The sequence below is a fragment of the Varroa destructor genome, unplaced genomic scaffold, assembly GCF_002443255.2.
Source record: "Varroa destructor unplaced genomic scaffold, Vdes_3.0 BEIS01000001.1, whole genome shotgun sequence".
Lineage (NCBI taxonomy): Eukaryota > Metazoa > Arthropoda > Arachnida > Mesostigmata > Varroidae > Varroa > Varroa destructor.
The window spans coordinates 28294084-28366172 of NW_019211454.1; the positions used below are offsets into that span (position 1 = coordinate 28294084).

Consider the following 72089-nt stretch of genomic DNA (forward strand, 5'->3'; position numbering starts at 1 on the left):
GAACTGAAGGCATGAAGAACGACGCTTAGAGCACAACAGACTGTCACTGTAGATGAATAAAGAAGCAGCATCAATGTTTAGATACAGGAAAGGCGCCAAAGGATTTTGCAACTCCATAGAGAACTAAACCAAAACACTATAAGAAAATGGGGAAGGGTTGTGACGGCCATTGTAAAGTCCATGTAAAATCGTATGCTGCACTCGGCTGTGTTCCTTAAGCGACGCGCTCAAAGCCGACATATTCAAAGATTGCTACCTATGCGACGAGACCAAATCAGGCCCACCTTTCTTTCGAGTAAAGTGACTCGGCTGCCTGTAAATCAAGATTCACTCGCTATGCTCATCAAATATGGCGGCTATGAATACATATGACAGATGCACCTCCAAAACTGCTGGTGCAAAATCATAGTAATCTAGTAGTTGATATGGTTAGGTATATCTTAGGGCTTTGATGATGCTCTTACTAAAAGGGGAAGATATATTTTTAATTAGGCATCAAAAAAGATAGTAAATTATTGTATATGATGAAAAATTAGGTAGATACGTTGGAAATAACTTACCGCCCAATATATAGCTTTGTTAAGGGCAATATGATGATTAAGCAGCGGAAATCGAGATCAATACTTTAATTGTCGGACGAGAAATAACGCCACCGCAAGTTTGACATGTGCTGAGAATGCGATAACTTCAAATTGCGTAAGAACAATGAAGTGTACGCCGTCCTTCCCTTGAACGAGGTCCAGATACTGCTGCGCATCAACTCATTAAGCAAATTATAACATTGAAGATACTAGGAAACGGGGATATGATATGGGCGTTTCACTTAATTCTTACTATACCCAAAGGACACGTTTTGGATGATCACCAATCTAGCAACTGTATATAGCAGCCAAACCCGATGATGGACATCAGCATATAATATGGTTTGAATTATTACTATAGGGACCCGCTTTCCAGCCTAAACACGCATAGAAAAAATGCTGTAGCAGGCTTGTACATTCAACCTGAGAGCAATGCAGTAAAAGCTACTTGGCGAAATCCACGGGGACCACTACACACGAGAAATCGAACTCCTTAATGATTCGACTATGAGGCATGAGGCGCGTTTTGATGAACCCGTAATACTAAAATCTTTACTCTCCTGATTAAATCGATATTAGACGGAACGCTTTGGAGAGGTCACGGTTATTGTATGTCATTTCGAAACACAGACTGGCCTGTGCCAAAAACGTAAAGGTTACTTTCAGAGGCGAAGGTGGCTAAGCCGATAAGTTCGATTTCTAGAATAGTAACGTAGAAAATTTCTATAATAATAGTAATACTACTAAGATCTATGGGGACAGGTGGATGTCCACGTATACATGATACAATTTTGAAAGTATGATCTTTGCGCGAGCACTTATCGCTAAGTGATAATTCTGAACGGCTCCGTGATCCCATCTAAACTGAAGCACTCAGTAAAAGATAAAAGACCTCGTAGTTAGATGAGTTACGATTGGTACAACGAATTGAGTCCAAAAACACTTAACATAAATAAATGGAAAGGTAAATCTGACTCCGTAATATAATTATAAAAGGCAACCTTACCAGTCGACAACCAAAACCTCTATTATTAGCGCTACTATAATAGTAGATTAGATCCAAGCTCCGATGGATTCTCACATAACGATTCCGAAGGACGCGTTATTCCACATCAGCAACATGTGCTACAACTGCGGCCTGTCAAAGAAAATCGATTATTCGGATATAAAATACCTTTATAAATATATTTTTAATAACCATGATTGTTCTAAGTTGGTTCGTAGTTGAAGAGACTTATGTAGGCCAATTGGCATACAACAAAAGGCCTATATCGAGGAAAGGGTCGTTACGCCATCACAAATGTGCAGAGAAGGTTCCAGCAATGAGATCGATGAAGACATTCAAGCTTGTCATCCGGCGGTAAGATCTCTCCAGCTGATGATTCCTAACACCTACCCAAATTTGCTCTGAAACTGAACAATTTTTTTTTTCTGAAACAAAGGACAATGAAGAACTCGAATTCCTCTGAGGCAACAATTTCATCGATAAACTTGCCAGCATTTGTCTTAGCAGTGGACTTGTAACGTAACATAATAACGGCTCATTTCCGCATCCTTAAATAAGGCTGCCACCAGTATAGGTTTAAAACTGTAAATAAATTACCGCAATAAAACAGAGATTTTTTGCATAAAATTTGCAGACTTTCAACGATCAACCAGAAGATAGGTTGCCAAACGACCGGAAATCTTAAACTCTGTTTATATTGCCAGCCTTCTTTTGCATTAATTAAAATGGTTATAGGAATTTAGCGGAAATTAGTGATACCGAGTATTACCGAAACTCTCTGCAACGGCGCAGGTTTTTGTAGTTGAGGAGTAACCTGGCCCATAAGTCTACGCTTAGCGAAAAAAATTGTAGATCCAGACAAAAGCTTCGCTGGGATGCAGTATGCAGCACTATTTGTTCTCCTTGCGCCCACCATCTGCAATGATTATTTACAAAGTAAAGGGGCAAACGTTCATTTCGTTGGCTCTCATCTCCGAGTATCAGATTATCTTTTCCTATGTAAAATGTTATATTTCGAAGTTCTGTTCCCGTTGGCGAGTTCGCGTTAGATGCGTGATCTGGTTCAGCAACAAGAAAATAGTACGTTTGGCTAACTGTCATAAAACATTTGTATCAGTAAAAACGCTCATTATAGGCATTGCAGTAAACTTAATATGCTTTAATGGCAGCTAACTTATGGGCAACGATATCTATAGATGTTACAACGATAAAATAACACATTGGCTTTTCTTTTGTTGGGTACATTTGGTAAGCTATCGGTTAGCCAAATTCCATTACCAGAATCTTCATTTTTATGTATGCTATTTAGTTTTTCTTCGAATATTTGAGTGAAGCATAATTTCGAAAAAGCTCCTACCGCTGCTTATGTCGCTGCGCTAGTTATTTCTGGTCGATGTAATGAATGGTGAGTCTAAATGCAGAACGACTGCCATGTTCGTAATGTAATCTAGCCTATTTGATGTGTTAGCAAATGCTCGCATTCTTCGCCTGAAGCACTTTCGTTCTTCATGTCTATCCCAAATATTTGCGCGAGACATCTTCATTAGTGTCGGTAGATGCATGGAAAAAGTGCAAACTGACAAACTCAGCGGTACATCAACAAAATGTAATGAGTTGCTAGCTTGTGTATGGTTTTATATTAGGCGACAGATTACAACGTTAGACCGGGTTGTCATTTATCGTGTCTCATTCGCAAGCATGTGTACTTTATGATGAAACATCTAGCTAAGTGAGCAAGATAGCCAGACGGATACTTGCGGCCTTCTTAATGGACATATTTCACCTTGCATCCTTCTAATATAGTACATCAAAACATAAAGTTATGGACCCTCTAGGATAACAGAGGCTAATAAAAGTTGAAAATCATAGTAAAAAGGCATTTCATGAGCTTTCGCCTGTTATAGCTTCCATCCACTAGAACATAGCGCCCCCGGACAGCACAGCACAGCACAGCACGCTATAATCTAGAGCTTTTTAAAAAAAGGACCATTTGAGACGATTTTTTTTTTTGCCGTGGACAACAATATTAGAAGCTAGGTGGACGCGCCTGCTAAGCATCGCCAATAAGTATCATTATAAACTGTGACGAACTATTATAAAACATGCAAAAACAACAAACGTAATGGCCATTAACTATATTCTTCAAACGGGTCTACCGCATACATCTATTGCACTAAAACAAATGAAAAAAAAACATTCACATGATGAAAAGGACTCGTAACAGCTGTGTAAACTGTCAACACAATGTTCTTTGCAGTATATAAAACGACACATATATCACCACTTCAGTGGAAGTTTCAATTTGACCCCGGGTCGTTTAAGGCTTATTCGCAACGTGTTTCGGAAGCGCAACTTGTTTCCAGCTTTGCCCAATACACAAACGCCATATTATAATTTTATCTCTTTTCAAAAGAGTATTAGCTGGTATAAGCATGAATCTCTATAGCTATATACGGTTCGGAGCAGGACTAAAACGTAACATTGCTTGTTCTACTAGAGGAATGAAAAACTGAGTTTCTTTTTTTTTTAATCATCTTCTACCAAACTCCTGGCCCTAATAATAAAGCCTGAATTTGAACTGGTCCGTTTTCAGGAATATTGTCACTCACGACTGTCCTTAGTTTCTATTTTGACGCATAACAACTTGCCATATCTGTTCAATATATAGCTGATGCACCGGCGTAGCATATCTCATGCAACCTATTGCACGAGTGAAAGGAAAGCAAGTCTCAGACCCGCTGGATATATGAAGCAGGATATTATTCATTTTATTACCGTGTTTTCTTCATCAAAGTGCCTTCGACAACCGAGTCTTTCTCAGCGAAGTTGGAAGCCACTAACTGCAGTCTCATAATACGGTGTACACTTTTTGTAAACTAGGAAACATTGACTATGATAGTAGCTGATGGATATGATAATAGGATGCTTCTACTATTTCAATTGCTATAAGCCACAACAACGTTACCTATGGGAGCTAGTTACGTATGAAGCAGGTGCATATATAAAAATCACGTACGTCAATGCGTTGGCCTAGATTTCATGAATATCGCTTGAAAAAGGTTACAAATTGAAGGGACCCTTACACACGTACTATTAGCCTTCAAGAAAACCTATTCAAGATTAATCTTTCAGGCCGAGAATGAAAGTTTCGATAACACGCAACCCTAATGGAGCTTTATGGTTGTCTGGAACGCACGAAAACCATGCTACTTGTCTTAGCCATATAATATAATATTAGAGCATCATACTCCTCGCGAGTTTGTGTTACGTTAATAATTTTTTTCTGAAGTTTTATATAATAGAAACTAATTAAACATCAATAAAAAGATTGTCAAAAAAACTATGCACTATTGAGAACAGAGTCCTTAATGTATAACCAATCCAGAGACACAAGCTAACTAGAAAATGTATTAATGGGAGAAAACCGCCTTCGATCGATCCTGTTCTCCACGGCTGACTAACTTCCATTGTGCTTGTTCGCAAGGCTTACTTTCTTCTTGGCCAAGGCTTCTGTACAGCTGCTCATATTGTTCAAGATATTTTCCTTAGATTAGGAAACCTGAGTTTTGTCAAGGATTCGAAAAAAAAATAGCCCAGTTGCAGTGTTTGTTTTTTTTTATTACGACATTATTCAATTACGAGAATTTGAAGAATGAGAAATCTTTGTGTATGTATGTATGTATGTATGTATGTATGTATGTAGGTATTATATATTTTGTTATCGTTACATTTTTTCGTTTTACATTTGGCTGAATGAGAACACAGTGTTAAGAAGCACTATATCAGTCGTAATGCACTGAGTAGGTAGCCATCTGAGGAATAATTTTAGGTATAATAACTGCACGATTCGCCGTATGTTACAGTCTAAATTTTAATTAAAGTGTTTTTTTAAATCAGCTCATAGCTTCTTCGGTTGACACAGGAAGCGTGGAGCATCAGTCTACGCTTTTACTTAAAGTACGCTATCGTTGCATGGCAAAAACCACATAGAAGTCGCCCTTCTAAGTCTCTAGTGCACCCTGGAAGGACTTCCGACTCCTGCAAACAAGAGCTCACTCCACAGCCGTTCCTCTGTGTAGAGCAGTCACAAGTTTTATTTTTTAGAGATATATTTTATTGAAGAGAAAATATATGGCGTTTCTACGGAGCCACCACATTCGCTTTACTTGACAGTACTTCTTAACGCATTAAGGCTTTAGCCTGTAGACTAGGTTTTCTTCGTACAGCCAAGAAACTATTGGAAGTTTGCTGACCTTCTTGCTCTAGATATATATGCGAGTAAACTGTGAAGAACAATATTATTTGCTGCGCTATATTAAAAAGACAACACATTTCCAAATTTTATTTTTCATCCATAAATAATACAGGCCACCTTGTTGCATGTAACATTTTCCAATGCAGATTTGTAACATATTAAGTAGAGTTGGTCACTTTTTGCTGTGATAACTAATGCAAATCATACGTTGCAAGGCAAACAAATGCTGTAATACTCTCGTAAAGCCGCTTATTTTTATAGATTTTTATCTAATAAAGATTGCTCTTATTGTAGATCCTACGCGATTTTTTGCTAATGGCCAATAGCGCATATACGTTATATTGGCTAAACTTCTATGATACCCATTCTAAGGAAAAACACTTCAATGGTCCAAAACGAAGATTCCACCAATAAAGAATAATGAACTCTCTTAGTTTTCACTGTATTTACTTCAACTAAAGCATTGTAGGTATTTTCATTTGGTGAGGTACTACTTTTCATTCGCAGGTTGTCGGCAATAGTTCAACCTGTGAGGTATTTAATTTTTTCTACCTTCGCTTAACTGTTTTCTTTTCTTTGTAAAGGCGTACGCAAGTTGCGACCTATGATTTAGAGCGCATCGTAAAATATGCTTCTCGAGGTAATCATGAGGATTGGCAAGAGTAAGTAGGAAGAAGATGGTCGCAGCAGAGCTGGAAGAAGTGGCACGGCAGGTGTTACGGACGCAGCCACTGTCAACTTATAAAAAACATGAAGAAACAATTTCACTATACGTTTTTAGTACGATCCTGGACAATAGCAAGGCATGCCAAGGAAGAAAGTGATGCCACATGGGAGCAGGTGTACAGCGACAGCACAATTCATGTCATAGGGAAAAAATCATTGGCGGCCAAGCTAATCCAATAATTATGGCTCTTCGGTCGTAGCTCATTCACAGTGTCTCTGCGAGCATTTTGCTTGCCACACAAAAACCAAATCTCCGTATAGGAGTATGATGATTCGGCCTCAAAATGCTTAGAGAGCCAACGGTTCAACGTTGAGAGGAAGTATTTCCTAGTCTTATATTCTTCATATTTGTAAGTTTTCTCTAGTAAAATTATGCACTGGTTCCTATCTTACTTCGAACACAATTAGCGTTAGATCGATGCAGCATACAGCATGTCGTATCAGTCTTTAAGACGTGATAGGTTTGTTTGACGTGCTCGAACTTTACAACGTCCCCCTGTGAACTTTTAGAAACTTATTTCTAAATAAATATTTGTTGTCTATTCTACCTTTTACTGGAATAAAAACAACGTGAGCCGTAAGTTTCTCTAAACACTGCTGTACATCATGGATTTCCCCTAAAGCTCCCTAGTTGTAACGTTACTCCCGCGCTAGATCTTTATAACGTCCTAGCGAAGCGATCACTCCACTGTTCGTGCGACTCGCAATTTCCATTTTGTTTAGCTTTCCGCCACCCGTCATTTCCAAGCTCCTTCGTGGCTAACTCTTCCCGGCTACATTCCAAGCTTAGTATTCTCATCTTGCCCCCATCACTCTGCGTCTTCCTCGCCCTCCCACTTGCCCTCTCTGTCTATCGTTGTTCTCTCACGACCAGCAGCGTCTGATGGTCGCTGTTACCATTTGGGTGGCCAAGCGAGGAACCGTTGGTTGGATTCTTCGTCGAGACTCAATAACACCAGCCGCAGTCAATGAGCCATGACTCGACAAATCATTTGAAAGCTTAGCATCGACTAGAGATCAAAAGTATGCCGTCAGCCTGGTAAGAAAGTGAGGTACTTTCCACTCTAACGTCCCCCTAAATAAATCGAGGGGAGTACGCTACACGCTCGGGCGTTCTTCGGTCGCCTTTTACGAAGTTGCAAGATAGGCAAGCTGGTCGAGAAATGAAGGCAACAATCCTTCCACAGTATAGACACAAGACAGTCTTTCTTCAACAAGGGAATTCAATCATCTTGTTTGCTATTCTCTTTTTGAAGCCGCCACATAATCGTTACGTTCAGTAGGGATGACATTTTCGATTATAAAATATAGCATGAACATACATTTGCATACGCAGTCTATGATAGACAGTGATGGCTAGTCTCGACGATATACGGCATTTGATCATAACTGTATCAAGCAAAAGTTTGCTTGATGCGCGTTGCATGCTGAAAATCTAAAAAAGCATATATAAAAAACCTGTAAGTAAACAAAGATTCGCAGAAAGTCGCCTAATTCTAAACCGTGTATGTATGCAAAGAGAGAGGAGGGTAGCAGAAATAATAAAGGTACCACTAATAAGGAAAACTGTTTTGTACTCTTTGCTTACCCCCTATATCTCTTTCCTTAGCGTTTCCCTGTTTAGTCTATATCGGCGAGCCACTTACGGATGAAACGGAGATTAAGTTCACTTGATCTATGTCCGAGTAAGACGGCTGTAGCTGTTGAATCCAGTGCGCGAGAAAGTGATTTTGACAGCTGGTCGAATGGAGAGTGGTCGAGAAGGCCAACAAAGCGCTAAATCGAGCCGACATAGATTACGATGGCAGACCAACGACTGAAAAATTGAGGTGTGTCTTGGTTTCTGTCTAACGTGTTCCATAATAGCTGATGGATAATGGATTACTTGGAATAGGTATATAAAACGTTTGCTCGCCTCTGTTTAGGTGATTGTTATCTATACGTAAATGTAATTCGGATTGAATTGTCGAATGCTCAGCAGGCACTCAACGTCCTCCAACCAAGTACTTTTTAGCAATTTTCAAAGCTGTTATTTTACTGATGACCATTATTTTATACTAGTTAGGTATTTCTAAAAGAACAAACATGATACGGAGCTTTGCGCGGTACTCAACTACTTCTAGAAGAGTCGCTTGAACGTAAATAAGAAGCAAGGGCCCCTTGCCTAGTTTAGCGTCCCAGAAATCTGGCCTCGCTCAAAATCCTTATTAAATTAATTTTTTTCTCTGCTAATTATACGTTTTAATCAATTTCAAGTTTTTGATGATATTTCTATAATAGGTTATATTTATTTACTGATTAAGAATTGATCAACATTTTTGTGTATTCCTTCTTAACCTCCTTCTATCTTACGACAGAAAATCCGCCACTTATCATAACAGTATTTATATCTGTAATAATAAATAAAGCTCTACTGTTTAGTGTACATTTTCAGAAAGCTATTCGTGTTAGGAGGTTACCGACCATCCTTTTCTACATTTAAGTCACGCAGTCTAATACGTAGACTTTGAGAAGTGCTAAAATTAATTTATTCATTCCATACGCGAAGTCTGGAAGAGTACGGTTTGCACGATTACGTATGCGATCCCCTAACTATAGCAGTTTATACTTATTCCCATGGATCCAGTAGATTTAATCAGCCTTACGAATTTTACTACAACAGTATTAGTGCATCGTGCTTTTCTTCGAGAGACTCAATATTTTTAGTGTCTCTTAATGCCTTTTCAACAGCAGAGTAAGAGCTAGAACGTTTACCATATATCTAGGCTATGGAAAGAGCTACTTACCCCATTCGGCAAAACTACATTAACAGCGACCCACAACACAAGATCCTGGGCAAATTTCTGATTCAGTTTCCACTTCCAGAACACTCCAAGTTATGAAAGGGCTATAGAATTAACTATCGTTTAATAACTAGTTTATTCAGTTGCGTGCGTAGATGAGACAATTATCTTTTAGCAATGTTTTTTTGGCATATACATTAATGTGTCACGAGTTCAATTGCAAACAAATATATTTGAAACAAGAAGAAACTCCTTTTTTTTAAATGCACTTCGCTATAGAAAACCTAACCATTGATATCCCTTGAAGGAACCTGCTAAACCTACTTTCTGTGAGCGGACTGCACGCAGCGCATAGTTTTACCGGAAGCCGAAGCCAATCTCCTTTATTCTGAGCGCCAAATCTGCTTTTGACGCAAACTACCGGCATCACAGATGGGCTTCTTCTCGTAGAGTGTTAGCTTTTAAGACGTCCGAATATGAAATAAAACATTTTCTCTTACCCGAAATCAAATCACAACATTACTTTCTCATCATTTGCTTAGCATTGAGCAATGGCCTGTGTATAAGTGACACCAATGGTTACAATTAAACCGCGGCTGCAGAAAATAACAAACCCGTTCATTTCCTTCCGTGACTATCGTGTAAATCGTACCTACGGACACCCGAGCCTTATCCCGAGTTATTTAACACGGGCTTGCTAGCGTGTTTAAACGACAGGCCCTATTAAATTCCCGTGACTTTATATCGATACATACTTTAATACTATCTCAATAGTAAAGTGTACGAATAATACTCTACAACTCTGTGATTCTTATTCAACCACAGCTACCTGTCAACTTGGCTTTAGGTACAGTAACAACATCTCTGAATCATGATCGATGGCGCAGTGATTTTTTTTTGTTTCTACTATGAATATTGCCCCGGTTAGACCTATGCACAATCTATACTATGTATACTTGGTCGTTTATCGATTCTTTTGCCTACGCAATAGGCTAGCCAATATGGCCGGAACTATATTTCGGTCACACGTAATTCGTTGATAGAGATCAGTATGGCATAGTTGTAAAGGAGCCAATTTGCATTAGGTTATCGACACACGACTTCGAGAACATGGGACGTGGGAAGGGCGCCCAACACCATGAAATTTGTTGTAGTCGCTCAACCAAGTAACAATACAACCGTATTTCCATTTTCAACACGGGACATAGTTTGCGTTACAAGGAAGGGCCTAAAGACGGTCGCCCCTGGTCCTACACTTGTCTGTTTAAATACTAAGCAGATTACGACTGAGCTTTTGAACGTTTCGCAGAAATGTATCTACTCAAAGCAAGACAGACAACTCTCGTCCAACTGTAAACAAACTGTCTTAGCTATAATTTTGTATCGAGCAATACATATTTGCAACTTTAGTATTTCTGCTTTACAATCAAGGGTACTTAGATCCAGCAACGTTAGCGCGAAAAACGTTTTTATGGTAGAAAAAGAAACATAATTTTATATCTCCTAGCCACCCTGTAATCACATCCGTTTCGATAGTATAGTCCATGAGCGACCGAAGTAACCGACCGAGACGTAAAGGAAGATGATATCTGTTCTCTTATGGTAGGGACTAACAACTAGGAAACTTGTCATTTAAGTAAAAGTGAATTATGTACTATGCATTTATACAGCGTCAAGACCTCCCGGGCAGCTTCGGCGGAGTGAACAGTGGTACGGAAGTAATTAATTCTGTGCCTAGCGACAACAAGTACTAGGTCGACCGAAAAAATCTCAGATTTTTTTTGCGATTTGAAAACAGATGAGTGTTCGTCGTACTAGGAAACGGAACGAGCTTTCGCGTGGGACCCAGCTACCGAACTCAGCACCTATTACATGAGTCTCTGACCGAATTTAAAAATGCCACTTTGTTTCTGTTTGATTTCCTATAAATGAACCAGAGAAATTGCTTTATTTTCGTTCTTAGAAATCATTTAGAGTATATGTTATATAAGTTTTAAATCTTAGGTCACAGTAGGACATTTTAACAACATGCTTTTTAACCTGGTGACGCTTGAGTGGGTGTCACTGAATTAAATAATACAATTAACATCGCTATAGATTTACTGTAACGTATAATGACGAAAATAATTTTCGTACTAAATAAAAACAAGTGCATGTGTAGCACGAGAAAAGTATTGCATCTCTCCTTTCTTCTCCTGGCCGTTCCCTCGATCGATTCCTTCGATGAGGCATTCCCGTATGAGGAATTAATTGATACCTGTATCGTAGTGTGAAAGCGCGACCGACGACGAATTCGGGCCTGTTGTTTGAATTGAAAATCGCTTACCACAGCGGTACAGCCATTACATGTTTTGCAATCGCCAATCCACGAGCAAACAGCATCCTACTGTGCTATTTACGAAACGGTAAGACTTTTTGGCAAATTCTTACCTGTAGCACAATGAAAATTTTGCTTTACCAGCTCATCCGAGATCAGTACCTGCGGAAGAACCTTTCTCGCTAACATCAGCACGTTTTGCGTGCCGTGCTCACCTTTTATCAGCTGCACGAAGTCGACGTCGTGGCCATTTCAAAGTCAGGGTGCCTTTTTATTGTTCAACTTAGCGTTAAGCGTCACATTTATTTGTATATGTTTTATATATTTTCAGTAATATCAGATTATCGAAATAGCAGTCTATCAAGTACGCTTTTGGTGATTAGTTTGTTGTACCGAAGCTGTGTCCCCGTACTGGTTTGACGTTAACGCACTTGTCTATTGAACTCACAGATATGTGGGACGGTGCAAGTGCGACACTGAACGTGGGGGGGGCAATCCCCCGAAGCAATGACTAACGGCAATATTATACTCGAAATATTTTATCTAATACTGATGCGATAACGTGTTTACGCTTGCGTGGCAATACAGACAGTACGTAATAACCATTAGCTGAGTCCAATTAGCATTTAATGGTCGCTATCACTATACAAAATAGCATTCTGTTCTAAACAACGTTATTGGGTGCGCATACTTCTCTATCATAAGTATTTAGGGAAAAGTTATTGAGACCTATTTTTGCAGCGGACCCAAGTGCTGCTAAACTTCAATGTACTCTCAGAAAGTTCAACAATTTTTATTCTTACTAGCACTCCTAGTAGGACATATGCTTTTGATCGACAGTGCGTATATGGTCGAACGGAACCCTGAAAGCTTCCTTGAAGATAAGCATATATGGGAAAAATAATTTGTCGATCGCACGCTAAGTACATAGGAGATTTTAGCTTCAATGATGAATAAGAAGAATAATTAAGAACGATCCATTGTTGGATTTTATTAGAATTATTATGCGGACATTTGAATTTCGGCGGTGAACGTCTTCTATTAAGTAGCTAAGTGAGATATAAGCGGCACTGTATTTACATGCATTGTGTAGTTTTTGTCTCACGAGAGTTACTTCCCACATGTAGATACAATATGAAAAATGATGGGGACCTGTCATATGACGGAAACCAGTTGGCAAGTCATAGACTGTCTAACCTTCAATAGGAACACGACGAAACTCGTAAAAAAAGCAGCGATTCAATACTGAGTTAGTTGACATTAGGTAGCATATAACGCTTTTGATGTATTTTTCCCGTTTTATGCTCCTCTTCTATGTAGACTGGCCCCATCAACAGCGCAGTGCATTACTCTATCTGTACATAAACAATCCTGACATCCAGTCGGTTAGCAGTGAATCACCGCGATCCGTCCTCAGTTCTCTGGGCCAACAAAAATACATAGAGTACCACGGCATAATTTATATTGTGATGCATTCATTGTTAGTCAATAAACTAACTCAGGCTATGTTCGTTTAACGTAAGCAGGGCCTACGTGAATGATCGGGACGCGACTTCAAGCACAATAATATAAAAAGGCCCGGATGAAACAAAGCAGGATATCCGCTTTGAAACGCTCATCGCGTTCGGTTCTAAGGTTGCTTGTTTTCTTTGGACGAATGGATTTTCAAATGAGATGAATGGCCCGAATGATATTCGCTGTCGTTTTTATTTTCTGTTTGAATTGTTTTTCGAGTGGAGTGCCATAGTTGATCCTACTGCCGTTTAACCTATTACGTGCGCCCTAATGGAAGTTTTGAGGAAATTGGATTTTCCTCGTAGGCTAAGGTTGCTAATGACATAAGGTTGACGCGAATATTTTCGGTTGGAAACAGAAGGGGATAGCGCAAACGAAAAAGTTACAAATAATGTATGGCTTTCGAATGGGAAGTTGAAGACCATAGCTCGGCTAGAGACGACAACCTTTAGAGACAACCTCAGAGACAGCCACAAGATGGGAGCAGACATGACGAGGTTACATGACCGAGTGCGGACCAGACCATACGTTCAAATCCGTTTGGTCCTGCTCGTATCCTTTTTACCGGACTCAGACCGAACGACTGAATTAAGTTGCAACTTGCGAAAAAAACTAGCGTATCGAATTATCTAGCTATGCCCTGTGTAATATTCTGTGCGTTGCTGCATTTTGGCGGTGTTCCCTGACTTAAGTATGAGTTTCGACAACAACTAAACAATGTTTAATGAAGCCTCAGTAGCTATGCGACTGCGCCGAGGGGTAAGTTAGGATAGGGCAGAGAAAGCTGTGAAATATTCTGTACCTTTAAGTAAACATCATTCAATAACAACATCAGAGAGTATTCGTCCCCATGTGATATGTTTGCTTCGGGTGAAGTCACCGTTGTGGGCGGTCTAGCTGGGAAGCTATGTATCACTAGTCAGTTCATGTATAAAATAGCATGACTGAAAGCCGTACAAACTATTAGACAGGCTAGTCGTTTGCTCAAAATGTTGTAGGTATAACATATTCCATTACGACGCTTGAATGAATTACTAAATGAGATCAGAGACCGAGACACGGGAATGACAACAGGAACCAATAATATTTTCAATGTATTATAAACACATTTTATATAATAAACGTATCTACTGGATTGCTAATAGGCAATTAGATTTGTCATTATGAAACTCTATTAAGCAGACATATCAAATAGAGCACGTGAAGTAGCAGTGTCCTGTATACGAAGAGCATGAAGCTGATAGCAGCAGCTTCATTTGCTTCTGCAGGTGATGACATGGACATGTGGTCGTAATTACTGTAATCGTCAGCCATGTTCAGTTATTGGATGAGGGGCGTTTCACAAAAGAAAGGAGGTAAGAATGACGCTTTAGATATCGCTGGTACGGAACCTCTGCGCATTTGATATTTCTGATAGTATAGCTGCCGTTATTACAGGTGCTATTAGTGGTGCCGCCGCTGCTACTATGAACCAGCGTAAATAGCGTTAGCACATGCACCCAGTCACATTGGCCTTCGTAAATTACATCTCCCGTCATACAACTCGGAGCTGACTCTCTTTGGGCCGATCCTTCCAGTCGCATCGCTAACGAAATTACCCGTGAAGAATCATGCAGAAGGTATGCCATCTCGCTGTCGGTCCTGCAATGTCTATCGCTTGCATTTTATCCGTTTCTACTTTCATCCCTTTCGTCTTTGTCAGTCCGTCGCAGTAACTGTAGCAAGGCCTCGCATTTTGCTTAGGCGTCAACTTAGCTCCATAAGACAGCGGATATCATTCGCGGGCAGCGGCCGAAGCAGCATCAGCTAAATAGGTTCGTGTTTGGTAGTTTCCGTTTCCGCCTATAGTGATCATTGCATTATGTCGAGGGTCGCTCAGGAGTCGGAATCAAGCGCAGAACATACGGCAAAAAGCAAAGTGTCCTTGCTGACCGAGCTCAATATTAACTACTCAGGATTTGTCGACTTCTCTTCAGGCGATTGGCTCATTTGTCTCTAAGCCTGCGAGGCCCGTCCAGAAGGCACACATGATTGCTAGAACTCGAGATACGACACATTTTAACAAACAAATACATTCCTAGTTCGTCGATACGATAACATGAAAACAATTTAACAACGATTTTCAGCGTAGTAAAATAAAGGTTCTTCTTAAGCGAGGCCACTCCAGTCCCAAACCGCTTCTCTATAATGTGAAATTAACACTAAATGTGGCAGAACGCAAGTTACCCAGCTGGGCTAACCAATAATAACAGCAAATCTGATTACCCGACTACTGAGACATCTTGAAGTAGCCGCTTGATGTTTGCCGATTCGGCACTATTTGTTATTCAATGGATTTTATAATTCTTAATGTAATTATCACTCTGTTGCATCCTGTCTCGTCGTATCCTACGGTTAGCCTAGTTGGCCGTCCTTGCAGCAGTCTGTCATCACAATGCAGGTAAGTAAATGCTCAGTAGATATGCACCGTATGTACTGGTCCCATTAGGCGGCGTAGCCTAAATAGCTACAGAACGTTAGACCTCTCTGAACATATTTACTATATCCCGTTTTAATGGCTCATTACCGGTAAAATTAGTAAAGCCCAGTAGGACAATATAGGCACGTTGTATGCGTAAAGGTTTATGTGTATGGTAGACGGTTGATTGTATGCACAGGAACCAGGGTTAATAGGGGCTCTGCTTTTCATTCTATTTTTCACATACAGACATCCGCGCGGGTCAGCTCTTAGATACTGTGTGACGTTCCAAATATAACGAAGACAAAAATTTATATGTATTAGGAAACACTTACAGTTTATAGTCCAGTGGAGCATCGCATTTTCCGTTTTTCTTTTGCATCTCATGCTAAAAGGTGTACCCGTTCAGTGCTGTGAAACAAACGCATCACCTTGTCAAAAGTGTCGGAAAATCTTGCAGCTAATTGGCTGACATCCTATTCTCATTAGCTTTTTGCGAACAGCTGTGTATAGATCTGAAAATTTTTCGTCTCTGAACGTGTTAATAAGGCCATCAGGCGCGTAAGTAGCTCTTTTAAGCGTGCCATTGGTTGGTAACTAAAATGGCCAGTAATTAGGGTACGCGAGGGAACATTAATTTCTCTACGCACGCTTCTATTCTTCTCCGGCTATTCTTCCTACAGTTCTTTGCAGCAGATAGCGCCAACTAAATTTGTTATTATTTGATTTTCTACTATTTTTGAAGATTGCATCGCTAGTCATACATAGCGTGCCACATGCATTAATTTTATTGGTAGGACTATATTAATTTCCTAATTTTGCAGCTACTTTGGCCTTCTACACGCACACTGAACTCAAGTATGGTCGAAGACTCATATTTCTCTTTAATAGCAATTGTAAGAAGGTCTATTATTTATGAATTTTAGCAAAAAGTAATATTGTCCACACCGTGGATACGCGATGCTATTTTTCGGGTTCATACGACTATTTTTAACCCCACGACTTAAAAATAGTCATATGTACACGACTTCACACCTTAACGTGGGGTGTATGTCACTATATTTACGATAATAGCCAACTAGTATAGTGGTGGCAGAATGTCACATAGACTTAAAACAAATTTCCACAATTTGTAGTTTAACAATGGACCTAATAGCAGGTCTAACAGAGGATTTAAAGAAGTAGTTAAATCTTCGTCACTTCGCTGCTGCATTCGAGGAAAACCACGATCGCGCTTTTAACCGGTCAGCCAATCAATCAATCAACCATGCCACGTGGTGTTTTACATGTGTGTTCGTATTTTCGAATCAAGGCTACGGTCTTGATGGCCAGGCAGAGTCTTGAATGGCTAGCTGAAAATGTTCACAGTGTAGAATTGTTATTGCTAAATAATAAGTAATAGAAATATATACTTTACGAAATACTTAAAAACGGAAGTTGAAGGCGGATCGGGTAACAAAAATAGTAGTAACGTATGGACCATGAGATATAAGAAATTAAAGGATTGAATTTTAAAAATGTAAGTTTAGGCCTTTCAGTAAAATATGCCTTAAAACCTAGTCCTCCTAATATCTAGTCTGTTCTGTTCTATACGGCGAAGCTAAGATGTCAAATTTTAACAATAAACATGGGGAGTAGATCGAGAGCGTGCAATGCATGTACTATTAAACGATCTCAAAGCTATTCAACATACACAATGCTGTAAAACAATTGTTCAGTAAACTATAGGAAAGCAGTAAAACAGATTTACGACGTATAGGCATAAAAAGGTTATGCACTTTTCGGTAAAGCTAATAGATCTTTGTGCCTATGAAATCAGCCTGATCCTTATAAGAATATACAAAGATAGCATAGAAATAAGTACTTAATACTCTTCGTCACAATTTTGCATAGTGTACCTGCATAATATCCGCATAATTATAGTAATTCGGTATCTGTTTGCAAAGGAGGGGGTTAAGATCACGCTTGCTTTATTTCTGGTTCAAGGATTATTTCGATTCCATGTTTTGTATAGCCCTCTGTTTTTTGGAAAGAACTTGTTTATAGAAATTAAATAAACCGATAAGTTGCAGAGCCTAGCGGTAACATTTTTACGCATTAAACATGACATAAGATATTATTACAGCCGCTCACACTATGGTTTAGTGTATGCTGTGAACGATTTTCGGATTTCTGCTGTTTGATGCTGCGACTATTGAGAGACGGGACCGCCTAGACGTTTCGATGACTCAAACCGTATCCGCGAATGCTATGTCAATTAAATTACGATTTAACATCGTTTCAACTGGATCTCTACGCGTAATTACGAAATATTTAAGGAGAATGTGATAAATACGCATGTACTAGGGCTGTATGGCAAAATAAAAAAGCCTGGGATAGGTAAACAGTCATAATCTTTATCTGTACCTCGCTATCTGTCAACCATAGTCCTGATAGGCCGGTACTCAAAATTGTGTTGAAGAAGTTTTAAGTAAACACTTGCTCAAAGTGACGCTTTCACTTTAACTTTAAAATCCGTCCGAGCAAAATATTTTGAAAAGAAGAACACGCGCGTTTGAAGTATTTGTAGTGATCAGGCAAAGCTGAATAGTCCAAATAGAGCAACGATATGTTATAGTGGTGTTGTTCAGTATAAGAAAATTTCCAACAAAAACTAGATCCGGTCGTAATCCTCGCTTTGCTTCATTGCACGTTTAACTTGAATCAGCAGTAATAACAACGGAGATGACCGCATGTTTCAAAAGGATGAGCTGCTCTAGGACATTTTATGGGTCTGTGAAGAGCCTTCCAACACATAATTCAACTGGTAATACGACATCTTTATGTCATGCTTTATGTCATCACGACCTCTCTTACATCTGGATTAGTATTTTTTTTTATACAGCGAAGGTTATGCTGAGTTTGGTTGAATTTTATCCGTAACACTATCGGTCGGAATACAGTGCTTTAATACGATCTATGCAGTATTACGGGCGATAATAAGAGCAGCATAATCAACCCTATACACGCATAGACATGAACTCAGCCAAAACTACCCTAAGCTTTAACAAGCAAAGCTTACAAAAACACAACTAAAGCAAGAATTATAATATTAAGCTACTTATATGTGATCTTTCTATGAACAGATGCATTTTACATAGAGTTTATAGCAAAAACACTGCAATTAATTGCATTCGCTCGTATAGCGAATGCTTAATATAAGCTTTTTTTCTTCGTTTTGAAACGCATGGCATATATAATACGTGGTTGAAGCTGGACGTCCTGAGTAAAACAGCCCCGCATAAGCTACTAGTAAAGAAATTGGCCCATTTATTGAGCGACTCGATGGCAATGAATCATAGGATGTCTTTAATATCTTGTTGCGATTCTACATGTATTTCATGAGGATGTTTATGCAAAAATAGGCTCATGTTGATTTTAAAATCGCCCGATTTCAGTCCTTGGAAGAAAAAAAAGTGGCTGTTCTTGTTCACGCCGTAGATACGTTTGTTGTATGAAAAAACTAGCTTTACATTAAAAGTGCCTGATGTCTTTCTTCCAGAAAAGCACATGGGGTGTATTCTGCGAACCACTTGACGTCCAGTGTTTCATGAACATCTTTCCAGATATACATTGTAGCGCCCACAAGATAGAGAGGTCCGCATATTTGCTACTGTCATTTGGCCCAGCAGATGACTTATGCAGGTCTATTATTAATCGTTCATTTTACTGTTCGAGGCATTTGTCTGTTAAAACTATTACGCCCAACGTGGGGCTCGAACCCACGACCCTGAGATTAAGAGTCTCATGCTCTACCGACTGAGCTAGCCGGGCCACAACTTATTGGCTCTTCTTGATTAACACCTTCCCAAGGTTACATATACTCGGTATAAAATCTCTTGCGCCCACAAAATACGGTGGTAGATATCCATTCGTAGCATTACATTTGTTACTGACATATAGCCCAACAGATGACATGCGGTGGACTCTTAATGCAACAAAAATCGTCGTACATGTTTTAGTCTTCGTGACTCTTGTCGGTTAAAGCTGTCGCACCCAACATCGGGCTCAAACCAATGACGCTGAAATTAACAGACTCATTATGTACCGACTGAGTTAGCCAACCCACAACTGATCGTCCGTTGCTTATTAAATTCTTTCAAATATTACATATACTGTGTGAGATCCATTACGCCCACAAGATACAGTGGCCGGTATCAATTCACAGCATTGCATTGTTACTGTCATTTAGCCCAGCAAACGACGTGTGCAGGCCTCGTAACACAACAAAAAATGTTGTAAATGTTTTTAGTGTTCGATGCTTTTGCCTGTTAAAACTGTTACGCCCAACGTGGGGCTCGAACCCACGACCTTGAGATTAAGGGTCATGCTCTACCGCCTGAGATAGCCGGGCCACAACTAATGGGCTTTTGTTTATTAAGACCTTCCCAGAGTTACATATATACACTGAATAAAATCTCTTGCGCCCAGAGGATATAGTGACCGGTATTAACTCGTAGTATTGTATTGTTACTGTCATTTAGCGCAGCAGACGACATGTGCAGGTCTCTTGACACAACAAAAATCGTTGTACATGTCTTTGGTGTTCTAGGCCTTTGTCTGTTTAAGCTGTTACGTCCACTGTGAGGCTCGAGCCAACGGCCCTGAGATTAAGAGGCTCATGCTCTACCGACTGAGACAGCCGGGCCACAACTTATGGCCTCTTGCTTATTAAGACCTTCCCAGGGTCATATATATGCTCTGAATAAAATCTCTTGTGCCCACAGGATATAGTGGCCGATATTAATCCGTAGTATTATATTGTTAGTGTCATTTAGCCCAGCAGACTACAATGTGCAGGTCTCTTGACACAACAAAAATCGTTGCACATGTCTTTGGTGTTCGAGGCTTTTGTCCTCTAAAAATGTTACGCCCAACGTGGGGCTCGAACCCACGACCCTGAGATTAAGAGTCTCATGCTCTACCGACTGAGCTAGCCGGGCCACAACTAATGCTCCCTTGTTTATTGAGACGTTCCCAGGGTTACATATACTCTTAATAAAACCTCATGCGCCCAGAAGATATAGTGGCCGATATTAATTCATAGTATTGTTACTGTCATTCAGCGTAGCAGACGACATGTGCAGGCGTCTAAGCACAACAAAAATCGTTGTAAATGTCTTTGGTGTTCGAGGCTTTTGTCTGTTAAAACTGTTACGCCCAATGAGGAGCTCGAATCTACAAACCTGAGATTAACAGTCTCATGCTCTACCGACGAGCTAGCCGGGCCACAGCTAATGGCCGCTTGCTTATTAAGACCTTCCCAGAGTTACATATACTCTGAACAAAATCTCTTGCGCCCAGAGGATATACTTTTATTATAATTAACTTATTTTTTTTAATTATTATTACTTAAAATTATAATTATAAAAATTAACGGCCATTAATTTGTAGTATTGTTGCTGTCATTTAGCGCAGCAGACGACATGTGCAGGTCTCTTGACACAACAAAAGTCGCTGTACACGTCTTTCGTGTTCGAGGCTTTTGTCTATTGAAACTGTTACGCCCACCGTGAGGCTCGAGTCCACGACCCTGAGGTTAATAGTGCCATGCTCTACCGACTGAGCTACCCGAGCCGCATGTTTTAAGTACCTTCCCAGGGTTACATATACGCTGTATAAGATCTCTTGCGCCCACATGATATGGTCGGCGATATTAATCCGTAGTATCGTATTGCTGCTGTCATTTAGCTTAGCAGACGACATGTGCAGGTCTCTTGACACAACAAAAATCGTTGTTTTTACTGTTCGAGACTTTTTTCTGTTAGAGCTCTTACGCCCAACGTGGGGTTCGAGCCCACGACCCGGAGATCAGAGGTGTCAGCTCTATCGACTGGGCTTGCCGGGCCATAACAGATCACACGTTGTTAATGAATATCTTTCTAATGTTACGCATACTCTATGTGAAATCTATGGTGTCCACAGGATACAGTGCACGGCATCAATACGTAGTATTGCATTTGTTACTCTAATTTAGCCCAGCAGATGACATGTGCAGGTCCCTTAATACGACAAGACTTGCTGTACATGTTTTAAGTTTTCGAGGCTTTTATCTGCTAGAGCTGTTGCTCTCAATGTGAGACTCGGGCCCACGACCCGGAGATTAATGGTCTCATGCTCTGCTGACTGTGCTGGCCGAGCCACACCTGCTACTCCGTTGTTTATTAAAATCTTTCCAGTATTACATATACTCTGTGTGAAATCTATTGCGCCCACAATATACAGGGGCCAGTATCAGTCCGTGCATTTACAACTGACATTTTAGCCCAACAGGTGACATGTGCAGGTCTCTTAATGCAACAAAAATCGCGTGTGTGTTTCAGGCTTTTGTCTGTTTAAACTGTTACGCCGAAAGTGGGGCTCGACCCCAAGGCCCTGAAATTAAGAGTTTCATGCTGTACCGATTGAGCTATCCGGGCGACATCTAATGGCCTCTTGTTTATTAAGACCTTCTCAGGGTTACATATTTACTCTAAATAAGATCTCTTCCGCCTACAGGATACAGTGGTCGATATTAATCCGCAGTATGTATTGTTACTGTCATTTAGCCCAGCAGACTACATGTGCAAGTCTCTTGACACAACAAAAATCGTTGTACATGTCTTTGATGTTCGAGGATTTTGTCTGTTAAAACTGGTACGCCCAACGTGGGGCTCGAACCCACGACCCTGAGATTAAGAGTCTCATGCTCTACCGACTGAGCTAGCCGGGCCACAACTAATTGGCTCTTCTTGATTAAGACCCTCCGAAGGTTACATATACTCTGTATAAAACCTCTTCCGCCGACAAGATACGGTGGCAGATACCCATCCGGAGCATTACATTTGTTACTGACATATAGCCCAACAGATGACATGCGGTGGACTCTTAATGCAACAAAAATCGCCGTATATGTTTTAGTTTTCGTGGCTCTTGTCGGTTAAAGCTGTCGCGCCCAACGTCGGGCTCAAACTCACGACGCTGAAATTAACAGACTCATTGTGTACCGACTGAGTTAGCTTGTCCATAACTAATCGTCCGTTGCTTATCAAAATCTTTCTACTATTACATATACTGTGTGAAATCCATTAGGTCCACAAGATACAGTGGCCGGTATCAATTCGTAGCATTGCATTGTTACTGTCATTTAGCCCAGCAAACGACGTGTGCAGGCCTCGTAACACAACAAAATTTATTGTAAATGTTTTTCATGTTCGACGCTTTTGTCTGTTAAAACTGTTACGCCCAACGTGGGGCTCGAACCCACGACCCTGAGATTAAGAGTCTCATGCTCTACCGACTGAGCTAGCCGGGCCACATTTTGCAATCTCTTGTACGTTAAAATCTTTCCAATGTTACATATATCCTGAATGAAATCTATTGAGCCCAGAAGATAAAGCGACTGGTATCAGTCCGTAGTATCGCATTTGTTACTGTCATTTCGCCCAGCAGATGGCATGCAGATCTTTTAATGCAGCAAAAATAGAAAATAGTACTCGAGGCTTTTGTTTGTTAAAACTCTTACGCCCAACGTGGGGCTCGAACCCACGACCCTGAGATTAAGAGTCTCATGCCCTACTGACTGAGCTACCCGTGCTACAGCATACGCGGTAAGTTCTCGCAGAGCTTTAGACGGTTTATATATGTTTATATATGTTAGTTTTATGCACAAGAATTTTTGAAAGATCTATCGGTTATGTACATAGTGGTGGTATTGTAACAGAACTTTATTTTTTATTGCAAAATTATTAATTGATAGCAACTGTTCTATGTATTTTTTGTGATACTTCTGTATGTGTCCCGTATGCTTAGTGTAAAAATAACAAGAACAAACCTATTATAAGGACGAAATATTAAAAGGAGCGAAAACTAAGCTCGTCCGCGATTTTAACCCACGACCTCTCTCACCCTAGGCGAAAATCATACGTCTATACCAAGAAGCCGACATATTTCCTTTGATACATCCTGTGAAAATAGATATCGAAGTCTAACTATTCAAGTTTTCTATTGAATAAAATATTTTAAGTGCGCTGTTCAAATCGATATACGCAAAACCAGAACAAGCTGTTCTCCATAGAAAGGTAGTTAGATGTGGCTGTAATGTAATACAGTCTATCTGAAGGACCGCTGCCTAAATTCTTTAACTGTGACATAATTTAGTTGATCATCTTGCCGGCACTTACACGGCATTTTTATATTAGTTGATTCTCAACATTGGTAATTGTTAGGTATTGTCTCAGATACCTATTTTGGAGTCTTTGTAAAAGCTCAGACCTTTTTTTACGCAATGACGATTAAACATAAATGCACTATCTCAATTTTGTTACGGTACCTATCTCAAAAATTTTACTCCAGTCATGAAAAACCTCGAAACGTTGGACAATAGAAGGTTGAGTATATTGTCGATAACTATCAAATCCGTGACAAGACAGCAAATACCACGTTGAAAAGCAGGCTTTGATGCGGACCATTCTCAATGAATTGGGCAAATTATTCATTGAGGAATAGAAACTTGATTCGACCCACATGCACGGTGTAGACCGTTCGCATGTACGGAAGTTTGTCCTGTACATTTTTTGATTATAGGCCAAAGGCTACAGAATCAACACACATTGCAAAATGTCTTTACGTATGATCGTGGCAAATTACGCCAAAATCACTTTCAAATTCATTGTATTATATGCAGTATTTAAATTACATCACGCTAGATTGTGTTTACATTAGAAGATAGTATACTGCACCACTAAAGCGTGAATTGTAAGTCATGCCACATTTTAGTAATCCCACGGGCAATTTATGGTCGTATCATAAGGGTTTGTGCGAGGTACTAGTTGATAATCAGCGTGAGCTGAAGTCAGATCCCTTGAACGACCAAATCATTTGATCGGAATACTGTATTTTGAAATATGTGATGGTGTTTGTCATCACACATAGACACGGACCGTTTCCGACGCATACGTTTCCTGCGTTACTACACCATCCTCAACTCAAATTTGTTTGCACCACGATTAACGTTTACCTTTGTTGTAGACGGACTAGACATATACCTGCCTTTATTGCGCAGCCTATGTTTGCCAACATTACACAACGTCGTCATCTTTATCCCAATATAATGCTGAACATACGTCGAAACCGTAGGCCGAAAACACGGAACAAACTTGAGAAGCAGAAAAGTGTTAGTAAACACCGATGAGCGACCTGAAATTTTATAGTAACATATAAGTCATATTAAAGACTGGCGTCGTGGCCTTTATACGGCTAGTAAACATCATCAAATTTTATTTGTTATTCAACTCGAGCAGTAGACATCCTAGCAAACTAATTTCGAAGTGTACGTATATTACAGCCTCTACGGTTCTTACTACTAGACAAATGATAATCATCAAGGTCAAAAACATCGGCTCGACGAGTGCATACACGTCGGTATCTGCCTAGACGTCTTTTGGTTGCATGAGTAAGCCCAGGGAACTTTTTATACCGTACCCGTAAGTTATCACTATTATATTAGTGTTTGCTTATTCTTTTTTTGCTGTGCCGTTATTAGTTTTGGATAACGATAGTAATAGAGATAATTACAAGAGAGCCGTTTGCTTTAGTACGCATCGGTAACACAAATACGATAGGCTGACGCGCATATTCCTTTGTATTTATCAAACATTGCTTAACAAGACGCTTATGATGCTCCTAACCGGACGGCAACTGTCGAGTGAGTAGCTGCTATAGACAATACTACGTTTGAAATAATAGCTCTTGTCAAGCTCTCAGAGACGGCCATGTCTCTTCATGGGGAGCTCAAATGCACGCAATGATTACATTGGTATGTCTTTTTTTGCCTAGGCCGTTTTTTTGTGTGCAATAGCCAACTGCTATGTTGTACAAATGATGATTAAGAAACGCAAGAGGTCTTTTAAGGGTGCTGTGTAAAGCATGTCTTCTATTTTTTTTCGCCAATCGGTGCCGATTGAATGAAAGAATTGACACAACGAAATATTTTTTTGTATCTATGATTAAAGCGTTTCGGGATAGAAAACACTAGCAGCGTTATTATACAATATCGCTTAGCAGATTCATATCAGACTTTGAGCCCCACGTCGGGCCCATCAATTAAGCTAAGTAAGCACCTGGAACGCAACAGGTGACAAAATAATCGTTGAATGAACGTCAATTTGATTCTACCCCACAGTTCCTGTCGAGGCACAGCTCCACTGCAAGAAAAGGTAATCCGAAGGCCGCAGTCGTGTTCATCAATACGTTATCGATTACTTCTTTGCTATTGTCATAGATGCGATTGTGTTTTCAGAAGTAACACGACTGGCTAACATCGACTTGACCATTTTGAAGACAATGTGAGATACGGGATCCTTAAGCACCGATGATATCACCGTAGACACTTAACCACTATAACGTGTACTAAAGCGAAAGAAACATCGATCAGCAAGACGCTTCTTGTTTCAAGGCTGCCATTCTTTTTTCGTACAAGAGGTCGGTTAAAAAACGAGGTTGAGGAATTGTTATCTGCTTCCAGCTATGTATCTAGTTAATTTCCTTTGAAAGATTCAGTGCTCGCTCATATTACTTGTCAAACTGCTATGACCGAATCTGGCGGATTTTGAAGTCTTTTTAAATTACGAGCCGTTAGCAGACGACCATATGTTTCACCTTTCTCATTCTTGGACCTAAAGCATAAAAACGCATTGCTGGAGTGAGGAGAGCTCATACGAAAGTTGAGTTTGGCGCTTGAAGGCTTTGTCGATCAACACTGGTATTTTGCGTATAACGTGTTATAGAATCGTAACTCAAATACTGAAAATGCGGAAAACGATTGAAAAATGGGTTTCTCGAAAGTTAAATTCAGCTCACGTGGGAGTGCGCGTGATGTATTCCACGTGTGATCTACTTGGAGTGTGGGATCGCTATAGACGAAACATGGTTTAACTTCTACAGCGAGCCGGAAAAGGACGAGGCGAGAGACTGGCATCGCCGGGAGGAGAGTCCGATTTGGTGGCAATATTGAGTAAGTTTGCAATAAAGTGATGAACATCATACAGCATTTGCTAATCGAAGATATCCACCGAAAATGAAACAATGAATGCAGCGCATTACCATAATTTTTTTTGAGATATTCACGACCGTTGCATGATTGCTTGAGGACAACGTTAAATCCCATTGCCATGTCTCAATTACTTCCTGAACTGCGCAAAGGAATATCCAACGTTGATTTCAACCCGCTTATTTCCCCGGACTACGGAACCTCCTATGTCCTGAAAAAGGAAATTGGTAAGCAAGCACGTCGAGACGCCATAGATAAAGAAATGACATGAGTGCAAACGGTGGGTATAACTCTCCAGAGGCTGCTAGAACGCTGGAATGAATGAGCACTTTTTAAAAATCACCGTTTAGTCCAACTATTTAAGAAGTTGTTCGATTTTAATGTCAGCCGATTCCGTTTACAACATTAACTGTTATAGCCTAAACCGTAAATATATGTCTAATCGGCCCCTAACAATACAGTATAGCGAAGAGTTGAAGCTTATTTTCTACGCATTACTTGTCGAACAGTAGGACCAGCTAAGGAGCCAGTGGCTTCTGATAGAAAGTAAGTTTTAATTTGTGTAATATAGGTGGACGTCATAGAATGGATCGGATTTCTTAGCCAGCGCTTTATCCACGAGTTTACCCTTATTCATCCAGATATCAACTTTAACAATGGGATATTACATGTAAATCCATGATATCGAGAATGAAAATAGTTTGACCAGAATCTGATTAAATATGGTTAGTTGTATAATATGAATTAGTGCCATTGTTTCTGAGGGAAGCTTTAACAAGAATTATGGGAGGTATTTAGCCACGGCGACCTCGCTCGTTTCACAATAAAAACAAAAAAAAAAAAAGTGACGAGTATGACGAGTTATTCGCAAAGGCTAAACCACTTACCATACAAAGAAATCATGTGCCGAATTACACATAAAACACTCAGGTCTAGAAAGTTTGACCTAACGAAGGACCTTGGATATCGCAAAAGTGTGTTGTGAGTTTGGAACGTAAATATGTAAACCATTGGCAACAGATCGGACATGTAGATGCGTGTTGACTTGGCAAAGTAAAGTTGATTTCGAGAAAGATTTTGCTGTCGCTGTCGCTCTAATGCATTAGCTAGGCGTAGGTGTTGAAGAGCCTTCTCATAATGTTTTGCTAAAAGGAGTCAACTAATTCTAGGAACTTTTTTGAAATCAATTTACCTATAATTGTCTCGGTGCCTTCCTACTAGGTTTGCGCCTAGTGAGTGCTTGTAAACTTAGATAATTTACAAATCACATTTGCCGCTGGGATGTCGCTGTATTTCTGCAAAGCTAACTTTATAATCTTGGCCGCGTTTGAGTCAATATTACCGAAATATGAATCTAAGTTCAATATTTAAACTTATGTAATGTTTCGTATTGAGACTTCCGTTGATAAATAGTCAGTAACGTCCAAAAAGTTCGAGGCTGTCGGCTATATAATACACTAAGACATAAATCGATTCTAAAGTTCGTTAGGTATGGTTCACTAGGTAAGCCAGAGTTATAGCAGCGTGAGAACGCTACCTACTGTTTATATTAAAATTAAGGCGGCGCCATTTTAAGGTCGTCCCTGTATCGTAAAAACTAACCGGACCGTAAGTTACGTTAACTAGTGAAGTAAATAATGCACTGCTAATATTTGTCTGAAGGTCTACTGGTGACTTGTTCGAGGGATACACAGAAAGCATTTAAAACGTGAAATGCCTAAATTATTACTGATTTTAGGCATCGGACGCTTCAGCATTTTAATAGCATGAAGTTAGCACCGTTTTACGCTCCACATCGTTAATGCTAATTCATCTATTATGTATAATCTAAAAGTAGATAGACCTCGAATTCTAGATTCAAAGGGACCTCGAAACCACCGGGGAAGATGTTGAGGATTCCCACTAGAGAGTCGAGGCTGGATTGTGTTGGTGTGCGAGTGCAGTGCACTGTTTCGTGATATAGTTCTATGGGTTGTGCGTTGAATTCGTTTATAAAGTGAATAAACAAAACAAAGTTAATGAACAAACGTTGAAGGGCGTCTTGTCAGTACGACTTTCAGGTCTCCGCTTATCCTGCAACACATTAACATCAAGGCTGCTCTGCTGTTATCAGTCCAGCTGAGCTTAGCGACTTCAAAGAACTCTAGTAGGATAAAAGCCCAAAGAATACTTAACACCTCTAAATATAGAAGCGCCTCTTTGTTTTTGACCTTTGCTCCTGTTGTTTAGTCTACGCGGTCTAGTGTTACAGTGACGGCAATGCGCGGCAGAAGGTACGATGACAAACCCAACGTCAGCTGTAACTAGCTGATATATAATGCGTTATATGCTACCTGGCCGAATCGAAACTGGGTCTTTAATGGCAACAGTTTATTTTTGCAATGCCACACCTTTCACATGTATCACTTACTGCTAGCTGTCCAGAGTGCGAGTAAAAGAACGGCTTACCGCAGATCCGATTCCCTTCGTCCGAGGACGGTTACAGGGCTCATGGAAAAGATTGCGAGACAACAGAAGGAACAAGAATTGGCGAAAAAAACGTTTTGAAGCGAAACAGTTGCTATTGAACTACGATATGCAAGCCGAGAGCATAGGCAGTCGAAAAATGCTACTGCAAGTGCTAAGGAGGGAAAATTAGATTCAGGATTCGGAGATCAACGATGTCGCAGGATATCGGAAAATCGAGTAATATGAAAGAAAATTTATAGAAGCTTTACAAAGACAAACCTTAAAAGTCCGCTACATCCAAAGCGACGGACTAATAATAACAATAGGGTGGATTCTGAGAAATATGCCTTTCACACGATTGCTGTTGCAGTTCGGTGCAGGCCCAATACGCTGAGTTAATAACAACGCAGCGGTTATTGATCTAATATTACGGACCACAGTGTCGTTTAATGCAGTTCAATCTCTCATAGCAGCTTTTGCTGCCCCAAGACCTTTAGGACTCGGTGTTTTATGCAAATGGGCTCAATGCAAAATTTATATCTAGTTCCTTATTAATATAAACAGTTTATTGTTCTCTAGTTTACTGCAAAGTAAAACACTTGTTTTATTTTTTAGAAGAAAAAGCTAAATTTCCTGGACATCTAGGACTCGGTCAGGTTCATACAATGAGATATTTATAAGCTGACCACTTCGTTCTAGTATTAATAGTCCGTTCTTGTCGGTAGCTTCTGAAGGTATCGGACAGTGCCAACTGCCCCGTTGATTTATCTGCGTGCGTTTTCGCCCACTTAGTATTGCTTACCCGCTCGCTCAACCATACCTTTAAATCGCCGATCGCTGAAGCAGGCATCTTCTTTGTAGCAATAGAAATTTCAGATAACGATGATCTTCGGTTGCTGCTTATATTTACTAAAACGATTTATACAATGTTTTAGCTGTAGCTTTTAGTTCCTACATTTAATTGCACAGACTTGATGGGCATTTCTAATGCGAGCTACACGTCCAATTGGAAAATACATATTGAGCGGCCTACACCCTCTTCTCGGTTTTTACCGATTTACTGGGTATAAATGTCATACAGGAGGATGTTTGCGCACTCACACTGTTGATAAAGTGACTGCTACAGAATCTGCTAGAGTCAATCAACATGCCGTTGACTTTAACAGCGGCAAAATGGCTTTTCAAAAATGTTCAACTTTGTTATACATTTCGATATAAATTTACCTTGTGCTTAATCTAAGCCTCGCGCTAAAATCAAAAGCGGCTCAACGGAAAGTAAAAAGTTGTTAAATTGTTAAACATTATCAGAAAACCATCAGTCACATTTCCTATATAGTAATATTTACTCCTATGCTCTAGGGCGTAATTGCACCATTATACATAAATCTATAATGGTTATTGTATGTTTGTTTTTGTGTATCCGTAGATATAAATGCTAGTCGAAGAACTGCTGGAAACAGGTTTCCATTGTATGATTGCGTATGCATTGGTCAATAAAATTAGCTCGTACGTTTCCTTTTAAGTCCGGATCGATTACTGCGCTCACGTAGATTATACAACGAACCTCTCTTACGGCACAACCCATTGATGATTTTAACTATCGCGGCAAATCGACAGGTCCTTTCTCTAACATATGCTGTTTGCATAACTTCTTCTTATAACTGTAGCTGATATTTATGATCATATCGTGATCAATTTTATAATTTTAGATTAGATTTTACGATAGATTTAGGTTATGTCGGCATTTAGCCATTGTTATAATTCAGCTTAATTTTCAAAGAAATATGTGTGTGCATCCGTTCGGATGCACTTTCTATCAGCCAAATCTTATGAAGCCAACACGCTGTTATCGGAGTATACCTTAGCGGGCACCCTTCGATGTGCCACAGCAAACATTTCCAAACGGGAGAAACACTTAGGTCTGAAGGAAAAATCTGGACAAAGTCTACTGTGATTTCTTGGCCCTGTACGACAGTGGCAAGATTGAAGCAGCGGGCGAAGGTAAAGTGTGTTCAGACGAAATCGGGCCCGTACACCTGGAAAAGCTGTACTAATCTTAATTTTAAATAAAGTTGAAGAGTTATTACGCGCTGGGGGAAAGCAGGACTGATTCCTTTCCTAGTGCCAGTTGTGTGAGGCCGATGCTAGAAGGCATTAGCCCAAATTCACGCGAACCTATATTACCGCTAGTTTACTCGCGGCCGCTTGGGTTAGGGACATTTTAAGAACGAGTGTCAGTTTTAAAATACTTCTTTGTAAAATCACTTCACGACAAAATTTTTCATAGTCCTCTGTGTAAATACGCTTACACCGTGTAACTGGGAACCTCAGATATATGTTTTTTTTTTGGGAACCAGAAGGTAATGACATACTAATACTGTGAACGGTCTGGTTAATAGAGACCACAGTGCAGTATAGAAGGCTGCACCGTTATGTATACTTTGTGGCATAGTAGTAGAAATTCGAGTTATAAAAACTGAAACAACGTATAATACTTCCAGGAAGCACTTAAAATATAAAGAAAGCATATTATGGCTTCGCCAATTGTGTGAGTCTGGTCGGAGTAGAACGTAAAAGAACTTATTTCCCACGTATTACAGATACTGAGCAACTGGCGGTAAACACTCGCCTAATGTGTGATAATAATAATAATAATGATGATGATGTAAGTAGCCTTTCGCTGCCTACCCATGGACCCTACAGAGACAGCTTTGCGGACCTGAAGGTACCTGTCGTCGGAAAATGCAAATAGGTAAACAAAAAAACAATATTGGCTTCAATAAAAAACTGCCTGCACATTGCATTTACCTACGATTTCGATATAGTCTGTTTTAAACAAGAGATTGTGTGCCCACATAAAGGGACGTGTTTCCGGCGAAACTAAATATCAAACCATAGGCATCAATATAACGCATATTGGGAAAACTGAGTTGATCCCAGCAAGTGGAACTTGTATAACCATCGCTTACGCGAATCTACCCGGGTGCCTGGTGGTACATGAACTGTTCTAGCGCATCTCAAAAAGGCTATTGAAACTTATTTCATTTTGATATTAATGCCAGACATATGAGTAAACCCATACCGCTTTGTGTGTTTCAGGAGAAGTAGCGATGTACAACGCGTTACACTGGATGAGCTCAGTTTCTGCTGTTCTAAATTATAAATCCTTGAATATAGACCTTCAAAAATACGGTAAAGCAGCAGGCTCACTTAGTAGCTTAAGCCCTAAAAGTGAGTATTATTGCGGCACAGAAGACAGTGACGAAGACTGCTGGTAGTACGTTTCTTTTTCTTATAGGACGCTGTTGCTGCCAGTGCTGTGCTATGTACTTTTTATCTAAGAAGGTGGTTATTTGAGAATATATCGAGTAATAAAATCACGCAGAGTGATACTTGGAGAGCACTGTTTAGCAGAAGGACCTTTTCACCTCAGACAAATTGTTTTCTGAAGCTAAAAAATGCAGGATACGTCTCAACCTAATTTTTCTCAAGATATCGAAAGGTATCGGAAACCTCTTTCCGGCTTTCTTCAGCCGTCATCAACAGCGTTAACCATGGTGCTGTCACGTTCGAAATTTACTTCGTCGGTGACGAACCTAGTAAGTATGCTTTCACTTTCTGCCTAGCCTCAGTCCGCCGTTCTGCGTTATCAACAGCCCAAAACATGCCACAGAGTGCGCTTTTGTCCTATACGGCGGTATGTTTTTTTAAAATTTTGCTGCTCTCTCTTTTTAAAGACAGCAGGTTCCATACCTTGTATACAGTGCTATAGCTCTGAAGCTCTGCGAAACTCTTCGGAGCCCAGTTTCCAACAGCAAATAAGCTGCAAATAGGACCAATTCTGACGCTTCCACAATTCAAATTCAATCCGATGTATAATATGACTGTTAAACCATCAGCGTAAAATATCAGCCAAATGAAAGCGATGTACAAAACCACATTGCCGCCGATAGGGTCCTACTTCATTGACATGTTACCTAAAATGATAGTTATGAAGATAACAATTAACCATATTTATCTATTAGAGTAACAAATGCAAAGGAATACGAGTGTTCTTTTGATATCGGGTAAAAAAAAAACACGTATAATAACTATAATTTTCATAATATTTTTTTTTTCGGATTTTCATAACATTGTTCCGAAATTGCTCGATTATTGGCATTTATGGAAGCAAACTATAGCGGTCGTCTAACAATTCACTGTTTCTTTATTTCGACTTCTGAAGAAATCAACTTCAATAGCATTTCGGTACAGACTTCAACTCAGCACTGGTTGTTTCCTCACGTTATCCGCTATAATCCGCGCGCTTTTCCATCATCGAACAATTGATATCTGTTTAGATTTCAATTTTGAAGATGCAAAGAAAATTCACTCAAATAATCTCTGCTGCTAAGGGCTAAGATTTCAGCAACATTACTCATCTGTTTATAAATCAGGAACTCGATAGGCCCCCAAAAAGGGCTTCTCATTACAAAGAATAATTTCGTCTTTGCCATATCGCCAATATAGATTTTCTTTAATCTGTCACCGGCTCGTTCCGAAAAGTAACTTAGCAATACTACAGTTTAAATAGGCAATGATTGGGATACACCTTCGACAGAGAGTCACTGGCAGTAGTTTCCAGGCTGTCCATTTTGAGTGTCCTTGACTTTTTGTGCCAGACGCAATAAAAGAGAAACGATTACCAGCACCGGAACAATTCGGCCCATTTTCTTTGAGTTGTTCATGTATCCAGTAGTTGTTCGAGATATCTAGGCGTCTTGACCACTGTTTCCGGTTTCATTGTAAATCGTCTTACGGTGTGCTCCGCTGAACCTTCTATCGTTGTTAAAATTGAACCCGAGTTACAACGAAAGAGGGACTGCTAGACGATTGAGTTTGGATAACTAACAACTACGGCAGTCAGCAGTCGCTTCCATTTTCGGTGTCTGGGTTCAACGCGAATCCTATGACCACCGAAGCGAAGGACTTAAAGCTAATAGAACAGTACAAAGGGTAGAAGTGCAGGCCATTAAGCAAAAGAATACTCAAAGAAAGCAGAGAAGCAGTTCGTCATCAAATTGGCAAATCCACTCAATAGAGAAAGCGACAGCAACCGCAACGACGCAATGACGAACGAAAGCAAGAACGCTAACGAGTGAACAGAGCGTTAAAAGAGCGGGCCCAAAGGCAAACGCCCATGCCAAAAACGCAACTATATAGAGATGGCGAAGATGTTCCCTCAGGAAAAGACATCGTGGTCCATTTGTTAACGGCCTGATTACAGAAAATCACCGATGTCGTTGATTTAGGGTATGAGCCTTATCGTCGGTGTTGTATACGTTATTTCGATGAGACGACAGTGAACACTGCATATTCAGGTTCCAGTTTTTGCTTAGGGGTCACACGACCAGATGAATACTATTCAACGGACTATATAGTGTACGATATGCTTTGCAAAGAACAGAACAAAAAGGGAGCGAAGTCAAGCAGAAAACCTTCTTATTTAGACGCAGGGCAGTTCCAGTAGCTGTGTGCAAAAAAGTCATTGGTTCTTTCTCTAAGTGACAAACTGTTTAGAGGTTTGTGCATTGTTCAATGCTGCATTTTCCATCGGTACTTGCAAATAACTTATGTTACACGAAACTAGTCCTTTTTTTCTGTCTTAGGCAGTCGCGTTTTTGACTTTAATTTTAACTGCTTAAATTTTATAATATTAGGACAAACATTATGATAAATTAGATTAAAATGACAAGAAAATGGTTAGATGGTAATTTTTTTTATTGCTACATGAAGAAAATAAGTGTTTTTTTTAATGCGTTTCTTCTATTGGTTGCGGATGAAGTTGACCACGGTCTTAGGGGGAAAGCCGTCTCAATAAGTAGTTTGATACACATGGGACATGACAGGTACGGCAATAATCGTATCACATTCTTGCGTTTCGGACCCTTTTCAACCACAAAACAGCTACTTTTGTCCAGTTAATATTTTAGTTCCTATTCCAATTTTCTCAAGACAATATATCATATCTTATATATATATATATATATATATACCATACATGCTTATGATGATACTTAATCCTTAGTTGTCTGCTATCAGAGTCGCAAAATGCTTAGATATCATGATTTTTGTGTTAACTACTATTGCAGGTCATAATTGAACATAGGTTTATATACATAAGTACGGTTTCGGCGCATTCAGCAAACAACTTCGTGTAGATGTTCGTTTTTTGCGAAATGTAAAATACCACGTACTTGGGTCATCTGGTCAGGCGGTGCTGGAAGCGTTAATCGCCTATAGTAATAGTTTCGCAAACTAAAAGGACAGGTTATAAACAAGCTGATGATTCCGGCTCCCTTAATCCATATGCTTTTTACGTCCCTCGTCCTTTACGTATTGGAACAATTCCATCCACTGAGGGGATCTAACTTGTCGAAGCTCTACCTATTTGCCATCGGATATGGACGCGTTTAGCAAGGGGCGACTGAGGTGTGCTTGTTCCGTCAAGCGTTTTGCCCTAACCGAAGTTGCTTATCAGAAGCTCTGGCCGTAATGCATGCGAAAAACGTGCGACCTGTAGATTGACACATATACCGTAAATTTCTCCCATCGTGTTATCTCGAAAGTAGCCGAAGCAGAACGGGCGATATTATCTGCTAATATTCTGACACTGAAAACGGTCGGCTGAGTAGGTAAACGTTCGAGGAGAGGTCTGTATCATACCGGTTTGTTAAACAGTTGCTTGGCCGTTACGTTGATCGAGTGTTGGTGGATACACGCTAGTAGGACAATAGGTGCTCCCGGAAAAAGGTGAAACCTAGACGTAGGTGCAAGGTAAAGAATGGTCGAATAAGAAGAGAAAAGGTAAAATCGTCAAGATAAGTTTGTTGTCGATGCGAACATTTCGGTCTGGATTTGCAATCTTCGTTGCTGTGCATCGCCCTACGGGGGCAACGACTAGCTATCGTCCAATTAGCGATACTGTTGGTTACCTCATGTTAGCAGCATCGTCTTATTTTCTGGTCCCAGACGCCGATTTTGTTAACAAAGCTTTGCTTCTATATGCCAACCAGATGCGGTCAAATGGGCACATATACAAATATTAGTCGATGATGTAACACTTCTTAGTTACACTGATGACCATGATGGAGGGATAAGAATTGCTGACAATATATCTACCTTTTCGTGCAAAATTAAACATTTTTTTTGGACGAAAAATGCTTTAGGTTCCTATTTTTAGCGCATTAAATATCTATGGCATTGCGCAACCGCTATGTTGCCTTAATATTCATTAGCATTTATACGTTCGTAAAGGTTATGACATCTCAGTACAAATCCAACAGGGCTGTACAGGGTTTTAGGTTTACTAAATATAAAAAACGGTTAGTCATATGCCTTCTACAGACCACTTTAACTAATATGTTAGCAAAGTATTTAAATTTATTTAAATTATATAAATTCTTCTGTTTTGGTCGCAATACTGCTTTTGCTGCCTACTGAAATTGACGTCACGTACATGCATATATCTGTCTATAGAAAAGGATTATTTTTGCGGGATGACTTTCTCATCATTGAATATGTTTACAAGCCCCTTATGCAATTGTTCTACAATCAGCGTCTTCTTTTGTCTTAAACCCAGTCTGTCTTTTCGGTAGACGTTTTACAAGGCAGACCAGTTTGTAGATTAGTGTTCATAGGATGCTAGTCATGAGACGTAGTAAGTTCATCAATGCCGATGGCTCATTCGCCCTGAAGCCCTTTTCTCGGTAAATTCGTGGCAAATACATGGCCCGATCAACATTCACCCTGAATAATTGTACAAAGGGCACTCATTTGATCCAGTCTGATTCCACCGATTAAATTGACATTAGCACTGTTATTGTAAGGGGTTTTGTTCTTAAAGCGATCCGTATGTCCTCTGCTCCGTTATCGAGGATCTTAGATTGACTCCATTCCGTGCATTCATTCAGAAACACTTGCAATGGCCGCTTCTTTTGTTTTTGGCTATAATTACGTATGCAGTTGCAGATACGTTATCGCCGAGTACTTGTAATGATAGAAGACCAATCAGTCGGTCGAGGCATGCAGCAGAAATTTACTTATATGCTCTAATACAAGACTGAGCAATTCTTAAGCATAATTTTCACTATTTTTAGTTTAGCTCAACCATTATCATCAGTAAAATATTTAGTTATAGTATTTAGGTTATACAGAAAAATTTTAGGAAATACAGAGTCCCAAATTGTCTATGACCTGCACAACCGTTTTAATGTCTGGTTATTTGCGCCGACTAAGGAGATGCCACACAGGCTTAAAGGTAGTTCTATTGAGGGAAACGTTGCACGTTGGTGATACTAATTTCAAAGACCTTAATTGCCTCTCTTCATGCTTTAAAGACTTCAGCTAAATTGGTGGCCATAGCTCACACCAATGCAGGAATTTAAGTATGAGTGGTCTTTTATAACGGCGTTTGACAAGGTGTTATTCCTGTGGGACCTCTGATCAGCAAGGCACAGAATAGTTTAATCTCGAATCCATCTCACGGTGTCGTTTCGAAGATAGGCTTCTAAGTTACGGTCTTACCTATATGCAGGGGCATTTATACCCACATAGTTGTTCCTGGTTTACTCTCTCGAACAGTCGTGATAAGTAAACATATGTTCATAAAAAAACCCTGTTACTTATATCTCGATATAATAATCTCGGTATACTTATATACAGATATCTCTCAAGCTATCATGTCCTCCACATCACACCCAGTTAAGTGATTTCGGTAGCTATTATAAACTTTTCGAAAAGTAAGCATGTAATATTTGTCTTACCTGCTAGCCCAAAAGTTGTGGACCGTTTTTTTCTGTACCTTTAGAGGGCATTTAAGCTGCTTATTACGATCCATTGTGACTCTACTAGATTACTACGTTAGCGTCTTATTACAAGTAAGACTAGATTCAAGTGAAGCTCACCAAGGTTTCTGCGCGATGACCTTTTCTATGGTCCTCGATAAGAATTTAGAGTAGGCCCAGATGTGGAAACTTTATTTCCATATCAAAAAAGGACCTGGACGTCGTAATTTTCCGATCGGTTGAAATCAGCAGTAATTTTCTAACTAAAAAGTATCAGCCTATACTTTATAGTTTCGAACATTCATTGGTGAAGGGAAAGAACAAATCTGCGTCTCTGAAAGAAAGCTCAGATTCCCCAAGACGCAAATTTTCACGCAGGCTTCTTGATGATGTTTTTCCGACTCTTTGGCGTCGATGGAACTCACTAAAAACAGCTGGAATTTTCTGACCATGGAAGAAATCGAAAGCATTTTTGGCAGCTAGAGTCCGAATCCCGATAGAACATAGTATCGTTACTACCAATGCTGATTCGTCATTTAATGTTACAATGGTAAACCATTTTTCCATGGTAAACCATGGACTGTAGCCATCGAATTAAAGGTACGTTAGGCACTTAATTTCACCAGTGATAAAATAATATTCACTGAAACTTATTATTTCTCCTTTGTCTGTGGTTATAGCAGAACGCTAGATCCAAGTTATCGTTTTTTTTTTATTAGAGAGTCGTTAAAGCTCCTGTACGTTTCCTGCAGCAGTTATCTTTTTATCACTTACCTTGTAACCATTAGTTAGTTAACCTTTCAGCGTTACCCTTTAGCTCGTTATGTTTATTTTATATCTTCACGACGAAATTGGTCGTAGCATCCAATGCATGTTCTTAAGTCTTGAACAGCTCTAAAACCCATGTAAGTAAAGAAGATGAAAATATATCAATTTTTTTGCTTTCTTTTTTTCCCAAGAGAATGACATTGTGCGACTCCATGGTAAGCTGAAAAACGAATCGTTAACATTGGAGCCTAATGGGGTTTTTTGACGCCTTAGCATATGACTAGTTTTCATGAAGTATTTGTTGTTTTACGATACCTTTCCTCTTAAGGAGAACCTAGCCATGTACAATCGCATAAGTCGTTTGTATTCCAAACGCAATCATATAGATTGCTATAATATACAAGAATCTATTGGATTTTTTAGAAGTGCTAGAAAATCACTATTATCAAAACTTGCTAGCTTGTTGCTCAACGTATTGTGTTTGGCTTTCTGTTGGGTGATACGGCCATTTACTACGATTTGCGGAGCACATACTGATGTCAGCCACCAAAATACCTGTGTGTCTACTGTTTTAAGCTAAGTAACGAATCGTCTTCGAAGACACTGGCCAAAATCTAATGGTATATTTTCGATATATTAATAAATACATATTTAGACTGTACTCTGTGTACGTGAAAAAACGAAATCGATAGAGAGTTATCTTAGAAGACGTTAAGTTTTACATACAATGTCAGCAGCCTGTTGTGATTTTAATGAAAATTCAAATTTTTACAAAATAACTAAATGATTTTTTCCTTTTTGAATTGAATGAAAGGAGAATTTACACGATGAAGAAAGAGAAAAGTCGGAAGGCTTCCATTCGGTTGGGTACTTCAAAATCTAATTCACGGATGGAAAGCAGTAATTATTTGCATTACTATATATCTTCAATAATTAATGGAACCTGTTAGGAGACAAAATGTCCAATGAGTGACAAGTGGTCATTTGTAATCAAGTTCGTATAGGACCTAGAGGGGCCATTGGCCACCATAGAAGGATTTACGTTCTTACTTTTTTGCTAGATGTGCTTGTGCTACAAAAAATATAACTGACATAGCACTTAGTTACTTGTTGTAGTGAGGGTTCAATCTATTTGCACACTACAGACATCAACATAAATAATACAATAGAAGTAATGCGACGGTAGGCCAAATGATACCAGTTAATCAATCGGGCTATTTTGAAGGCTCTCCATTAATAGAATAATAAATATATATATATATATATATATATATATATATATATATATATATATATAAGCTATCATTTTTATGGTGTCGCAGAAAAGGGAGTCATTTATTTACACGTAGCATCGACACCTCCATGTACATCGACCGTTATTAAGGACCTTCTGGTATGATTGAATGTGGCTCTATTATGATTTACGCATGTTCAGAGATAACTAGTTAAATAAGTGTTTCTGTTGGGGAGCATAATATAGCTGGGCACTCCAATGATTCGTAAAGCGAAGGTACAAAATTAAATTTAGCGTGAGTAGCATTCGATGAAAACTAGTTCATGCAATATGTCCTACCATGGAACATCTGTTGCCCACAACACGAAATTATTTTTACCCTACTGTTCATAATTGTTACGGGTATATAGCCCTCGTCGGCATTGTGCTATTTTTAAAACCATTGAGCCCGAAGCAGCATCGGCAACTCATATGTCCTTACATGACGCAGTAAGCTCTCAAAATTGTAATCCCCGCAGAGTAGTTCTAGTTTGCTAGTAGCACGGGGCTCATGTTTTAGGCACCACTTGCCAGGTTAACCCCGACAACTCAAAGACATGGACAGCCACACCACTGTACTGTTGTTAATGCACAAAGACGTTAGATCTAGGTATTTCGTGACATTTATTGATTTGGTGCCATGTTTTTTATGGGTACGTCGATTTCTCTACTTCGATGTCAATTAGTTGCTTTGTGACAAGTTCGTTAATAATAGTAGTAAGCCACTGTAGCCAGCAGGTTGTTATTATGCTAAAAATTGCCTTAGTCGAAACGCCGACCTCATTTGCCCAACGCTGACCCCCGACGGCCTCCTTCGACTGACAGAATGTTGCTCGAAACGAGTGATTCTGTCTGAAGTAGTTGCGATCCCATAAATCAAATATTCTCCACCGCATTATATAATTCTGTATTGCCTCGAAGTTGCCAGCACTACCTTTTCGTCAAATTGAACATTAACAGTTAGTTTCTATCATCCAGCGACAGTTTATAAGATGGTAACCATTGTATGGCCTGTAATGTAAATATCTGTCTCAATTTGGTTAACAAAGCTCATGATCATACGATAAACTCTTATCTCTTTTCAATGCGCAACAAACAGGGATTGCTAGGTTTTTTTTCTATATCCTTCTCTCACGCCTTAATGGCCTCGGCCACGGCAGAACACGAAATACATTTTTTCCTGCTTTGTGGGTTCTTCTTGGGTCTCACAGTTGTATCCTACCCGAGGCGCTAGGCCAGAAGACGTGAAATCGACAACGACCAATGCCCTTCGGTTAATTAACAGAAAATACTTGTTATGTATTTTTGATGTCTCAACCTTCAATGTCTTTGCAATCGGTATATAAACAATCCGTCTGTCGTCACCACAGAGCAGACGCTGAGCGTTATAGAGTACACGATGGGTAAATGCCGATGACTTCGGCCAATGAACCAGAAATCTATTCACCCTATTCCCAATTCAGATACTGAGTTTGTGTGTCGCGAAGCTAGAATCGTTCGCAAGTGCAAAAGGGACAAATAAAATAACATCACACTGAATTGAGAGCGCGCGTCTATTGCTACCGCTCTGTGAACTTATCTGTTTACCTCGCTTCTGCGGTGGGACAGATATAAGAAAACAGCAAGTTTAAAGGCTGTTAACCGATAATTCCTGGTAGCTAGTAGCCTTGCGAGGCATGAACGATGCTAGAACGGTGCACGTATGTTCCTACCGACTTCGTGTCGAAGAGACTGTTCTGATTTGTTCAGAAGTGAATTTAAATAGTTATACGATGCAACCATATCGGGCCCTGCGAGATGTTTGGCGAGAAACGCTTCTTGAAACAGAGCTTTCTATCCTGTTATTCGAAAATTGAGTTTAAACGATTTGTAGACGTGGTACTCACGAACCACTAGTTTGATAAGGCCACGATGGAGGTAGTCAAATAGGTGTTCAAGTGGGATGCCTAGTCGAAAAGGGCACACATCCAGCTTCAGGGCCTCTTTGGTCTGTCAACACCTGTAATGAGCACAAAACGACAATATCGAAATGTACCCATCTTCTAAGTAACAATGACGAATCTAAATAGAGCCTCTCAAAACTCGACCGTAATAATATAATAAATGCACAGCTTCAGTTCATTATCAGCTAATTAGTAATGAATACATTTGCTTAACATATCCCTTTTGCAAGTCGGGCGTCGGAAATGGAAGAACCTAAACACCATATATAGCGCATCTGCATGGACAAGACTGAGCTAGCTATTCGTATTAGGGGATTTTTTACAATAAAAAGAGACTTTTTCAATATTGTTAACAACTTGTTTTCTTCAGATGCGACTGTTGAGCCTCGTTTCGTTCTTCGCTAGCACCGCTTAGCAACATGATCAGCCATAGCGCCTTCAATGGACCGGACGATGTTAATGTCCTCGCTCTCAGATAAGCTTAGTATTTTTGTCAGACATTTTTTTAAAACGGGTCGTAATTGAAGCTCTTTGTAAAACCCTTCGTAAAGTCCTCGAAAACTAACATGCTAATAGGTCCAAAAATGGCTGATTTTCAATCAAACATGAGTAAAGATATATGAGATGATGAGAAGCTTATGAAAATTGCTCCGGCTGAACGTCCGTATTTTAAAAAATGCCTGTGCGCATATCTAAGAAATATCTGTGCGTCGCACGACGATTAACCGTGCAAGTATCCCTTGTTTGTCCGCTATTTCCCCGAACGATATCTCGAGGCAAACACATAACCTATTAAGTTATTACGGGGACCGATATTATAACACGACGTCTATGCGGGCATCATCTAGTGGTGAGAATACGTGCATGAATGATTGTAATATTATGGCAGAACCACAAATAACTTAAATTAGGTCAAATTTCCTTTTACCAGCTAAAGTTATTTTTGTGGGGCTTGTTATGGCGTCAGGACATGGAGACCCGGGTTGTCAATAATCCAAATCTAATTTATGTCTAGTAGAATAGAAATTCTGTATTCAACTAACAGCATCTAGTTATTCGCTAAGACAAAACTAATTTACCTAGAAGTCAAATAAAGTAGATTGATCTGAAATTTGTTTTGCATACACGCTTATATCTATTAATTTGAATGAAGGACGGCCGGGCCTCAAACGACCGCGTATAGGGCGACCATAAATCTAAGGGTTTCAAGTTTTTAACACAGTGAACTTCGCGCTGTTTCGAAGAGCCGCTCCAATGCTCCGAGTTATTTCGACAATAAAAAGCGCAGTGATTTTCTTAGAATCTGCATATAGTACGGCCCGGACGGAGAGCTACTGAAGGAACCCTCACAAATGGATGGATAAGTGGCTTGTCTTTCATTTTATATGAGCGCTTAGTAGATAGCCTTTGCTAGTGGTGGTTCTGTTACGCTAGCTTTTGATTTTGCCTGTAATAATGCCAAAATAATGTATTGAAAATCAGCCATTTCGCCCATCCTATGCTACGTCTACGCCGGCACGCTTCTTGTTCGCTCAGCCTGTCGAAGTGATACGAAGATCGGATTGCCCACAGCAATCTGTTCGTGCTCATACGTCCGTTTGCTAGCGGCCGCTGGTTCGTTCAACACATCGTATCCATGTTACGGGCAGGGCTTTGTATTCAAGTGCATTTAGGCTTAAGAATACAAATATCCCGCTGAGAACGCCTCGACCTCTTTTATTCTCTGCTGGAGTCGTCGACAGCCGCTGAGCGTCGCAACTGCCAGTCTTTCCAAATTCGAATATTGCTACCGTAGCCGTCGCGGCTTGAGCGGTTTTCCCTGACGCACATAGCCTTGAAATATTCCTGGCTTCCCCACTTTAACTGAATCTCTGGCTGCCGAAGCAACTCTGCTCGAGGGGCGACAGCATCTGGTTTTCCTTATAAGAAGAGTACCCATATAGAAGAAGCCTTGCAGAAAGTCTTACCAGAAAAACCTCTTAAATTCCCCCTGATTCCGCTGCCAGTGGCTGCGTCGCCACACTTTCACTGCTGCTGCTCCTCCTTTTGCTGTTAATACCGTCACTGGCGCCATCCACTGGTTAGCCGTTCGCTCCTTGTCAGGTTTTATTTTGCTTTCTAGCATTGCCCCGCTGTTCTTCTTTGAATTTAAAATTGGTTTCCGCGATCTAATTGTGACTCAGCCACGATCTGCCCGTGGCCTCAAGCGGAACGCAACGAACGGAGAGGATGGAAGAAAGGAAAAGACCTTCCATATGACATTATATGGGCAGCTTGATTTGACTCTGCTCATCCGTGAATTTTGTTGGAGTAGCACTGGCGACTAGCACGCAAAAACGGACTATGTTATAAGCGGCCTCCGCAGCTTAAATTTGATCGACAGAAACGAGCATGCCCAAGCCCAAAGAACAGTTAGGATTCCAGCAGTAGTGACGATTGTGATAGTTGGAACGGTGCTGGCGGCTATACGATTGATTCTTTCCAGGCATTTTCGGTAGCCCGTACCATGTGCGTCCCCTCATGTCAAAATTGCCGTAGTTTTGATTTTAACTGCATTTCCTTGAAAATCTTCTAACAAGAGAACAAAGTCATGTGTTCCAAACAATAATTTTTTCAATTCAACAATAATTCCTTGTTGCGTGCTCTTTGCTGTCTTGTAGGGCTAATGTCAGCGAAGAACAAACTGTCATAGGATACCGCTGGCTAACTTCATACTAACAAGTCTTACTGGCAACAGTACTGCGCTAGATCTTAATCAATGCAGAAGTAATCTTCTCTCGACTTTTTTTCATTAGAGACAGCAGTGTTTCGAAAACTAACACCGTTTGACTAGTCGTCTACAGCGAAAATAGCAGACGCTTACGTAAACCCCATCGCACTGAAAACCATGCCCGAAGTGTGCTGCGAGAGACTTGCGTTGTCTGAACAACTTCACATTATTTGTGTTGTTTGAAACTTTCTGTGAAAATTATGCTGAATGAAGCAATGCGGTCACTGTGTATCGCGTGAAAAATTCTGCTACGAACTATATTTTAGAACTAGCTCCGCGTTCACCAAAATTGCCGCTTGATAACCAGCCGTCCTTCGAAATCACCTATTTAATAAGTACAGTGTGCCTTTTACCTTTATGAGGCAAATAAAATGTGCTTAATAGCAAAATAGGCGCGGGCGGACGCTTAAGGGACCCCTTTAATGGACTATAAAGAGATTTAGCCTCTAGTATTTCGGTCGCACGTAAATGCATAAGCCCTTGCCTCTATCAAACAAAATTGGCATTACGGACGCCGTTACGCCTAACACGACACATCGCAGAAAGAAAATCAGCGTTATCCAAGCGCTCTGGTCGATTTAGCTTAGACAAACAAACGCACAAGAAGTCACTTTTACCAGTGTAGTAAATACAGGGTGTTCTAAAAAAAAAAACGAATGAGTATATATGCTCATAACTGCAGAATATCAATAGCGTTATTGATGGTTTTTTTTTTAACATGGTTTATATACTATCGGCAGAAATGGCTTCGATTTGTCATCGTGCGAATACGGTCAGGATGCAACTTAACTACGACGTAAACATTTGCCTATAGAAATAGTTCAGTTGGTCTGACCAATCACCTTTGTGGAAATAGCACGTTAATCAATGGCCAACTGTTTGGCTCGATGCTACACAGATAGGAACCGCGATTACTCGAATGCTTTATACGCTACAATGGGCTTTGTCGGAGGTTTTAACGCAGAGTCAGTGAAGGCCAGTTTTCCTAAATCTTCAGCGTCTGTCTAATTTTTGCTTGTTACTTGCTCATTGACAGAGGTAAGTAGTCAATATTTCTTGCTCGGACGATCAGTGTTGCTCGATAGCATCACTAGCAAGCTTATCTACCTAGCTTAGTATATACCATAAAATTTATATGCTATATTTATAATCGTTAAAAACAAATGTCTTCTACTCCTCCAAGTAATGACAAACAATAGTCAACCATTAGCAATGACAAATTTTTTAACAATATTGGTATCGAGCTTCCTAATGACAACGCCTAGGTGATGATGCCCAATGATCGGCGAATTCTCGTTTCTGTTAAGTGAGGTGCATATTCTTCAAATCAAGCTATTGGCCTAACTCCTCTCTGCAAACAGAAACGATATTGTTTTTGTCGAAATATAAGCTAAAATGATCATTACTGCTTGGAACACACGAAACGTTCCGGCTTCATGACGGTAACCTCAAAAGGCAAATCAAATAATTATTTAACGTATCCAGCTACATTTGTTATGTCGCGCAGCTCTCCTGCAGGTGTGCCAATGTTGGATACGTGAGCGCACAAATGAATACTTAGTGCTCCTGGGAATTGAAGTGCAGCTCAGGATGGTCGTGTTGAATCGAAGGCCGGTTAAAAGAGAGACGGACAGAATTTGCTAATTTTATTCGAGTAAGTTGGGATGAAACCTGCACTATCCTGTAATTAAAAAAAAAAAATGAAGAACTTTTAATTAAGTGCAACGGTGGTTTTTTCAATATAGCTGTTTTCTTTGTTTTCGCAATACAAATAGGTAAAGTATATATATTCAAAAATAAATAAACCAATTCAGTATTTAGCATTTATTCCTAAATCGATTTAGTACAATCGGCTGGGGCTGGGGCTTGGGCTGGGGCTGCTGCTGCATGCAGATCTGACCGGTTTCAAAAGTAATCGAAATACGTAAAATGAACTTCATGAAAGATCTGATAGTAGTAGAGATTCGTTTTTCTACGGATATTAATTAGAAAACGCACTACTGTGGCATTAGTATCATGATAACGCCGTCGTAACGGTAGCAGTAACAGCGGTGGTGGTTCAGGCGTTATCTTCATGCAAGCACAAACAGCATCGTTGTAATTAAACTGTTCATTAGCTATGATGTAAAAAATTTATTATTTTATTGATCATAGCAAAATACAGTACGAGCTTTTTCTTGAGTGATAATGCGCTATGGAACTAAGGCACTAGTAACGTAGATCAATTTCTCAAAGCTTTCAACGCTATATTGAACAAAGTAACGAATTACCGTCATCTAACCTTGTTAACGGCTGACTCGGACATGTTGCTCGGAACATGGAGGGTATCTTAGCTTTAGAACTTTTAGTTTATATGCTTATTTTATACCGTTTTGCTTAGAAACAATTCAAAAAAACGCTCGTTAAAGCAGCCTTTTCGTTTGCAGACTCATTCGAAGGATACCGATTTTACCCTGAACTGTTACACGCAATCCAAGTCCAATATAACTAATCCCGTATGTGACGGCCTCTCTAACAACGCGATGCTTACATTTTTAAGGTTGAGAATGTGCGAACTACACGTTAATGATCACCGCACATAGAAGGACATCAGGAATGACAAGGCCTCAACTTGTGAAAGCTTTGTGCGATCTCTCGAGAAACAGCTTGCGTTTATAGCGTGAAAATCTATTTGAAGCGCAAAACAGCCGTTTATGCGAAGTCCTTTTCTAAAGACGGGTGGAGGTGGAAGTCTTTATCTTTATAGGGTTTAGGCGATTGTCCGAGAGCCACATGAAGAGTATCGCTCAATCTATAACCTTCAAATACGCCAAGTGGTCAAAGACAACAATACAATACAACACCGCATTACATTCTAAAGGTAAACATCTTGGAACTTCCAGCACGAGAAACTTCCTTTATCCAGCCGCTCGGCGTGTTTATATTTTAGGCTTTTCGAAATGCTCTCAAGTAATCTTATTCCACGAATCCAGTAATTTTATTCGTTTCCACAGGCAGGTTCATAATCTACAAGCGTGAACGTTTCTTGGCGGTACTGGAACCTATATGGGATCAGTTTTATAATCTGCGTTTTAAATCCTTTGATATACCGGGACAAAAAGCGTGCATCTCGATAAGGAAACCTAGCGGATATTTGTTACAGGTCAAGCGTTTTTATGAGTGCGATCATAACGGATGCATCTTTGTGAATTATGTATAATCTTACTACTATAAACGTATATTAGATATTTTTCGCCATTTAATTTCTGACTATTTCTATAGGTGCGAATGGATTCGAAATGACGGTCAGAATTGACATACGCGAACGTCATGGCACTGCCAGTGTATCCCGACCGTCTCTTGTAATAACGGTACCACCTATCCGCTCTACTCTATTGTTAATGTCTCGATAATATCCGAAAGCTGAAGAGTATTCAGAGTGGTGTCAAAACTGTTTTTCATTTCCATAAAATCAACGTAATATTTTTTACTGTACCTCTCTAATACTATATAATATGAAATTAGTTTTAGGCATTTGTGTTGTTTGTGACCAATATTCGTATGCATCAGGCAGTCTCACCGATCTAATAGACGCTTTAAAGCCAGATTTACTAATCAGCTTAATTTTAAAAAAATATGTCAGTGTGGTCTATATATACATACTGTTCGATGCGGTGACTTATTATGTGGCCAAGCCTCTCACTGAAAGAGACAAGGAATCGCTGCTTCAGGTCCCGTCAACGATACGTACTACATAACCCGTGTTAATAAAAGAAGTTTTTATATCAATATTTTTATATTATTAGTCGGTATTAAAAATAAAACTATTTCCATCGTAAAGTTGGCTTCAGATTTCTCAAAAAATTTATAATAATCTATCCGTTAGAATACATCTCATATTTATCTAGCAGAAAACTGCCGTTTACCGCTCTACCCACGAAGTTAAACCCAATACCTAAAGGCTTTTCTATTTCTGTAAAGACGTACAGTCAGTAAGCCCCTCAATAGCCTTTTATTGCCACTTAATCAAGTGGGATTGGTGCATGATTCATGAACAGGTTTGAGCATTTAAAATGCGAAAGTAGATTGTGAAAATAAGCAAAAACATACCCTAAAACCTTTTATAGCTGATATTATTAACACAGCATTATACACAAATCCCTACTAATAGTACGCTATAGTATAGATGCTGGAATCTAGTCCTAGTTACGAACAAACTTAATCTCTAAAATTTGGGTGAAAATAGTTTCAAAAAATGTAAAATCCCTACAAACATAGACTCTTTGAACTCTAGAGACAAAAAAGTCCAAATTCCAAACCAGTATCAAGTCATATGGGTTATATGGGGTATACCGCCTCTCTCTCTAATAAAGGTCGAGGTTGAAGTATATCCACCGTACGCATTGACCTCAATCTCGAAAGCAGCAGACTAAATTTTGGGTACCGGGGGGCGGGGGCGGCGGGGGGGCAAAATCCTTGAAAAAGTCAAACTTATCCCTGCAACCTCGTCGCTACGGCAAGTCATTAGGGTACAATCGTTCTTGCAGTTGACGCGTAGCGTAACTCGATCGGTCACAGCTGGCGAGCGGGTGGGTTTGCTGTCCGGCCAGCTGCCGCTAGCAACTCTTTGTATAGTTTGTCTCTTGCTACTCTTAAACTATGCTTTGATTTTGGAGCTTCACTGAGCACCCGTTAGCATTCAGCATGCTAAAGCCTTTAGTGCTAGTGCTACTTATTATCGACTGCGTTATTTCTTAGTTCGGGTATAGGGAAACGGCAGGTTCGCTTGGGTTATGTTATTTGCTAAACTGAATCTACAAAGTTTATTACGATTTCATTTTGTTTACTAAGTTGTTCTGGCAGTGTTCTTCGAAAGTAAGGACTCAACATACAGTCCGATATAAAAATTAATTCAATAATAACTTTCATACCTGAATGCAAAGGCTTGACGGTTTTTTCTTACAGTAGTGAAGTTTATAATGATCATTCGCTACAGATGTTTGTAACAAGTTGTCTAACCATCCTATTGTCTAGTTGACTATGGAGTTAGAAGGTAGTGGGCAAAGATCGAAAACCAGGCCACGTTTACTTTTCCGACTTAGGCCGATGACGGCTTCCTAGCCTTCGGTATTTTTTTCTAATGATGGCTTCGTGTTAATCCCTTCTCTAATGCGGTTAAGTTGGCACATGCATTAATATGTGTATTTGCAATATTCTAATTTACAAAATGACAACTATGTGTTTGCTTATATTTTAATATATAACATTGACCTGAAGGAAAAATTATGTGATTTTATATTCGGGAAACATAATTATAGTACAATTTAACTTAATATATAATTTTTGATAATGATTTATGGTACATCTGTCCAGTGTTGGGCACTTCGAGCAGCGCAATAGGGAGGACAAAGCATATGAAGACGGTGTGTCCACAAGGTCACGCTTACCATAGTAGTGTTGTAAGAAAGCCCGAAAGCTGAAAGAGCCACATTCCTCCTATTACACATAATATTGCATTGTTTCTTAACTGAACGACCTTAATTAAAATTTGAATTTGATACGACCCAACCACGGACCTTTACTATTAGCCCTTTCTGTTTAATTCTCCTAGAACTATGTTAGTAGTTCCGTAATTCTTATCCGATTACATTTAGTTGATCTCCTTGGATTCATTGATTGCCTTGGATTAGCTGACCTCATGACTCCTTGGTGCCAGGGATTTTGCGTTTGAGTGATGTGTTGTTCTGCTACGCTTGTTTTGGTACCCCGCTGGAAAAATGCAGTTCTCTTATGGCGAACTCTCCCACTCCTTCTATTCAGTCCAACTGCAGTTAATTTCATATGAAAACAGCATGTGTTCTGCAATATATAAGACAATATCTATGACTGAGGAAGACTTCAAGATTTCCAATATAAAATGAGAAAAATTTTACTCTGCCTTTGAATGTGATGTTAACCTCCCGCATTGCCTGCGGCAGATCCTCATCCTGTTGCGGTTATTCCCGCTTTTCATTGGTACATTGTCGTAATCATCCCAATGTCTTACCGTGCTTTGGTTGTTTTTCTAATTTAACTAATTCGACTGGTATTTCGGACTGACAGCTCTTATAACTTTTCAACTTTTTTTTTCAAAAATATAAAAAATATATAAAAACCTATATTCCTGTTTTGTGTCTATTATTTAAAGCTAAAAAATAGGAACTTTTCCTATGTGATTCTTCTGGGCCGGTTGTCAGCAGCTGTCGGACACCGAATTGACAAAAGAAACTTTGTTATCAGATCAGCACTATGGGTTCAAGGTGATTCTTCTAGGCGGGCAATCGCCTAGACAAACGGGTACTCAGTGTTAACACTAGATAGACTAGGATGCTTTATGTTGCGCTCGTTTTACCATCGATTGGTTTATCTTCGTAGTTTGGTACAGCCAACTTGTATTGTATTAAGCTAATGAGATAAATAGCTTGTAATAAGCTTGAGCATATGTTTACGATCCCGCAGATTTCGCCCTACAATCGCTTTGCTATTGCTCGTCTCCGCCAGTTTGACTCATTGATGTTGTGCATCTGCTAGCCCCGTTAAAAAAGAAGGCCCGTAAAAAAAAGACTTAAAATTTTACAATACAGTCCAGTTTGAATAGAGGCTGTTGCGACCTCTTCGGCAGTGTACAACTGGGCGCGCCATCAGATAAACATGAAAGCTAATAGGGCATAACCGATCACAGTTTGAAAACGTCGTTTCTGTTTGTGTTTTTATTTACTCCATTTATATGTTTAGGTAAACACAAGATAGCCTGCTCCGCCGCAGACGCTCGCACTGTTCTTCACTTTGCGTGTCAGTGTACAGATTTTTCTCGCTCAACCCGCATTAGATCAATTCACTGAACCAGGACGACACTCTGCCAGATCGAGAAAAATCGGTCTAAGCCTATAGTGAAAAATTACTCGGCGGGTTTCAATTTTAAAGAGATCCGATTATGTGAAAGAAGCTGTGAATCGCGAAAGTTAGGTTATATGCGTGTATCGGAAAGTCTGCTTGAATGACGATAACAGAAGATCATTTGTAAAGGCAGAAGAAACTGGGTTTGAGAGACCCCCTTTGCAAGGCAATAAGTAGCTGAGAGAACATGCTCCTCTTTGCATTGTTATATAATTCTGCTGTGAATATAGTCGGTGCGAATTTTTTCAGTAAAAAATATGGTCTAAGCAGCAAAGCCCCTGCACAGGGAGTCCTTAACACTAATTATCTGTAAAATATTTGCAGTAAAAATAGATTTTGGTGTTGGATGTCTGGTCCGTACATCTTTTGTTGTACAGTGCATACCTAATGTCATCCCCTATAGCAGACAGACATCGTGGATATTCTGTGTCCTAAATTTTTATAAAGGCTTGTCTTTCGCAATGATAGTTCGCGCGTTCTCACAAAGGATGATGAATCTGTGAAGGCTTTTATGCGTCTCGTGTTGAATTCATTATCGTAATTTTGAAGATGTCGCTATGAGTTCTGACCCTTTAAGCGCTAACATGAAAGCCATGCGAGCGAGACAACTATGAAAGCGTACAGATGTTAACATCGTCATAATTTCCTGCTCCTAACAGAAAAGATTGAACGACTTTTCTCCATAATAATAGAAAAAAGAAAAAGAATCATGCTACGACCTATTTGGTAAATCTTCTGTTATGCCTTTGATCATCATAATGACTACGGTCTCCTAATCCTCATTACCTGTGTGGGCATGCTGTTGGCTGAGGTATGATTCTAGCTTAAATAAATCCAAGCAGTTCGATATCTGACGTTCATCGCGGCTGAACCGTTCTGAGAAATATCGATTTTATCCTAGTGTACTGTTATTATTTGCTTAACGAGGACCTAAATAACTATTGAGGAACAATAATTTAACATAAAAAATAGAAGAAAATATTTTCGCATCGTACAGCCGATATTTTTTGAGAAGGGTCGACAACACGTGTCTCTTATCTCAAGCCTTCAGTTCCTCATCATATCATTCCATGTCGGCAAAAAAAGCATTGCCTATATAATATTTTGAACGGATACTGTGAGTCCCTATGTTTCGTTGCCAACGAGGCACTGGCCGAGTTTTGTCGAGTCGTTGCACAAAATACGCACTAGCTTAAGCTCATTTCTATACTGATTGACGCGTTAAACCCCAAAGTAGAGTAAAAATCGCAAATAGGATCATTTTCAATTCGATAGCACTATGTACACTTCCAGAATTTGGTTAATCGCTACGGTTATTAACGAGTGGAAATTTATTCTTGCCACGATAGGCCTGTTTGAACACTGGTCCATTTGCGATTCGTACGGCCGCAGGCCGATCTACTAAACGGTTGGACACGACAGACGTTCTAAGGCATGGCTATCGTTATGACTATCTAATCTCGTCTTTGGGTTATTTTGTTCGAGTTTTGCAACATGCCCACACCCTAAATGAAAGCATTCTTGATACAATAAACGTCCCTTATTTGTTTATCCGAGTTACAAAAAACAGAAAATTATTTTTTTTGCTTTTTTCGCCATTTTGTTTCGCCAGATATTAAGAAAAGAAGCGGAGCAGTAGGCAGACAACGGACATTATATGTAACGATGTACAGTGACGTTTTTCATTTTAACTACTTTTTTTTTTTCTCTAAATATTTCGCCATCCTAAGCAATTACTTAGTCAAAACTTGGGCTTATTTGGGTAATATCGTAGGCGACTTTTGGTATTGCTTATCTACAGTATATTATCTCTTCATTTCTGTCGAGCATGTCAAAATGTTAGTTCTATTCTCTGTTTCACGACCATTGTATTGTAAAAGTCACGATTTTTTGAAGAGCGATTTATCTGCAGATGGTAAAGCATTGACATATATATACATAGTGCTGAAACAAACGGGTCCAGTAACTTGTCGGCTAAGCAGAGTAGTGTGTACGACACGGCAATTTTAACTAGAAAATAAGGCATCATTCTGAGAAATCAGTTAACCTCAGTTGCATATCTGTCCCGAATTTGTATCCATCAATAGAAGGATTCGGGGTCAATGATCGTCTTCTTTTAGCTTCAAAAAGTTCCGCAGTTCCAAGCGGTTCAGCAGCTTACAACTTGGCAAGTGCGTGAGAAGGCAATTGAACTTTTGAGGCGAGGCCGAAATCGCTGTCAATGTTTAGCTTTGCACCCAGAAATAACTTCACATCAATACGTGGGCGGTTTATGTCTAAACGCAGAGTAGGCCGTACGTTACGTTTGAAAACATATGGGAATAACGCGGCCGAATGCTAAGACGCAAGCCATAAATAATCTGGTTTTTCAGCAGTTCAAGAAAACACAGCTCCAATAGCATGAAACCGCTGATTTACTAGTAGAAATTAGGTTTTCAATTAAACGACCTGAAAACGACTTTTTCTCGCTATGTATTTTTAAAACAACTGTAGATTTAGTCAGGCCGAGCGCCTGTTTCGCATGACACACTTTTGATGGCTGTAACGCTTGAAAATATAAACATGCCAAACTAAAAATATAAGCATTATACAAAATATACTAAGCACTGAATTTTTAAGTTTTTAGTCCGCTTCTAAAATTTTTGCCGTTATCCACACCCCTGCCTGTACCGCTCACACATGTTATTCTATAGATCGGCTGATTTCGCTAAAGCGAGCGGTTTTTGACTTTCAAAGAGGTCCGTTTAAAAATAAAGAGCTACATGAAGTACTCGTCCGCTGAGCTTGCGCGCCAAGGTAGTTAAACCATTTAAGTAGTTTGCGTTACCTTTCCAAGAGGATCCATAGACACACGATACAGAGTCAAAGCTGGTTAGATCAACAACGATTATATATCACCTTTATACTATAATATAACTGCAAATATGTACTTTTAGTTCTACGTTATGATAAATCTTAGTATACCTTTACTATGATCACCCTGTATAATCATGTCTGTGCAGGAAGGTTGGAACAGTTTCAGAGACCATTACGACTTTTATCTTCAAGCGTAAACATTAGTGTAACGTAGCTTCCTTTGACCTGGAAGTGCTAGTAGATCTGAGCCGCGCTTTTGTCCTGGCAGTTTCGTTTTCATGAAAACAGGATAAAATATTTTACGTAAAAGCAACATGCATAGAAATGAACCTGGCGCCATTTTTTCGGGCGCTTATTGTGTCATTCGACTGAAGAGCTTATTATCACTAGGTGCCATATTTATTTACTTCGAGCACAAATATAAATGGCACCAAATTATAATGTTTAGATACTTAGATAACGTAGTGACTTTACTTGCAAAACTAGCTAGGTCCGCACCGTAGCGAAAAATAATCTCTTGATTTTGCCGGTCCCCGAATATCTAATATATCATTTTCGAAACCAGTAGAACAGATGACGGTCTGCGCCGGCTGGATAGAACGATGCTTGGCTTGTATGTGTGTATTTTGAAAGTAAGCTTAAACTGGTGTGCAACAGAATCCTTGGTACCTGCTGTTTACAAGGCGTCCGACCCGATGCGGTCCACCCAATTATTTTGTAAATGACTCAGCGGGCATGTAAGTAAAAATAAATCCGGCCTAGAGATAGACGATTATGTAAATATCACTAAGCCGGAATTCATTGGTTTCCTTCTACTAATATTACATATCAGGCAACTTATTTTGTGGAGCAGTTTGCACTTTGTAGTTGCATCGAGTAACTTAGTGGGACCTTGCTGCACTTCTGTTAACAGCCGTACGCGCCTAAATGAAACGGAAATTATCAGCTATACGCATAGCTTTCGGATTTCACCATAACCTACACACGTACTTAGCTAACGTACCTGTCAAGCGAACGATAATAAATAAAACTTCCTCTTTTGGCTTGCCTGCCTTTCTAATATCTTTTGATGCAATAATTTTGCCTACTGGGCTACGATGTCCTTGAGGGCAGCTATCGTTTTTAAGCTAGAAATTGCAAGTAGCCAACTATAGGTGAGTTAACTCTGCCACGGACATAGTCGCTAACAATAACAACTGAAACAAGTATAAGGCCTACATGCGGAGTCGTTTTCCAGCTACCCGCGTAGTGTCGCTCTTATTTCTGTCTTCGAAAACTATCATCCTTTAGCCAATCAATTAAAAAGTTTCACTGGCTGTGAGCGTCCCCTCTGCCCCCCTGCCGGGGGCCACAAACATTCATTCGTTATATCAAGAGCGGTATGTACGTTTTCTACCTAATCTACTGTTTTCGTTGAGCGTTTGACGTAAAGAAACTTTATTTCCTTTAATCTCATTAGATCTTCGTTATCCACATGGTATACTTAGTACGTTTGATCTCGCTTCGAAGTGGAATCCTTGATTGGGTAGCAAAGTTTAGCATAACTTTCCTTTTTCACACAAATTATATTTTGGGCGGAAGCTATTATCTATTAATTCAGAAAGTAGAATATAAATATATATGAAAGTAAATTTTTAGATGATTAAATGCATTTGCGTAGCTTAGAACGTTTCTCGAACATCTTAGAACACCTCGAAACCTAAAATAGATAATAGTAGACGTTTTCAGCTCTTACACCATTAACTTTAACGAGAAATTCTACGAGCATAAAAATATCAGTTTTTAATTTTGCCAGTTTCGTGATCTCAAGGATCCGCTGTGATATGTTTTTAAGTTAGTCATTTTCCGCTCGTGTCCGGCTAACTTCATACGCAAGTGTCTTGTATTGGATAAACAAAAGGATTAGATGGACAAAGCATTAGAACATATGCATTACATCTTTGTTATAGCATAAAATAAGACTAAACTCAGAGCTAGGTAAACGGGGCAACAAATCTGAAATCGAGCAGTAAGAGTGGCTAGTTATGAGAGGGCATAACTCTGACTGATGCCAAATAGGTTTAGATATATGGAATCACGACTGAAACAAAAGTCTAAAACAACCAGTAATGCTGCCTCTGGGTACCTATAGCTAACTATACACAATGAAGTGTAATTGGCCTGTGATACGGAACGATACTAATTATATTTGCATTGTGTATAGTTGCTTCGAGTCTGTGTCCGGTGCTGCTTTAAAGTTTTTTTTTTTCCGCCATAATTAGCTAAGCTAACCTATGCTGATGTAGCTTGCTTTGTCTGAAAACAAAATGCTTTTTTCATCCAACGAGTCGTATTGCTATCCCTTTAATTCTGTTGCTTCACAATGTAAAATGCTAATCTAGCTATTACTGAAGAAATTTCGAGAAAACACGGACGATTTTGAGAACATTTTTTATGATGATATGGAATATGGCCCGGTTTGTTTTGCAAAAGTTGGGAATTCTACTGATTATACGTACTCTGGGCAGAGCCGCGTCGCTGTTAATTGAGCGGTTGTCCAGCACTGGAGTTCGAGTGGAAACATCTATGTGTATACCCGTTACACTTGTGGGTATTTTTCGGCATAAGATCGAGTATTACCTTTTTTCGAGTGGATGCCGTTTGACAGGTTGGAACGGATCCATGCCGATGAGATGCTTCCAGCTTTTCGGAAACACCCTTTCTGCCTGTTTCCCATACAAACAAATGATCGTTGATTGTCCATGGGACAAAAAGTGGGTATCCTGCAGGCAGTTCCATTAACCTGCAGTATCAGCAGGAGCAACAGTGGACGAGAATGGATATAGTCGATGGTTCGAGGGAAATACGGTTTGCAGTGAATAAGCCAGCCAGCCAATGTTTGCATTATAATATTATCTAAGTATTATAAGCTAAATGCGGCAAAACGAGTAAGAGTTGTTGACGTTATGAATAAATTGAACGAATAATGAATACATAAAATTCTAAGGACGCTATGTGTAGGCAAAGGCTCCTATGCTGTACCGTATTAACATAACGGCCATTCTTAGGCTATTAAATTAGCACAGTAAGTCTTTCTAATAGTAAATAGTATTTTTACTAAAAATAGATCGTATCCGTATCATAGCAATAATAGGGATCATACCTGGTACTAAACTTTTTTTTTTCGGTTTGTGTATATATATAATTTGAGCACTCGGATATAAATTCATGTAGTGCGAAGCTTGTCAGACGCCATGAAGCTTGAAACCAACGTCTTACTCAACTGTAATTCAACTTTTGGCTCCTGTTTCCCTGATTAGAGAGATTTTCGCAAGGTTTTTAGAAGTTCGAAACGCTGGCCAAAGGAGCATCAAAATCTGGAGCAAAGAAACATTGTCTGTTGAGCTTATTAGCCACTACGCATGCGCATGAATTAGAGATCTGTATCTGAGGAGAACTTTTTCAATTATCCTGATATTTTTCTCATTTTGCCAAAGAGTGTCGTCATACGCCACTGCAGTCTTGGTATATTTATCACAATTAAAAACTGAACATTCCTGAACCTGCTATAACACACGACATGTTATGTGTGAGTTCGTGGGAAACTGCAGCCAGCGCGGTCCACTGCGACTATTCTCCCTGTATCCTTCATTTATCTCGTTTCAGGCCGAAAGATTTTCAGGCACACCGCGCCTATATTTCAAATCTACGGCGCCTGTCACCAAGCTTTTCCCTTTGTGCCGGCTTCGGTGCGGCTTTTTCCTAATTTTGGCCTTTTCTCAGTTCGCTCGCTAGCCTTTTTTCCAGTGATGCGGCTGGTTCGTCTCGCTCGGCTTGCCTAGAGCTGCGCATTGTTGCACATGAGAAATATGAGGGTCACGCCAATTTCCACACGAGTCGCCCGCTGCCCGACTTCGAAACCCCAAAAGTCCGTGTCCCTTGGCCGTTATTTTTTGTCGGTCCGCTCACACGCAAAAGCCCTCACAACCTTTCACCGTTCCAGCCTTCGAATCCTGCCAACGAATAAGCAGTTCCTCTAGTCGGAGAACCAACACTTGGCCAAGAAGAAATGTATCTGTTCCCCGATATTCTCGAGGTCGATAGCGTTAGCGAGCAAAGAAAGATGATAAAACTGTGTGACTGTTCCAAGATGATGCCAGATGTTAGAGGTCACAGACGTTGAGGGCGGGCTATATATATTTTTTTCTAGATTTTCTTTCACGGTCCTTTCCTCTCGTAACATTGCTGCTTTATTCTATCCATATCTGTTATTATACGAATGCATAAATCATTGGAATGTATGGGATGGTATTCAGACTGGTCACAGATGTACGCTGTATGTTAAGGAAAAAATGCACCGTCACTTTCAGTTTGTGCTTTTACATTTTTATTTGATTTAATTATCGTTGGATAGATGATACTTTTGCTTTTTTATCTATACAACTTCACACGGTACAAACACCGAAAGTTGTACGGAAACTTTCCTGACGGAGTTTCCCGTACCGGCTTGGAATTGAAATTATTGTTGCGTTTCCAAAACGCAATGTAAGTGTACGTTTATTACCTATTATTAAAAATTACTAAGTTAGAGAAGCGTACGCGGCTAACCTCGAAAGGTTTTTGGCCATTTCTTGCTTCTAACCCGGACCGACACAAGTCATAGGTAATAGTAAATCATAGTGAACTCCTTAGCACCTTTGTTGACACCTGATTTGGTAAAATAGACTGTAGCCGGTTTCTACTTTAAGCACTATTCAGTTTCGACTGTTATTACTTGGCAGTATTGTTAAAAAAGAATCTAGCGCCCAGTACGGCTATTTGAATTTAAAGGTTTCTAAAAATATCTTCTACAGAATTTTCTTTCTTTTCAAAACGCAGATTGCCGAAAACGTAACTACAAACAAAGATTTAACCGAAGGGTAAATTATAAAAAAAGAAAATAGAACCTTTCGGTCTGTTGCCTCTCTTGTTGGTTCTGTGCATGGTTTCTAGCACATATTGAAATGAGAAAAAATGCTAGTCAAAAGAAGCTTAAATTTTCGCATGTAAGGGGATAACGGAGGTTCTCAGAGTGACTTCACTCGGTGGCAAGACTTTGGAAAACATTCAAACGTTGATTTCTCAGGCGCTATCGTAAGAATCAACGTTACAAATTTAAAATATATAGAAGAGGCATACGACATTTACATGATCTAAAGGACTGATTCTAAATTGGCTGTAAGGATTTTCTTCATAGACAAAGAGAAAATATTATCTTTTAGCGCGAACCTTGTTGTTTTGATTTTCTGTTTAAATGCAGAGGTACTGCGATAGACCGAACCGGCATAGATTAGCCGGTCTCCATCGGTTCTGTATTTTTCCGAAGTCACAGAAACGCTGTGCGTTCATAACTAATGCGCTGCTTTCAAATATTGCCCTTGACAAGCTCACGCACTTTGTTACTTTATTAAATTTTGAAGTTGTTAAGTTTGGACAAGTTGCGTTATACTAAAATTAGCTGCTTTTATTTATTATTTAATCTGATTCGAAGTGCAAATTGTCGTTTTTCGATCAACAGTACTTATGTACTAATTGGCTCTGGAGCAATCGTCTAAAAGGACCACAAAGTTCACGGATCACTTAGCCTATAATGAAGGTCACAGTGTCCTATAGCTATTTCAAAATATCTTTCTTAGGATATTTGACTCAAATTCCAAGATATGATTCCTAGGATAAAATGCATTTTTGGTGTGGCCTAAAACATTTTTCATTCATCTGCTCATCATCGAGGAGCAATGAGTAGCCTAAATCATTCATTGAACCGTTCATTTAGTTCGTTGATTAGGCCAATTACGAAAAATACACTCGTGACAATTGCAGCTGGTCCGATTTTCGGGATAGGTAGTGTCGGGAACGGTAGAAGTTCGTACGAACTATCAGAACTGCCACTTAAAATTAACGGTAAAAGCGCAGCGAAATCAATAGCGAGGCAGGGTTAACATCTATAGAAAAAAATTACAATGTTACAGTTTCTAGGTTATCTTCGCACTAATCTGTTAAAATCGGGGTCGATATGATCTTAAGAAGGAAAATTCGAATTAAGCACGATGATTGATTTGTAACTGTCTGTCTATCCCAACATCTTGTTGGCAATGTTCGGCTCTATCGGCAGAACGACGTAAAATTTCAATGGTATTAAGTTTTTATTTATTAGATTTTAAATAATAGATTTTTTTAAGCATGCTTAGACGTTAATTTGCCAATCTCGCTAAACTGAAAGCATTTGTCGATATTAATAAGTGGCTCCAGACTACTATTCGCGCGAACACAATGGTCTAATTTTTTCATCTCCTTTGAGAACGAATGTAACGGTACTTCTTCCATTTAAAAGTAATATAAATGCTAAATTCTGCGCTCCAGCTGTAGGGTGTTCCTAGGCGCCTGATTTAGATTAGGGAGTACGAGAACAGTTGTTAATGATGCCACATCTAGGGTTACAGCGTCCTCGCCATGGCCGGTAACGTCGCCTGGGGCACTGAATTCATTGTTAAACTTTCCTGTACGCTCATGCCAACGTGCGCGGCCCTTTTGGTGGCGTTACCCGGGATTCCAACGTGTACTCATATAAAATTCATTAAACAAAAGCGGAGCCATTAATTTGTTTGTAACGCGTTTATGGCACAGCCATATTGTGACAATCTTACGAAGGAGCATTTATTGAATCGCGTGCGATCCAAAGGAAGAGTTCACGAGCTCATCATTAGATCAGGTAATCCAATACATATCGTTATTGTTATTGTGACCTGTTTTACGCACATCTCAACACATACTATTAGCTCATATTTATTGCGTCCTGCGAACGCGAACATAAACGCAGAGGTTGCTTCCGTCGACACCGTCATATTTCACAGCACCGTGCCGGACTGCCGTGTTGTCTTCTGCATTTAAGACACGCATTTTTAACCTGTTGAGCGCCATCGTATCGAGAAGAAAGAAGCGAGAAAATTGGTTAGAATGCCCTATGCAGCATTTCGTACGTCTTAAAATTACTGGCTGCTGGAGCTGCTGTTGCATCGTTACGGTTCTTCGAAGACAAAGTTACAGCGGTACTCTAACAAACAACAAGCTCCGTGGTCATCGGCAACAGCAGGCGCCGCGCCGGCTCGAGCCGCAGGCCCTACGTCTCCAAGACTTACTGTTCTACTGGCTGCTTCTTAACAAATTTACCTGGCATGGGACAAAAAAGATGATGTTAATTGTGGACAATGTGGAGAATACATTGTCGTACTGCCCTACGCTTGTGAGTGTCTAATACTAAGCTATGCTATTTTTGTTCTTAGCTTACTTCGTCGTGATTTGTTATATGCAGTTGGTTGAGCAGGGGTATCTGGTCGACGTTGGATCGGAGCGAAATTGAACCGGGAGATGGCAAACGTTCCGTTCCTCTCGCTGTCTCTGTCTCATTCCCTTTCTTTACACACGATCCTCCATCGCTGAAGAGAAACAGTAACCTTGCGTAGTTGTGTGAACATGTTAAGGTTACGCTTGTGTCGACGCCCCCTTCCTGGGACAGCAAAACATGCCTGCTGCCAGACTGGTTTTTTTTCTCCCTGTCATGAAGTCCGCGACGCCTGATGTCATCCGGCCAGGCGAATCACCGGACTCCTTAATGAAAGCACGCCCGCATCGAGCAGCTTTGTGATTAAAGTAAATGATGCTTGAAAGTTGTAACTAGTCTGAAGAGAAACTTTTTACTGACAATTTACCCGCATTTGTTATGGGTAAGCATACGATTTAACGTGATCCTTGTTTCGGTGTGTCGATCTAAACATCTTTCAATTGCGTGCGTTCATAGAATGTACCATGTCTTTCAAAGAATTTACCCACAGTTAACACAACCTGGGCAGAACTCAACTGGCAGGCAGAGCGAGGCCCTATACGCATTCTAAACCTGGCTACATGCCTTGGCTTACATCCACATGATACATAGTCTTATAACTAGATAAGGTGGCATGCGAAAGCAACTATGGTGATTGACTAGATATAGCTATCGCTTTGGGATGTAGGACAATAAAGGCTAGATCCGTCTACATCTCTATCCTTTTCTACTTTAGCTTGGATTTTTCCCTACACCTTGAAAGAGAGCTTGGCAACCGTCTAATACGGCATGATACCTAGGATCATAATAATTCAATTTTAAACAATATCTTTACATATATAGCTTGTAAAATAAAAGTAATTGTGCCTTCGACCTAGAGAAAGCATTCCAGGCAAGTATTGCTTTATGCTGTTTTTGGAGGAAAGTAAATATAATACTAGACCATATTTTTCAACTATAGAGTCTTAACTGTATAATGAAAAGAATGCCTTAATTTACAGAATCTGTTTCCCATGCCGAACAGAAATTTGCTATCAATGACTGGTTAACTAAATTCATATCTGGATAGTCAAGAAGCATACCTTCGAAGAGAAGCTAGCCAGGTTCGAAACGGCCCCTGTTATTAACGAATCCAATAAATATTTGGCCACGTATCGTCGTTTTCTTCTAGTGTGAAGCTCTCTGCTTTGCTAGATTTACTCACTCAGCCTAGTAAAAAAAAATATGGCGGAAATTTTAAAACATAAACATTTGACAAAACATTGAATAATGCGCAAAAAAAATTTATACCTGTAACAGCACCATGGTAATGCAATAATTATGATGTATGCATGTTTTGCGCAGCGGCACTTTTTTTCCCTTAGGAGAATTTCACTCTGTAGAACTGCAGTTCTGTAAAAAAACCAAGAATTTATATCAGATAAAATATATATCAGATGGTGCATTGTTTTGACCCATGCGAAGTTCATTGCTATTCGTAGGGTCTATAATTCGTTATGTTAATTTTATTCAAATGTTTGCTTAACATTTGAATATAAAGAGGAGATAGTATTTATAAGAACAGAAAGAAAACGCCGCTTTATAATGGCTTTGAGTCCAGTTATTAAAAGGATCGACCTTTTCGACAAAAACTTTTTTCCAAAGGCTAACGTTTACTGCAGCATTTAAGCGTGTTGCACGTCCCTTGACTTTTTGCACCATCTGAAAGGTTTAAGACAAATGGTCTGTTGCTCCGCACCTTCAACAGCCTCGAATATTTTGTATGCAGAGCTTTGTTAATGCAATATTAAAGAAGCTGTTAGGGAATCCGGGTACCCCCGACTTTATGCCAATTGCACTACCTGAATCTATCGTACGATACAACCTTCTGCAAAAAGTCAGGTGTTTACTTACATAGGTTCCCGTCGACCTAGGAGTTCAAGCCTAGATGCTATTTAAAACATTTAACTGCACAGACAGACGAGCTGCTGCGACGCGATTGAAATCATGTATATAGCCTAATTGGCCAAACAGCAAACAAAACTATAGCATGCGGCCATAGCAGAGCCCTCGAACGATTTACGCCCGACCAATTTACGGATCTAAAACACCATATGGTGAGCCGACCATTATTTCTTACAGTGTTCGTGGTTTTCGTTACAGAGACATACTGAAAGATTTACTGTGGTCGACATTGATCAGCTTTGATTCAGAGGATACATCGTGCGGAACGATGCTACTGGTAGTTGGGGGCCTAAAGTATGGCAGTTACTCAAGAAGATGTTTAAAAACCATCTAATTTCCACGAGAGACTCGTACCATGCACGTCTCGTTTATGCGACTTAATGCCGCCGGATTTTTCTTGTGGAATAGTGTATTGCGCTAGACCTTTTTACAACTGGGAATGTATCTGATATGAAACTTTGGCAGTAACGCATTTTCCAAGATGGTCATCTAAGCGACACGTCGCTTAAGGCATTTACGTTATTATTTTTATATTATGCATACTCGACAAACTACTACGAGCCATTCTATAAATATTACATTGGTTGAAAGCAGCTTCAGACTTTGACACTGTCCCCATATATTTTCTCGATACGTTTGCAAAAGCGATGAAGTAAGACTCAACCGTAATCCTGCAACGAGCGAGTGATGTTCCGATTGGCAATTTCTAACGAAGTTTGTAAGCAACTAACTTATTTTTCAAATTCTCAGCTATTGTTTTTTTCTTAGAAAAACGCATGGTTTTTTTGGAAAGTGGAGCCTACTAATAGCAATAAGAACTACACTTATGTATTAAACATAATTCCTTCTTGTACCCTTGTCAAACATGTAAACGTTTAGCGAGATGATTTATTTTTCCTGCGAGGCTGAACGATGTGTTCAGTACCATTTGCCGGCACTATTCTATTCAACGCGGGAAATAACTTTTGTTTCGGAACTTCCACGATCCGGAACCTCTCTTACGTGTCTTCTGTAACTCGAGTGAGCCATCAGATGTATGAAAAATATACGCACCAATGAATAGTGAGGACGTGAAACGTGCCATCAACAACCCAAGCGCTTGAAAATGATATGCTAATAACGAAGTCCTCTAATCTGCTATGGTCACGTCAATACTCGGCTAGTCCAATTTCAGGGCATTTTTTTTGTTAACCAATAGTGTAGTTTGTGCAAGACGGTCCTTAAGATATGACTTCTAGTGTTTCTTCTATTCGCAAAGTTGCTGAAGCCACACAGGTCCTAAAGTCGACTTAACTATATATCTATTTTTTTGTAACACTAATATTCAATTATAAACGTACCTCTATTACATATGATGTGGCAGCCGATGATGCTAATAGAAGGCCGCCCCATTTTGCCATCGTCGATAAGGCCGATGACTCGAACAATGATATAGTTGGAGATAGACAGGCGCCGGTTGCGTACTGACATACTGTTTGCTTGAATCGCTTACCTACTAAATGTTAATTTTTATACCAGAGTTGGAGCTTTCATATTTCGGCATTATAAATCACTCGTGTAAAGTGTTGCATTGAAAAATAAAGTTGTCTTTGATGGCCAATCGTATAGAAATAGTTGGGGAAAACTCTTAGCTAATACTGTTGTCTTTTTTTATTGGTCTTTAGTATAGATTGGACTTTCAAGAACTAGTCGTGATGGAATCAAGTATCTAACGTCGCTGTATAGTAGCGTACGTGTTGTTTGTGTTTATACTAAAAGGAGGCTTCACGTAATTTTGTTTGGGACACTGCGGTAGAAAAGAGCATCTAAGACGAGATCGCGTAGCCATGTTGAATCGCTTGACTCAAACATACCGTCTGCTGAAATACCAGCATTACAACGTTACCAAGATATAACGGTACCGATGAGCAGAGTGTCTTGCTTAATGGACTGACCTATAAAGAACCGTTCCAGGCCACGTAATCAGCATTCTCTGGACGACGTGAAAAATGTTGTTGCTGATACAACAGTAATATGGTGATCTAAATAGATACCCTATCTGGAACATAGATGTTACAATCATTCTGAAATTCATGACATGGGTAGAGGGGCCTGCAGACTGGTGACAGTAGAAATCTAGTAACGATGATGCCCGTTACCTTTCGTCCTTTTCCTAATTTCCATTTTAGTCACTTCAAAACAGGAGGTTAGGCTATTATTATTAGTAGTCTAGGTGTCATAGCCAATTAACCTACGCCGAAGGATCACGTGACAGTTGTTGATTAAATTGATCATACATTGCGTCGTACCTCATAAAGCAGACTACGGACAGATAATTAAGAATGGCTACCAAAAACGTATCTCGACTGTACTGAACATATGGTTTATACACTAGGAAATATTAGCGCTGTTGCATGTGGAGGTGTATATAATAAAGTCCAACAGTGTGATTAGGTCCGACTCCTAGATACGCCTAAAACTTAGGAACGTGTCCTACTTTTGGTAGGTTTAGCTGCCTAGCTAGGCCAAGGACAAGTTTTAATTCGGCTACCATGAATAGAACAGAGTTGTTATCTGATGGTGAAAAATTCGCTAAAACGGTACGACCAGCGACACGTGGGAGACATATTATTCTAAGGACCTTTGTGCAAAAAACTCAACTCCGTTTTAAATAATGTTTTTTTGATGAATAAGCACCTAGTTGTCAACAACTAAGCCTCGTAGCAGCCTATATTCGGCCGGCTGATTCGGAATAAATGTACGCACTGGCGGAGATCCTCGTCAGTGAACTAGAACAGCTCTACCCTTCCTCGGGTCATTGCTAGCAATTTCAACACCCGCGTAGACTAGTCAAAGTCGAGGTGCGCTTCGGCCTTTCTCAACACACTCGCGGACTTTGGTTGCTGAGGGATCTATTCCTAACTTTTTTATGATATTCTCACCAATATCTATTTATGACAGAGGTAACCGGGGATAGGGTTAAGTTTCAGGTGAAAATCATTTCCTGTCAGAGAGCGCAAACGTCCACGCAGGTCCAAGTTGCACTTTTACGGACTATCAAACGGCAAGCTCTATCGCGACGTCTAGGTATAGACAAACCCTAGATTACACCAATGAAAGCCTTCCTCAAGTTGATACGACGAATTAATAGTAGTATTTGGTTAAAAATCTCCAATCTATTACGATCAATACAACACGATGTTTTTCAACAAGACTGCACAGTGCGAAAGCTTATGCAAGGTCTTGGAGGCCCACGCGATAGAGAAGCCGTCAATCCAGGCGGGGTCGACAATCAGCATCTTAAACGTGCCGTCGTTCTGGCACCATACTGTAGACTGTTTAATAAATATGGACGTATTGGTACAATCCCAGTCTAGTGGAAGGATGCGACACTGTTAGTAATCCCTAAAAAAAGAGTGATGTCGGGAATAGATAAGAAAAGCGTTTGTTGAAAGCTGCCTTCTGACTTTATGACAAGTAGATTGAACAGCCACTTAGAAAACGCATACGTCATCTTAATGAAGGGTTCCGGAGAAAACGCTCCACAGGGATAGCATGCAGGTCTTGATGGCCGACCGCAACAGAATACTGTTCACGTTGCGCAACTTACTATACGCTGTGTTCATTAACTTTTAGGCAGCTCTCAATTTAGTGTTCTGGGATAAAATTATGCTCACATTGGCTGAGATAGGGTCCCCTGGGTATGTGCTTAACGTTCTGGTTGCGATTCCGAGCTTCCATCCGCTTTTAGCGCAGACAGCTGCCCTGGCTCTGGAGGACAATCTAAACCCACTCTTATTCTCCACTGAAAGGTCTACCTTTTTAAATAAGGGGGCCGAAAAAAATTACTCGCAGTCATCTTGAATGCGGACGACCTGATAATATACGGGTCGAACAAATTCGAAATGCAGTAGGCTTTAGCCTGACTCCATGCAGCAGTCAAAGGTTCGGGTTCGATCGTAAACCTGGAAACGGAGTTTAGAAGACGAGGTATAACAGCAGCCACTGACACTTTGTGTATCGCCAGGGCGCCCCATGCTTATATAAACCGGTTTCTGCATTTGGGATTGCTCTTCTCTGAGAACGGCAAACGGCTTACTGCTAACGTTACCTAAAACCGCGAAAAGGCAGCGTTGGCCGCATGGGAATTAAATCGCCTCATCGGTGGCCCCTCTTGAGCAATTTTAGCTCGTTCGACTTCAATGTAGCTTTAATTGCAACTATAAAGCACGCATCATTTACGAAGATTTTACAGTAGAGACTGTCAAATAATTATGTCAAAGCCTTCTACCAGAATGTGTTAGGATTACAAGTTATTACCCGAGATTGCCTCGCGTTTTTTCTAGTCGACTCGCCGCTGTCCTTCTAGGAGCTACGTTGTCACTCCAACAATGAAAGCCTTTGAGATAAACCTTGCATATTACGATCATAGACTCGCGGAAGTTGACGAAAACTTCTTTGTTTTGAGTGCGATAAAGAACGACGAGTCAAAGAAAACGAAGCCGTTAAATAGACGTGTTGTTATTTGCTTTACCGTGCATGGGTTCCACCATAGGCCCTATGGGAAACTAGGTTCCCACGAACCTGACGATACATGTAGGTGACATAAATAATGTGACAAATATGTACCTTGGTACGATCTTTAAAACATCTGGCAAATCTCTTAGAATAATTTTACAAATTGTATGTTTCAAAATGGTATATACTTTCTCGAATACTGAGATATCCTCTTGCCAGTTTGCACATATGAAGTTTTCTGCTACTACCAGAATACGTAAAAATATAATGATTATACTGGGTACGTACAGGATATATATATATATATCAAAGTGTCTGTGCATTTAAAGTAGGCAACTTTTGTGCTAGCGTTATTACTATCATATCTGTCTTCTCCTATTAGAGATTTTTGTTAATTAGGATTGGTTGAGATATATGGTAACTAAACATTAAGAAGTATTAAAGGCACAATAAGTAAAAAGATTTTATGTGTAAATACTGGATCACCAAAAAAATACTGGCTGTTCGTACGTGGAAATTTTTTACATTTCAAAGTGATATCCTCAAACTAACCAGTTCCATAATTTTTCTGTTGACACCATAATGCACCGCAAAAAATATCCAACCGAAAAATCATGATCAGTTATTTTGCGTGTCTTTATTAAAAGTAAATTTATACCAGGCAAGTTTTTCAGCAGCTAAAATTGGTAACTGTTTGACGGTGCAAGATCCAAAATATAAGGCAGATGCGTAAACATTTCTTATCCAAGTTTTACCAATTTTCTCCGAGTGACTAAATATGGGTGAAGTGTGGCATTACGATGGCGGAGAACGACTCTTTTTCTCAGCCGCATGGGTTCCGGTCGATTTTTTTCAATCGTTTAGTGTAGTCACGTTAACTATTGCCAGCAGAAGTCCGGATCAATCGTTTTACGAGCTACCTCAAAATACACCATGTGTTTCCAATTTCACTAAACATATTGTATTCCTTTTCTTGGCGTCATTCTGTGCTTTATTGCACATATATATTGAGTATGTTCTTTTTCATTTGAAATGATTTAATCTCGTGTCCTTTCTGTAGAGTTCCGCAGAGTGGAATGGGATCCAGTGAACTACTTGTTGTCAAGCCCCTCCTTTAAATTGTTTGAAACTGTCTAATGGTAGATACGAAGTTACAGGCCGATATCTGTGAAACTATTACTCTAATAATTATATAGACTTTTCCCAAAATTAATCGACCACTGTAAAAAGCGTTTCCCACGTCAAAATCAATCTTGAAGCATCACATTTCTGCCGATGACCAATGTTTAGCATAAACAGTACAAATGTTTAAATGGAGCTGGGCAGCGTTTACCAGCATAGGTTGTAAAACTTAGCGAATCTTTGAGGGAACTTCAGGCGCCCTTTCTCAAGTCTTAGTAGATCCAGCACTGCCAAATCTATTGCGCAAACGGCACAAACGCCAACATGACTTGTATTACTTGAGATATATGATTTAAGGTTATGTATCTGGCAAACACTTTTCGACAACCTACTATTAGGCTGTTCCTTGCGAACCTTTAGTGAACTTCAAAATCGAATAACTTTGAGCTAATTAAGCAAAACTGATGGTATTGTACTATACGGTAGAGGAGGAGAAAGAAACAAGGTGATTTCGTTTGTTTTTTTTACATAGTTGTCTTAGTACACTCTGGCAGCTTCTGGACAGCCATATACTCGCGCATATATACATTCATGTTCCCGTATGTTATTTCTCTATTTATGGCTTTTTTCGAACAGAAACATAATGAAATACGCCTACTTGGCAAATCCTTTTCTAAGGCATGGAAAGCGGCGTAATTATTTGAGCATAGGTCGGAAGAACAAGCGGGATGAAACCAATGTTACATATTCCTTTGCTTAACCCAAAAAGTAATTGAGGTATGACAACAAGATCTGACGTTATCATCAAGAAATTATAAGGCATGCTTTCGATTGCCGTCCTAATGGTCCACGAATCCTTGAAAGGCTCGAGATCGTGGGCTGCATGCATTGTTACATTCGTGGCGAGTATTTCATATAACCAAATTATAGTAATTTTACGTTCGAACCTACATGACTTCTCTTCAGGCCGACGTTATTTTTTCGCCTGATTCTTTTCGACTTGGCGGCAGACATTTCAAATCGGAATCGTGTTAATTTGCGCCTGGAAAATATCACACCGATTTTTTGACCCTTTTTTTTTTTAATTTACGAAGGATAGTTCGGGCGCTTTCAGTATCTGGGTTGTGATTTTGTAACACATTAAACGTGAAATACCAGTTTTATCTGATAGAGTACTGTCCAGTTTTTACTCGATGCTAGCGTTCATAAAGGACCTCCGCGCCTAACGTTTTCACTGATTTTCAATTAATTTTCGCTGCGTTGCGGTCTCCTTTACCCTAGACGCTGACTTTGCTCATTGATTCTCGAGAACACTCAACTACTTTTCACCTATAAGTTTCTAGAAAAGGGGAATATCTCCCAGTCAGATTTGTGCTGCTAGTTATGCGTAGTTGAAAAATGACTCAATTCCGCCCGGTTTACCGATACATTTGTTTCACCAGTCTAGGGATACTGCTAGTAACAACACTGTCCAACAGTAATAGAATTAAATGCGGCGGAAATTAAACGACGGCGATATGGTGCTTCTGATCTGTTGCAAAGACCCTCATCATCAAATGTTTTGTATTTTTTCCCCCAAATTCGTTTTCTTACATATGTTACTAATTAGCCTGGTTTTAAATACGCACTGTATGTCTATGTTAGGAAATCTCGACTCTATGATTTTTTGCCATATCTATGATATCTATCATTCGAGGCAATTCCCAGCCGAATTACATAGGCATTGCCTTATGGGGATGAGCTGGTTCAGCTTCATCGAGTTCAGCTTGGAACGAACGTGAGATGTCCATCCAAAATATCTACTTTTGTATAGTCTCTATTTTAGCTGATTACTTACTGTTATAATAGCTAACTACAGTTTCAGATAGTCATCTGCCAGCAATATAAGATCTATCGAACACATAAACTGAATAAACGCACAGGCAGAAAAGCCCAGACTGTAACGTGCAGAGACCTGCATGTGGCATTGAAACGTGAGCCCTTTTGGTCAAGTCTGTTTGTTCCATCTTTTATGGCAAATCAATAAACTCGGCAATAACGTACTGGCAAGGAATACTAAAAATGGGCCTCGATGTTCGATATGCTGCAGGAGGCGGCGGCGGCGAAAGCAGATTGTGTTCGGGGATCGCATATGGGTTAACTCGCTAAAATCATTCACAGCGTTGATGGTATCCGCAGTCTTATCAAAGAAAGCTATATTTAACAACACGGGCCAATCACAAGTCAGTTCGGCATTATATGTTAGTAGTAGAATGTAAAATATTGTAGAACAGTAAACGCTCGAAGAGGATCCGAAGATTATGCATAGCCAAGAATACAAAAATGGTTAGCGAAAAATACCGTTTCTTAAAAACACGCTTCGTGAATTAGTTTTAGAGCATGTTAGAATAAACTAGCTCACAATAATGAATATATGTATAAAGTGTTGCTTTGCTACTGAATTTCTAAAATGAAAAAATAGTTTATGACAAAACATTGTTTGAATTTAATGTCGTCAAACGACAAGAGAGCTACTGAAAACTAAGGGCCAGTCAAGCAAAACGTACTCAAAACCAACCAAGAATAATGTTATGAGTATGCCTATAAACTCAGAGACCAGTTTACCTAAGTATATCGGTCGACCGCTAATACACTTCAGTGGTACTTCCAGAATTAAGCGAATAAATGTAACGGTTCTGTCGAC

The 72089-nt window shown here is 39.7% G+C and overlaps 2 long non-coding RNA genes and 5 other non-coding genes across 7 annotated transcripts; 1 reads left to right on the forward strand and 6 right to left on the reverse strand.

Moving 5' to 3' along the window:
* Positions 1-19381: 19381 nt before the first annotated feature.
* On the reverse strand, positions 19382-19454 carry TRNAK-CUU (transfer RNA lysine (anticodon CUU)). The gene has a single exon. It is a non-coding gene; the product is annotated as a tRNA-Lys (tRNA).
* Positions 19455-20550: 1096 nt separating this feature from the next.
* Positions 20551-20623, reverse strand: TRNAK-CUU (transfer RNA lysine (anticodon CUU)). The gene has a single exon. It is a non-coding gene; the product is annotated as a tRNA-Lys (tRNA).
* Positions 20624-22319: 1696 nt separating this feature from the next.
* On the reverse strand, positions 22320-22392 carry TRNAK-CUU (transfer RNA lysine (anticodon CUU)). The gene has a single exon. It is a non-coding gene; the product is annotated as a tRNA-Lys (tRNA).
* A 509-nt stretch (positions 22393-22901) lies between these two features.
* Positions 22902-22974, reverse strand: TRNAK-CUU (transfer RNA lysine (anticodon CUU)). Its single transcript has one exon. It is a non-coding gene; the product is annotated as a tRNA-Lys (tRNA).
* A 209-nt stretch (positions 22975-23183) lies between these two features.
* Positions 23184-23256, reverse strand: TRNAK-CUU (transfer RNA lysine (anticodon CUU)). The gene has a single exon. It is a non-coding gene; the product is annotated as a tRNA-Lys (tRNA).
* Positions 23257-46079: 22823 nt separating this feature from the next.
* On the forward strand, positions 46080-48485 carry LOC147758473 (uncharacterized). Its single transcript, XR_015318760.1, has 3 exons — positions 46080-46390; positions 47276-47596; positions 47998-48485. It is a non-coding gene; the product is annotated as an uncharacterized LOC147758473 (long non-coding RNA).
* Positions 48486-58916: 10431 nt separating this feature from the next.
* LOC111251918 (uncharacterized) lies at positions 58917-63005 on the reverse strand. The gene is made up of 3 exons (XR_002674022.2): positions 62926-63005; positions 61811-62130; positions 58917-61692 (listed from the first exon to the last, which is right to left on the reverse strand). It is a non-coding gene; the product is annotated as an uncharacterized LOC111251918 (long non-coding RNA).
* Between the last annotated feature and the right edge of the window lie 9084 nt (positions 63006-72089).